The following is a 72,089-nucleotide window of genomic DNA, read 5'->3' as shown; positions in this document are numbered from 1 at the left end:
AGTCTGAACAATGGACCATGATGTGATGATGATGATGACCCCACTTACCTGGAGCATGGTTCAGTCAGGCACTGAAATCTTGGCTGTGCAATATGCCTCTGTTTCTTTTAGTGTAACAGTTACAAAGTTTTCAATCAATTGCAAACCAAAACAAAAACAAGGTGTCTTTCTTTTTTCTCCCAGTCCTTCCCAGTGCCCATTCAATCATCTCCCCTGGTACCAACCATATACTGTCCACAGTGAGAGAAAAAAAACTTTTTGGGCATGTGGCAACTGTTATGGCCCATACTTCATATGGTTTCCTTAATGGATTTATGCATGTTCAAATTTGACATTCATCAACTTTCAGCTTCGACTACAGTGACTAACTAAAGCTCTATGGTGGCCCTGGCATAAACAGCCCAGGAAGTAGAGCTCATCCTCAAACCTGGGTGGTTTACCCAGAAGTTGGTCAAGTAACACACTTGACTCTGACCAATCACCTTCCCCCTCCTCCTGTGGGGTCTCGGGATCGGTATAATAACCTGTTCCTTTTTGATAATGAAAGTTTCTTACAAAAACAAGGGACAGCTATGGGAGCATCCTTTGCTCCCACCTATGCCAATCTATATATGGGCTGGTGGGAGAAGGAGGTGGCATGGTCAGAAAGCAATAACATCTATATGGATAGAGTGATATTGTGGGTGCGATATATCGATGATCTGTTTATTATCTGGGATGGCACAGAACAACTGCTGTTGGAATACATAAATGTATTAAATAATAATCAATTCAACATTCATCTAGATGCCATCTACAATAGAGATACCATCTCTTTTTTGGATGTCCTACTACAAGTAGAAAACAATCATTTAAACACATCCATATATCGAAAGCCCACGGCTTGTAATTCTATATTACATGCCAATAGTGGACATCCCCACTCACTGAAATGGAGCATTCCATATAGCCAGCTACTGCGGGCCCGCAGAATATGCTCTGATGAAAACCAATATGAGTTGGAATCTAAGGCTATGGTGAACAGGTTTTTAAGTAGAGGCTATCCTCCAAAAATCTTAAATGATGCTTTACACAGAGTACGGAATAAAAGCAGAGATGAGCTACTTTTTAATAACACAGTAACTAGTAATGATTTTCAACATTCAGCACCTAGAATATTTCTCCAGTACAATCAACAACATGAGTCACTCAGAACTATACTCCAAAAAAATTGGCATGTTTTACAGAACGATCCCATCATTAATGATCACATAGAAACCCATCCGTCCATAACATTTCGTAAAGCACGTTCTTTGGGAGACTATCTAACTAGAAGTTATTTTTCAGTAAAAACCAATACTTCTTGGTTGAGCCAAAAAAGTTTGGGATTTTGGAAATGTGGCCACTGCAAGGCCTGCAAGTATGCTAAAAACACATACAAATACCAAACTTTTGATGGTCGACAGTGCGAGATCAAAGATCGGATTACATGTGACACTGAATTTGTGATTTATGTCATCGAATGTGGATGCCAGAAAAAATACATTGGAAGTACCATTCATAAATTAAAAGTTAGGTTCTTACAGCATTTTAGAGCCATTAAAAATCAGGACAAGACCTATCCTCTGGCTAAACATTTCTGGGAAGTACACAAAGGAGAATACGGCACTTTAGCTTTCTATGGCATCAAACACATTAAAAACAACTCCAGAGGTGGCAATAGAACACTCGAGCTCAGACAAATGGAATCCAAGATGATTTTATTATTGGGATCTGAGTCCCCATTGGGGCACAATCTTGATGCTGAGCTCTATGTCCATCTTAGATGAAAACACACTGTTCACTGCTTTTTAGATGGAGACTCCCCCTGTGTTTCAATTCCTAAAAATAGTAGTGCTAATTTGGTAGTATGTTATCTATATTTCCTTTTTAGGAAGATGGGTGATAAGATCTTATCTACTTAAATGATCGTGCCATGATGTAATCTGTAAAATAGACATGATTTAATAACTTTTCCTAGTTTGAATTTATATTACAAACTGATGAAACATAGATGGAATTAGTTCATATACAGATTTGTACTGTACCATTGATGATGATGTTTGATTCCATTTTATTCTTCTATAACTTGGCGACTGAAGAATATTAAATATCATATATAGAGGTATATATGCACATCTAGATTATAACATGGACCAAAAGATCAATAGATCTGACTGTTTTTAATTGGAGTTTTTGTAACACTTCTATGCACTTTATATGCTCTTTTGCACTTATTATTAGTTTAGTTTTTCAGCACATTACACTTTACGCCAAGGCCTCATTTTAATACAACATATTTATATGTCTGTGTATGGAATTACCTAGTATACAGATAAGGACAGTGAGGAACTAGATTTGATTATACGGGCATCCGATAAAAACTATGGTATTAAAACATAACTATTGTCACTACCTAAACATGATTTTAATATAAGATACTAATTAATTATAAATAACTATATATATATATATAACGAATGATAATTCAAACATTGTAAAATTGAAAAAATTGATATTACCGTTTCTTCGTTAATACTTATATTATTATTGTTCTTGTTATTTAATTAGTGTTTTTATATGATCAAACATTATGAATTATTGGAAGCAATTGTCCTTTTTCCTAATATATTTATTATTTAATATTTATTCCTTATGACTGTCCAATTTCAACTTTGATGTTATCTGTAAATATTGGCATCAATGTAGGTTTATTCCTCTATTAATTGTTGTGTCTATAATAATTATAATTACACACTTCAAAATGGCCGCCGCGTTTGTAGTACATCACAGTGTTATAGAAATAAATGTAGGACGTAATAGCTATATGTAAATGATGCCGGCTGATTAGCCAAATTGTCCAGTAGAAGGCGTTTTGCCGAAACGCGTTGACAGACATCTCATTCGGGACTCTGAATTACCTATATAAGCTAAATAAATAAATTTATCAACTAAATACGAGCGCTTTGGACTCAATTGACTTCGACACTTGGGAGATACGTGATGGGATCTGTGCAGCCGTCAGATGGCTATCAGTCCATCTGTTGAAGAAATAATATATATATATATATATATTTGCTTTTATTTATATCCGGACCAACACAAATGATGAGTTTAAAAAGCTCAAATTGCTTTAACAGTCTTGTTCGCAGCAAGTGAGCTATATTATAATTGTCATTGGCACTTGCATCCCCAACCTCCATTGAGGAGCATTATGGGACTTGCAGAACGATGTTTCTTCCCCATAGAAGCAATTACTTGAAATATGTACTCTTTATCACACTGCACGGTACATTCACCATTTATGCAGGTGCTATTTAGATCCACCCTTGATATTCATTAAGCTCCCAGTATTTACTTCCCATATGTATCTCTTTTCAAAGGAAAAGGGGCTGGGGAAGGTGGGGGTGATAAAATAAAATAATATAAAAAATAAAAAAGACTGACTTCTGCGCCGCGTTGCTCCCCTCCACCGCTCCTCCGTCGTCACTCTAGGCTGCAGGCACAGGCTCCCGGCATGCCCTGCGGTCAATCCTGACGCTGCTCAGAGCAGCATCAGGATTGGCTGGGAGCACCCAGCCAGGATGCTTCCAGGCAGTGCCGGGCTGGAGAGAGCCCTGTGCACGTGGGTATTTGGCCGGCCCGAGTCCGCCGGCCAAACATACATGTGCACTGAGCGGAGTTCTCTATGCACTCCCCTCAGGCTCGTCACCCCCAATGCCCCGCCCCTTTTAATACAAAACGAGAATAAACGTAAAAGGTTTGCAGCTGCTGCTCCTGGCTCGGGGGTGGGCAGGTGACGCTCCTCTGCCCTAGAGGAGGAGCCGCACCTGCGAAAAGTTCCATTCCTACTTCAGACCAAATAAATTAGTTCTGTGCAACGCTGTCCAGAATATATATATATATATGTGTGTGTGTGTGTGTGTGTGTGTGTGTGTGTGTGTGTGTGTGTGTGTGTTTAGCGATATTCTAGTGTTGAAGATATTTTTTATTCTCTGTTTCTTTTTATTATGTAGTTGTTTTCAGAATTTTTTAGGGCAATGTTTTTGTTGTTGATATTTGTGTTTATGTGTTTTCCGTTTACTACAGCGATTTTGGGGTTCTTGTTATTTTTTTAAAAATGTTTTCTGTTATTTATGTCAATGTTATGTGACAGATACAGTGAGTGGATTGCTTGATAAAGTCTCAAACACTGGCCACATTCCTATCCATTGCTTTTTGTTGACTGTGCCTCTCCAGGTGAGAAAACATATGCACCTCAATTTTGATCCTTCTCAAATAGAAACAATCCAGACTGAACTGGCAGGCACTCCCCCCTCTGAAGGGGAACAAAAGCAACCCGACCAGTTGGGCCTCATTTGTGAAGTACAGTTTGGAAACTATTGTAGAGTTAGCTGTGGGACCCATCTCTGACCATATCCAACTCATTTAGGGCATCACATTAAAGTAACAATGCATAACCGCTCAAAAGGAGGTCCCAGGGGAGGACCGCTGAGGAACGAGGTCTCCCCCCACTGGACGTGTGGGGAAGTGGTATAGCCCACAGGCGCTGTTTGGGCACTTTTGGGCTATGGGGAGAATTATAAAATGCAGCCATCTTGAGTGTCGCCACCATTTTGTCATTGCGACACGGTGGCCGGTGGTGTAGGTCGTTTTTGCTCTCCCTCCCACCCTGGCTTTAGGCAGGGAGTGGGAATTAAGGGTTAGAGGGGGAGGATATTCATTACAGGCGTTTTGTGGAAAGGGGTGCACGGGGTATGTATGCTATATTTGTCGCTGGGAGAAGGTGCTAGCGGGGATTGGGACAGTTCGCAGGAATATGACAACAGGGAGGGACGGCAGAGCCGACAACATATCTTCAGGTGGGAAAGGGAGTGGATGACAGCAGGACAATTAGGACAGATAGTTGGACATTAAGAGACTATTGACATGACTTTTGGATTATGAGAGAAAGCAGTACAATGGAAGAGGTGTTAAAAGGACATGGGGTTAAAAAGTACGGGAGGGGGTAAGGGGGAGGGGGGAGGATAGGGTAGGGGAGGGGGAGAGAGAAAGTAGGAAAATTGATGTATAGTGAGGCATTAGTTTTGTGAGGCGAGGCGCCAAGGGTTTATACTGATTTGTGAGTGCACCTGTTTCCAATAAAGCGGCCTTTTACACACAATAAGGTCCTGTGAGGTGTCCTTCTTCCCCAAAGTTTAACTTTCTAGTACTAAGCTTTTGCTAAAAGTACTTTCAAGATTAATGAGTCACCAACTTTTCACTCCAGATAAATTGGGCCAAACAAAACATATATCTGCATTGTTTATCTACAGGAAATTGCTCTTTCCACCCCAAAACATTTCTATAATGATTTTGATTTTTTCACCTAATTAGTTCAAAAATATCTTTTATTGGAGATATCTGTTTTAGAAGGTGTGGCAGGCTTAAGACATCTAAGCTGTCCACCAGAATTTGTCAGACAAGCCAGGGGTAGGGTTAAATAAATTAGCTTGGGGCCTAAACCGCAGAACATTTTCCATATGTGTCATGCTTCTTACAGATCTGCAGATCTTTTCTTCTTTTGGGAAGTTGGTGTTTACTGTGCGAGTACCAGGAATATAGGAAATGCATATGGCAAAACTAGGCGTGAGCAAAATTCGGTTTTGCATTCCGCAGTAAACGGATGCGAAACTGATAGCAATTCTGCTGTTTCCGCATCTGCCTTCCCAGGATTGAAAAAAGGAGGAATGCAGGTGAAATGCTGCACAAAACAACAATTTCCCACTCGTGCAGAGAGAAATGTACAGAATGAAAAATGTTTGTGTCATCCTTCACTGTCAGGGGCAGGACGATATAATTACCACAATGGTAATTACATTAAGCTAAAAATACTGGCTGGCAAGTGACAGTGCTCTTTAAAGCAACTTTCCCAGCATGGGAGATTTATGCCGGAGCGGAGGAGGGAGCCTGCAGGGAGGGCACACAGACTTATCCACTATGGAAGTTGGTTGAAGTCAGGGGTCTGGGCAAAATATTTACCTTAATGCAGTTAGCATGAGGTTAAATACTTTGCCCGGACCCTCACAATACTTCTAGAAGCAGCTGTGCTTTTTGGCTTTGGGTGTTTTTTCTGTCTGTGAAACAGCGGATCAGCCCAAATACTGTTCCACAGGCAGAAACCTAAGGCAAATTTCTCATATTTGTTTACTGTGCAGGAATTTCACCCACCTCTGTGTATGACTCCCACACCCCATAGAATCATAACCTTCTCAGTTTTCACATTCTTTTTGCTGGGACAGAAAAGTCCTCTGCATGGTAAAGACCCTTGTCCTGAGTGCCCAACTGTCCTGTACTCTGGATTCCTAATGCTGTCTTTTTTGTCATAGGGAACACAGATCATGGGTGTGTGACATGACATAGGCCTGCCTCACAGACTGGGGTCTTGTTGACCCGGGAGGGGCGTCCTAAGCACTACCCTCATAATAGTGGAAGGCTACCACCTTCACCAGTAGCTAAGCAGCACAAACACGGTGGTGGCTGCAAACCGAAATCAGTACTAGTGAACAGGCCCTTTTCAACCTGTGTCACTGGACGGAGGCATACAGGCTCACTCACTTTTTAAAAGTTCCGCTGCCTTGTGCTTAACTCACTCTTGGCCTATGTCAGGTTAATGTGGTGTTTTGCATAGCACAGGAGTAGTGACTCTTCAAGGTTGTATTTGTGCCTAAGACGGGTACAGTACAGGGGTAGAGCAGTACTGTGTAGTACATTTGGGGTTAGTGCTTGTCCTGAGTGTATGTTTGCCAGTTTGGAATACAAGACATGTCAGATGAAGTGCTGTGCAGTGCGTGTGCAACGAAAAGCATGTGCTGGGTGTATGCATGCTTGTGTGGAATATAATACATGAAGAGGGAAACGTGCAGTGCACATGGTGAATTTGTGTACTGGCAGAGTGTGCATTTGTAAATGACACAACTTGGTTAAATGAAGAAAAGCCTCAGTGCTGAACAGTGCACACAGACTGATTGTGTGTACTGAATGCATGTGTACATGCAAGTGTACAATGACTAAAGGTATTAGTTCTGAAAAGTAATTGTGCTGTGACTATACACTAAATCAGTGTGTCTGCAGTGGTACATTATACGGAGGACCCTGGGTTCAATTTTGGGAAGCCCGGGCCTGTTTAGTGAAGACATTGGGAATAAAGGAATCCCCCAGACATATATATGTATTGCTGTATTCCTGTGAGCTGGGAGGGACACACGCTGGAGGGAAAAGGAAGAGACTCCCTTTACACTTCAAATGACTGCTCTTTAATTCTGTGATGGATCACAAGGAAGGAAGGAAGATGGGGCCGATAAAGAAATCGTAAACGAAAGAGGTAGGGGTCTGGGATTAATCTCTTGATGCACCTATCACTGATATCCAGGTGTGAACTCTGGTCACTCCCATGGACTGTGTTATGGGACAACCAGATCCAGGGTTTTCATGAGGAAAAGAATAAAGAGAGAAGTGTCCACTACAAAAGAAGCAGAACCACAACATACAACTTCAAAGACTTAGACCTTAAATCACATTTGGTGTCTGGCAAAGGACTATAAGGGGAGGTTGAGTCCCCAAAAATTTGTCATCTGCCAAGCAGTCAGATGGGCTGTGTGAAGGGGAAGCTCTGCAAGTCTTCTACCTGTGGCCAGGACTGAGGGCCAAGGCCTGCTAGTCTCCCTGCTGGGTGAGAGGATGTCACCCAGGACACCAAGATCACCTACTCAGTAGCCAGGAGCACCATTGCCCACCTGCATGCTAAGGCACGCATGCCATGTGAGGGAGGGGAGAGCATTGGAGGGAGCGAGGTCCAGTGGAGAATCATGCATAAGTATTCCCCTAATGAGGTCTGGTGCTGTGCACCAATCGGGGCATTGCTCATGTGCAGTATTGGCTCTGTGAACCTCATACGTCAAGAGGCGGACGCCTTAGTTTGAGATGTATCAGAGGCTCTGGGCAGGAAGCACCAGGCCACACAGCCACACCACGGTGACCCCGTATGCAACAGGAGGTCAACAGTGAACTGATTTTGGGCCAGGAATGCAGGACTTGTGACTGTCGAAATCAATGACTCTGTACACCAGGAGGGTTCGCTGTAGTGAGGGTGATCACATCAGAAGAGCCTTCTCTCAGACTGTGATTACCATGGAAACACATATGTCAGGAGGGACCTACTTTGACCAAAGGTTCGGGTAATTGCCCAGACCAGAAGAAGGCTGCTGTGACCAGAAAGTTGAACCCGCATGCTATGATTGACACCTAACAAAGTCCCACAGGTTTACCAAGATGCAGCTGAGGACGGTGTACCCTTATTGGAGCTCCAGTCGGGAGCCAGAGGATCACGCCAGCAACCCCCTCATTTGGAAGAGGAAAGAGCAACTTACCTTTTGTGTCTGCCCAGCAGGAGCAGCTCCAATCACTGGAGCAGACCGGCAGCGCTGCTCGATAGAGAGAGACTGCGCCACCGGGTGCTGCTGTGTCCCTCACAAGCAGTCCAACTCCAAATTTGACAGCACCCGAAGAGTGGGCACTCCCTGCACCACTGAACACTGTCATACCATGGGAGCGGGTAAGACTGGAACCGGGCCTTTGGTGCCCAGGGGGACTTGCTGGTAACAATGGTGTTGCACCATAGATACATTTGACAAATTCCTACATAGTGAAAAGTAGAACTCTTGAGTGTGGCCTAATAGTTTGCGTTCCCTGGATGCAGCCACCAGTGAATGGGGAACAACCCCAAGCACATTACGCCAAGGAGGGTGTGGCAGGGATTTGGCTGATAACTACTAGAGCCCCGACAGCAAGGGAGATTGTTATTGCTTCTGAATGTTGTATACCATTGCATGTATAGAGTTAGAAATGTAAATACTTACTTTTTCTAAGTGAGTTTTAGACTGGATATTGATTTATTCTTCGTACTGTTTGCACTTTGAGTTATGAGTTGTGTTCACCAACCTGTATCAACATTTCCCCCGAGGGAGCCTTGACTGCTCAACCACAGCTGCCACTGAGAGTCAAGTGCAGAAGGGGTACTTAGCCCATTTGCTCAGGATCCATAGTAGGTCCAGCCCCAGGACATTTGGAGTAAATGTCCTCAACCACCACAACTGGGCTCAGTAGCCCTTCCGTCCCCGTTGCCCTCTTGAAGGAGTTCTAACACCCTTGCAATGCCTTTGCTGCACTTATCTGCACTCCCAAACATACTCCCAAGGCAGCCCTGCCCATTCTGTCTCTGTGGTATTGTCTTGGTAGGTCTAGGAGGTTGCTTTCATAGCTGTATGGGTTGCCATGACCCAAACAAGTCCTCAAGGCTGCATTATGGACATGGCCTCCTGCAGTGCAAGGCTAGTTTGGGCATTTTTGCCAGAGCTGATTTTGGTTTCCAGTCAAGTACTGTCTACTCCTAAATGGACAAAGAGCAAGCGGTGCAATAAACACATTTTGTGAATAAAATTCTGCTTTCCCTGGAGGGGGTGCAGGAGAGAGAAAGTCTTTAATAAAAATGCATTGGCAAAGCTAATAGGTCTGGCCTTTGGGACCTATTAGCTATGTAAATGCTTTTTGGTAATGCTGCATAGCATCGCACATTACATAGGAGAGGGTGGGCCATTTTTACCAACTGTAAGCAGACACTGAGTCATGAACAGTGATCTAAGGAAGTCTTTGTTTATCTGTCTTAGTATGGACAATGTATGCTAAAGTTTGTGTATAGGATAATTATTCCTATAAAAAGGCACTGGTCTTTTCTCGATGCTGTTCCACATTGCTGAAAATAAAAGACAAAAATTAAAGAAGAAAATGCTTCAGATCCAGAACAGCTTTATCCCAAAAATGGCTGCAGCAAAATTGTGACACCACACATAAGCATGTGTGCTTTACAAGCGGCAGCCATTTTTGCTTCTTTTTTTAACTTGTAATTTACCATCACAAGACTGCAGATGTCACTCTTGTGGTGGTAGGAATAAAATACAAAAATTGTGAAAGATCATTAAAACCAAATGGGTAGCCTGGTAGCAGAGTTGCATCTACTAGACCCACCATTTTAAAAAGTTTTTTTAATTTAAAAAAAAATGGGGCCCAAGAGTAGAGGGGGAGACAAAATAAACATTAAACTGGGTGGAGGAAGAGGGACAATGCAGCATACAAGGAAGAGAACAACACGGATGGTGGGGGGTAAGTAGGAGAGAGAGAGAGCAACACTCATGAGAAAGAGAGCAATATGGAGTGCAGGTGTGAAAGAAGAGCACAGAGGGTGAGAGCAACACAGAGGGTGTAAGGTGGGGGCTGTTTAGGGGAGGGAAACAACACATGAAGGAGAGGGAAAACACATGCATCGCCATGAATTGCTGGAAAAGAAAGAAAGAAGTAGTGCTCTAATTTTTAGCAGAGGAAGGATACAAGTTATCCAATCAAAAGGTTGGTAAATGGGCTGCAAGGGATCGACAAATACAAGATGGAACAAGATGGACAAGGAAAGTCATTGAGTAAGATGGAAGCAAATGAGAGTGACAATAAAGTCAACCAGGGATAAACAACGGGTGAGCTTCAACCCCAGTGTCATTTTATGGCATGTGCACAATAGGTTGTTGGCAATAATACAGTTTGTAATGTCTTGTACATGAGATGTAAATTTCAATATATTCTGTGCAACAACAAAAATAATGATAAATAGCTGAAATCTCACTATAATCCTCAAACTGCACCTCAATGAAAATTACACTTTATATATACCAAGGCAGACCTGGCAGTTTTGTAAATCAAGTACAAGTCGAAATGTTCCAGGCATGTATCTCCGCTTGAGGGATTTTCTGCTTTTTCAAGAGGTTACCTCCCTGGCTGGAAGGGACTGCGAGGGGCGTTCATCGTACTGGCTACAAAGTGCCTGTCATTGCATGAGTCATTACCTCACTGTTGGGCAACTGTATCATAAGATAATTTCTGGATAATTAACCACTGATGTTTTCAAGTGAAGCGTGATACATGGGATGAGTTTTGCTTACTCGGCTGATATGCAGACAGCCCCCAAACTTCCGCGTGATTGCCCGGTTGCACTCTCTGGGCCGGCAGGAATTTGTACTGGCTTTTCCTTAAAGGGCAAACCGTCACTTAACGTTTTGTCTCTGCAAGATTAATTTGCAGTGAGTCAAAACACTTTGTAACTTGAATTTTGCTCTCAAAATGTTCCATGCAGTTTGTGTAGTTTTAATGGGCCTGAAACTGTTCCTGAAAAACTGTCTGGTTTGACCTGCCTTTTAAGTTCAACAACGATTCTTTGAGGCCAGTCGCAGGATCTCTGGGCTTCAATTTAGGCGCTGATTTTCATTAAAGAATTCATTATAGCAGCAGAGGTTCAGACAAAGGTTACATATGGCGTAAGTTTCCGCCTGTGCTTAAGCTCCCCCCAAACATGTCTGTTTTTAAATCCATTGCACAATCTATCCAAGACGAACACATATGTATCTGTGCCCAGCTGTGCTCATAATTTTACACGCAAATTTCTTGTGATAGCTTTCTATGAAATCTCCTAAATAAGTCTCAGTGGCCAGTATTGTATGTGCATAGGTTTATTTATTGACTTTTAAAATGTGAGTGAAGCCAATATATATACATAAGCAGTGACTTAATGGGGATAGTTTATGAGTCACTGTTATGAACTGTCCACATTGCGTCACTGCTTATGCATGCATATAGGCTATCATTGGTCTGCCATTTTGTCGCTCATCATTGAGGATCATTGAGTATTGCTGAAGCAGGGTAATGAAGAATCACCTTGGAGGGCTAGATGGGGAGTTGACTTGGGTTATAAACCCCTAGTACCACCTATAACTATTATTCCCCTGGGTTGTCCTTCCTCTAGACCTGCAAAAGAAGGCCCTTTTACGTTATTTATGTTGTACAGGACATATGCGGAAATTCCACCTTTCAAGTTTACAGGTGCAATTTCTGGGCTTAATTTGTAAATAAACAAGTACCTGGGCCTAAGTAATTGCCCAGGAGGCCACTGTAGGTTGCAGTACCAACTGGAAATACCATCACTTCCACATGCCAGTATAAAGACTTCTTAAACATCACAGCCATATAACCTAGACACTTCGAGTAATTCCAGGCCACTCAAAGCAGTAACATTGATTATCATCGAATTAATTTTGTATTTAGCTAATGTGCTGTGTACAAAAACAAATAGCACCACCGTGTGGTGGACTGTCATAAATAAGTGCCAGTGTTAACTATCAAGTGCTGGTACAGTGCACTGGTAGACGGCGGCACAAATTAAATACTGAATTAACTAGACATGAGGAGCAGTGGGGCAACAGTCTCCAAGCAACCATTTGTGCAACTATACAAAATTAAAAAACTGCCAAGAAACAGCGAGTGGACTCTTCCTCTGAGGTTCTATTTGACCATTTCCTAAGATTGGACAGTCATAGAAGGACAGACCAAAAGTAACTAAAAATGGAGTGCATTTTCAGTGGCAAAAAGACAGGGATCTTAGTGGAACTCTTAGACCCTGGTTATAATTCATACAGAGTTCCATGCACAGATTCTAGATGGCTGGAGTTACTGATTGACTGGTGTCAACATGGAATTCCATGTATTACGAATTAGAACTCATCGTATGTGGAATAACTGTGTGGACATGGAATTGCTATGCAGAATTTGACACTTTTTGGCACCTTAGTACTTATTCCAAGTAGTTTACACTCCCCTTTACCACTTGCTTCATGCAGGTGGTAAATGGTTTCAGGCAAAGCCTTATGCAATTTTTCTGGCTGGTAAAATCAGGTCCAGTGTTCCTGCACCCAGGGGAACCCAGTGCAGGAACGCAGGGCTATTTGTGACATGGTGGATAGTTATCCCATCCTGGAGTACCACTCCTTCTGACTCAAATCAGACTCAGAATGTAGCATTTGGATGAACCATTGCACTTTGGGCAAACATAATCTGAGTGGGAGGAAATTGCTAACGCATTGTTTGTGTTCAGATGTTAATGCACATTGTGGGGGAGATAAAGACAGGACTGAAGAATGTAAAGAAGTGGGTCAACAAAAAGTTCAACAGAATGCAGGTGACTGGCACATCAGCCAGTCCTTTGCAGTTATCAAGAGCCATGTCATCTATAATATTCACAAGCACATTTGCAGGCACAGCTAGTAATCTATTGGCATGCCCCATTAGTATTTCATAAAGTGACAGTCCTGCTCTCCTATCTGGAGTACAGTGAAGACTCATCACCCCAAGAGCCAATACATCAGGCCATTTCGAAGAAGTGAAATCACATACTTTAGCTAGTCTGGATTTCAGCGTTTCATTTATTTGCTAAACAAGACCAGACGCCTCTGGTCTGTAGCTGCAATGTATTCTTGTCCATTTGCAATGCTGCACATAGTAATTTCAGGACCTCACTGTTGAAATGAGTCCCTCGGTCTGACTCCAAAGAAGTCAGGAACCTGAACAGTGGTATGCGCTCTCTTAACAACAACTTCACTACTGTAAGACTGTCTTTTTTCCTGGGTAGGCTTCAACCCAATGAGAGAAGATGCATATAACAACCAAGAAGTACCTCAGTCCATTGCACACAGGTAGTTCTATAAAGTCTAACTGCATGCTATTGAAAGGTCTAGCTGATCTACCTACGTGACTCAGTGTTACTACAGTTCATTTGCCTGCATTCATCTGTTGACATGCAACACACCTTTGACGCAACCCTTCTGCCATCAACCTAAACCAGAGGTCGAACCATGTCTGCCAAAACAATCTCACTACTTCTTCTTGCAACCTCTACACTTCCTCCCATGTATCTGCAGCAGCTAGCAAGAAATTGTCATTTGTCTCATCTGCTACCTCATTTCGGAATGCACTCCAACTAATAGACTCACGTCCCCAGCCCAAACTAAATCATACCTCCCTATACTGACATAATACTGTACTTATGTTTTCCCTATACTAATTAACCACTAATCCTTCTGGGCTCTCGAGTAGCGTGCTACTCGCCGAAAAGCACTTAAACGCCTCATTTGGGGTAGTAAGCACTATATAAATACAATTACAATTACAGTTCAACCCCTTATGCAGAAAAGACTCCTTGAAGACAGGAAACTTCAAACACACCTGCGACACTACAGACTGGATAGACAGCTCTTACATTTTCTTCATGGTCTCGTAAGCAGGACCCATTGACAAACAACACATAATCTGATTCAGGAAGTGGTGTATCTTGTATGTCAGGTCTTAGCTTGGTGCACAGTTTAGTTACATCTAGACAGTCCTTGTCAATCTCTTTGTCAACATTCTCATAGTTTATAGGGAATGACAACAAATTGGCAGGATTCAATGTTGTACATCGTTTCAAAGTAATGTTTGAGGCAGCTAGGATGACCTGCTTATTAACAGGTCAATCTACTACTGGCGAGGTGTTGGGTTTTGGTTCAAGTTAGCAAAATCTCGACAGAATGGGGAACAAAAACATGGTGTCAGGTTTTGGTCCGAGGTAAAAAAATCTCTACAGAGTGGGGAACAAAAACATTCTGTGGAAGACCAAAATGACCTATAACAATGCTCTTGCACTGTTCAATGCTGACGCCAGTGGCTGCAACGTTTTTCAGACAGCCAGGCAGCGCTGAAGCTACTGGGCTAAGTGTAGCTGAAAAATAAGCAACAGGTCTGTGAGTGTTGGCGTATAACTGATTTAGCACTGAGAGAGTGCATTCTCCCTCTCACTGCAGCACAAAATAAAACATTTATTGTAATCATGCATTCCCAGAAGAGGGGCACAACAGTGACTTTCTCTCTGCTCTGAGAAGGCACATATGCAAGAGTCATCCAATGGTACTGGATCTGACACATCCTTGTGTGTCAGCCTATGTAAAGGCTTGGCCAAAAGGGAAACGTTGGGAATCCACTGACAACAGTAGCCCACCATTCCCAAAATATCATGACTTCTTTCTGAGTTGTTGGCAGATTCATTTGCAAAATTGCTGAAATTCTCTCTTGTGACACCTTCTTTACACCGTTCTCAACGTAATGTCCGAGGTACAGGGCATCTCTCTTAAAATACTGGGATACTTTATGTTCATCCTCAGCAAAGTGGTTCAACAGGGCAAATGTGTTACATCTGCAAGCTTCTTGTGTGTTTGATGCCACCAAACGTTCATCAATATACTGTATCAGAACTGAATGATAGAGCATCTCTAGGGTTTCCAATTTCCTTTACAGAACCTCATTGAAGATTGATGGGCTCTTACTATACCCTTGTGCGACTTGGAACCCTTCCAAAAAATTACTGCCAAACCGAAATGCAAAGAGGAATTTACATTCCTCATGCAACAGGATGGTGAAAAAGGCTTAGCAAAGGTCAATCAAAGTAAACCACTTGGCCTCACCTGGAATCTAAAACAAAATCATAGTTGGATTTGTTACCACGAGACAAAGAACCACAAATTCATTGATTTTCCTCAAATCCTGGAAAAAGCAGTATTTCCTGTTGGACTTCCGCAGTCCCATGAAGTGTGACTTACATGAACACCCCACTATCTCCATTGGTATTCCTTGCACAATCATGAAGTCAATCACTGGAGTAATTCCTGTAAGTGTTTCACTGGTCATGCTGTATTGTGGGAATATTGGATACTCAGCGTTTAGCTTTACAGTTATCATTATATGCTTAACACCTTTAATGAGACCATATCTTTCCCTGAAAATTCCCAGACTTCAGGTAGTACAGTATATTTCAGGTCTGTAGGTAAATCATATCTTGCCAGCATGGGATACAAAATGACATCTGGAGTCTGATTCACAGTTTTAAATGCCACATTGTCATGAGCCTGCACCTCTATGCCTCTTGGAGTGCAATAGATAGAGCAATTCAATTTCCATAAAAGATAATGTCCACGCAGACTCATAGGACTAGAATCACACACTGCAAATTGGTGCTTCTCTTCAAAGGACCCTTCGTTTTACAGGCACAGCTTCTGTGACGGGGCTTGTCAATTGTTTATTTGGAACACCTGCATCTTGGATTCTTTTTCCCAAAAGTGGTAGGTTGGGAACCTCTGATATTCTCACAGTAGAGCCGGTAGCACCAAAGTCGACTAGAAATGTGGCCATTCACCTCACCATCTACAAATGGACCACTTTGGTGTACCTCTTAGATTGTGCCAAGTATGCATTAGACCTCCCCTCTTAGGCACCATCATTAGGATTGATTAGAATTGTATTCCTCATCAATCGGGGTCTTGGTATATGCATTTGAAACCTGATTCAAATTGGACCTGGGGACATTTGCTTTTGGTTGTGGCATCGGAGCTTATGGAACCTGCAACAATTAACATTGGGGCACATTAAAATGTTGCACTCGCTGTCTCTGCATTTGCTGTGACTGAACCAGATTATTTCTCTGAGACTGCACACATCCTCCAATCAGTACCTGCTTTTCATTCACCTCATTATTTGGATTAAAATGGCATTCCCTCTTCCAATGGCCGACCTTGCCACATACATGACATAGATCAATTATTTTCAGAGTCATCACATCCGCTTCTGTACTCGGGTTAATTGGAACACCACATCCCCTACCCAGCTGTTGAAATCCATTACCTCCTTGCATCATCGGAACTCCCTGCTGATATGCATCCTGCATTGCACCAACATTACCTGCAGACTGTGGATTCTGACTCCTTTGTGCAGCTTTCATCTCCGCCACCAACATCTTCTTTTTCAACTTCTTCTGGTTCATTTCCAATTTATCTCTGCAATATTTAGCATATCTCAAAGTCTTGTTGATCAGTTTATTCTGCCCACAAAGCAAATTCTGCTGGATTATTGAACTTACTTCAGGCTTCAAACCCTGCACAAGTCTGAACACAAAATGTCCCATGTCTTTTGCCTCAATAGTCTCTTTACCACTGTATTGTTTGAACGGCTGCAACAATAGGAATGTAAAGACTCTTTGGACTCTTGGGTCATTCTGTCAATCTTAACCCATCAATATCTTTAGGAGACACTTTCAATTTCAAGAACGAAATCACCTGGTGATACTTCTTAATCACTATTAGAGATGATGCCTCAGTCACTGAATGTCTCATAGGTTCTTTGTCAAGCCAATCAATAGACACTTTGCATTCAATCCAGAAATCACTTAGAACAACAATGTCGAACAAGGTGTTCAAATCTTCCCACAAAACATTCGAAAGTTTCACAAATTGCTCATCCTGTTTGTACCATTCCACAGGCTTTTCTTTTAACTTAGGGAAATCATTTGTGAATGACGCAATATCACTCTTACTCTAGGGTACATGAATATAAACTCCACCTGCAACGTCTCTCAATGTCAACATCTGGACATCGTCCTCATCCTCATACATCCCAGTCGAAGGCATCCCTAACCTCACTTTCTTTAGATCCTTCTCTGTACCCATCTTCCTTCCCATTTTTCTATTTCAGTCCATTTTCAAATGTAGCCAATTAGTTCCCTGATCTGTAATTTCACTCCTGGAGGTCTCATATTAGTAGTATCTCAATCAGTAAAAACTCAAGCAATAGTTTCTCTGTAATGCCTTGGACTTATCCAATCAATTTCATATCTCCAGGCTAATTCAGCTAATCTCTCATGAGCTTGTTCTGAACTCCTTGCAATATCTTTGCACATGAATAGTAGTTTGTCTTCCCTGTAAGTGTCTAATTGGGCTAAGTCAGGTGTTCCTAATATCATTTCATTTAATTCCAATTTCAACATAGATACATCTAGTGCCCCTTCTCTCTCTGGGGTTTGGAATGTCCTCTCACTGTATCCTGAACTTCCAACCTCATTTGAAATGTCTGTACCCTTATGCCAGTCATCCAGTTCTTGCGCAGTAAAACCTTGTTGTCCTGCTAGAGTATTGAGAATAATCTCTCCTCTGGTGTGTTTGAATTTGCATGGTGTAGTGTAGTTGCAATGGCCATTGCAAAATTTGGCATACTGAAAGGTATTCTTCTATTAGGAATACTACAACCAGCAATTAGACTATGATTTGATCTGGGTACAAAAAATGGTGGGGATTCCTGAGGAAACCTCGCATCTGAGAAAATCCTGTCTGACTTGTTATCGGGGTTATCCGTTTCGGGACTGAAGGAAGTCTCCTCATTGTTGGATTCCCCGAATTATTAATATAATATTCAGGACATTCCTATCTACAAACAGTAGGACCGGCCAATGTATGTGTGTTATTCCTAAGTGCTCCTGATCCAAACAGTGGAACAATGGGACCGATTGCCACGGGAACTATTAATGTCTCTGGAGTAACTAAAGCATTTGGGCTCTGAGGAACTTTCATCCCTAAATTCCTTCCTGTCTGATTTGAGTTTGGTTCTACTGGTACAGTAGGCATGTCGAAATTCTCGCTCACTATTGTCTCAGTTTTCCCCCCTATTTGGACCACGTTATAGGATGGCAGACAATTGAACAGTAGCTCATTTACTAAATCATCATCCGAATCACTCTCATAGTTCTCATCCTTATTCTAAGTCTCTTCTTTTTTCTTTCCCTTTATTTAGCCGTTACCTCTTCTTCACTAGTTCAAGCAAAATTTGGGGCCAGATGTATCAAGCCTTTTTGCATTCGCAAATGGTGCGAATGCCCGTTTGCGAATGCAAAAATGACTTTCAGTATTTATGAAAGTCATTCACAACGCAAATTTAAGGAATCGCTAAAATAGCGATTCCTTAAATTTGCAAGCCTGTTTAGAGAATCGCAAATTGCGATTCTCTAAATGAGAAATCGCAAATAAGGAATCCTTATTTACGATTTCTAAACTACATGTAACAAGCAATTCCTTAATGCGTATTGGGCATTAAGGAATCGCTATTACCAAGTTGAACTTGGTGGTAACCATGTGCAAATTAAAAAAATGCATTAAAAATGCATTTGTAAAATTGACATGTAACGCACACATGCCCCTTTGGCATGTGTGTGCCTTAGATGTCCTGAAATATTTTTTTGGGGTGCAGCAGAGGGGGCCTTAGGCCCCCAGCACCTTGGGGTTTTGCATTTCCTAAATTATGAATTCCAGTTAGGAATTCGCAATTTGGGAAATGCAAAAGATTTGCAAATATTGGCCTTCAGGCCCATAGGTGCGAATGGGGTCTGTATCGCAATTTGCGATTTGGTAATAGCATTTGCGATTTTTAAGAAATCGCTATTACCGAATCGCAAATATGAGACATCGCATTTTGCAAATCAGAAATAGCAATTTCTTAAAAATCGCTATTTCTGAATCGCAAATGCCTTTTTTGTTACATCTGGCCCATAGTCTAGTTCCCTCCATTGTGTCTGCTCTCCAAGTTTTTTTTCTAATTATCCCACCTACCATCTGCACATGTTTGCAGCACTTTCCTGACCTTTCCTTGATATTTCTCTTTCTGTGTCTCATAAACCATGTGTTCCCAAGCATTAAGTACATCACGCTGTGTAGGTCTAGGAGGCAATTTAATTTAATACAGAATTCATCTCAAGTTCTCAATAATTCTCAAATTATGTGTTCCATAACATAGAAATGCCAGTGCACCCTCCTTCTGCCATTGCTCAAGTCAAAGACTTGTGTGAAGCCTAACGTTTCACACCGTATAATTATCTGGCCTACCTTTGTAAGGAGTCTCCACTCCCTCTCTAACTGGTATGAATGCATCTCCCTTTCTCAGACTTCTCAATGCTCTAAAGAATTTCATTTTTCAAATCAAATTGCAATTTACACAATAACTTTTCGTTTACAATCAGGAACTGATTCTTCACTCACAATCCTCTGCTCGGCATTCACAACCAATACCAGCGAGACACTGCGATATAGTCCACCAATACCAGCACAGCTTTACACCAACAGACCTATAACAGCATTGCACAATGCGACTTCAATACCAGTCCTTGCAGCGACTTGTCCTCCTTTTCACTTTCTCTTACAATCACTCTCTCACTCAAACCTAAATGCAAAAGTAATGCAAGCAATTTTCAACAACAACTATTGTCTGCTCCTCCAAAGGTTCGGGGTAATCGATCATTTTGAAAAACTTTTCGCAGCTACACTTTCCGACCAACACACTCTCAAATGAAACATTGACCAGTGGATCTCACCCAGATTGATACAGCTTCTCCATGCACACTTGAGATTCACTATAGCACCCTCTTACAATCACACAAAAGAAAATCCCTTTCTGGTGGTACTGTCGACGACATCTGACAAACAGCTTTGCTAAACAGCAGACAAGTACAACAACAAGTTTCTTCTACACTTTCTCAAATATCCTGGGATCTTAGGCCACAACGGACACAATAACCATCTCAACTTCTTTGCAATAAGCGCCACATTTACACAACAACTTAAAATGTCTCTGCAAAACACTTCACAAGCACCGAATAACATCGCAATCTAATGATAAGCAATGCAAAGTGCAACTCTAGTAATACTCACACATCGGTTGAGTTGGAACAGCACTGGAACATCATCAGTCCTCTAAACAGAGTTAGAATTTGTGGCTGGGTTTGGCCAATTTCATAATGAGACATCCTAATTCCCTATCTCTTTCTCCCTGAGGACCAAACCATGAGTCACTATTTCTCTATCTCCCTGCAGACTTAACCGTCCTCTGCTATGAGTTTTGATGGAGTATTTCTGTATGCTCTAATTCTGAGGTTGATGATCTTTGGAACCTTGCATAGGCTTAACTAGGGGATCAGGTAACAATCAATCAGCATTAACTAACAGTGTAACCAATTTGGCTACACAATGAGGATTCAAAATGAAATAAAGTTAAAGGTTTTTTGTTTTTCTTACAAATTAACACTCAGGTTAATGTAAACACATCTCAAAAATATTCTGTAAAGATACAGAAAAACAATTGGGTAGCCAAATCTTCTTAGAAATGTAGGCAAATTAGCATAAGACAAACCAAAATTTTAAATCATCTAACTAAATTAAACTATGAGCAGTTCGGTGAAATCACCTAAAAGACTAATCTTACTGAAAAAGAAAAATCTAACTAGGAACCACAAGGACAAGAGGTAAGAAGTAAAAATAAGGGATAACGAATTTGGAAAAATGAAGAGAAAATTGATAAGGAAGGTGTCAGCATTTCAGAAGGCCAGTCAAGAGTCTTCTTAGAGAATTAAGTGTAAGGCTAAACCACACTCATCAAATCAAGGGGCAAAAGGGGCAAAAGGGGCAAAAGGGGCAAAAGGGGAAAGTCAGAGACCTGTACCTCTCAAAGTGCAGGGGAAATTGATCTACAATTAACTAGTGAAAGCCCTAGATAATACCATGAAAATAAGTCAGGTAACGCCTTCTTGATCACGCCAATGTAAGCTCCATTGTATTCCCATTTCCCACGGTGTACTTGCAACATCACCTGTAGTTCACATAGCGGTCCTGAGAATGCAGCTTTGCTTGGTCCTCTGGACATCTTTTGCAACATGTGTGAACAAGGGACAGTCATTTCATTCTTGAGCTTCCAATGTTCCGCCTTCAATTACTTTTTCTCAGACTCTCTATTGGTGAAACAATAGCACATATATTTCCAAACTAACATTTGATGTGAATGATGAAAAGGACAAATTAGTAGAAAATGACAAGCAGTTTCTCACGTTAAAGAAATTTAGGCCTATTTATGCTAACGTTAAACTAATGCAAATGTACTCTCACGTTATAATGTGCATAAATTAATTTCTGCAATAATAACACTGTTAATTACACTTTCTCAATCATAGCTGCATGTTACAGTTAATATACATGAAAAATGTACCAACTCAATGAATGTGAATATGATGCTGAAGTACATTTCAAACATTAACTGCAAACATTAGTACACACATTACATAAAACATTATCGCTTAAGTACAAATGCATTGAAATAACAAGAGGATAGTTTTATGAAGACATTCATTGGTTACATTTAGTAAGTTTAAAGCACATAATATATGATTTTCGTAACATTACAGTGAATGCACTTTATTATTGACTTCAAGTGCACCACTTTGCATTATTTAAAGGCTACAACATTCAATCTAAACTGCATAATGGCCACATATAGGTCATGATTGTAGTGTCAGGCTGGCAGCAAATTCTACTCTGCACCACAGGTGGAAACTAGGTTGAATGGCGGTAGCCCTTGAAGCCACACCTGAGCAACAAGCGATGAGCATTATTCACCTTGGAATACAACATTTAATAGGCATCTCAGAATCAATCATGTAGTCATACAATACACAGTGCAGTGTTCATCTCTCTATTTGCCAAGGGAACCTTTCTCCTTGTGCTCATGTCCCCTGTTCTCCACACCCCTCACTCTGCCTCCATATTTCATGTCACTCGTGCCTCGATCTCTCTCTCCCCATGTGTATTTCCCCTTTCCTCCATGTCCATCTGTCCCCTGTCCTTGTTTACATACCCAACTGGCTCCATGTCTCAAGGTCCTCCATATTTCATGTTTGCTTGGCCCCCTGGGGGCCCCTTTTTCATTTTCCATCTGATTTCACTTCACCCTGGCCCTCGGCCAGTTTAGCATGCTGCCTCTACAACTCACCATGTCCCACACCTGTCTTAATGCCTCCTGTCCTTTTGTTCTTTGTCTCCCTTATCCCCAGGCACCTAACCTCCAATCTCTTTCCCCGGGGCAATGCAGAAAATATGTATGCGGGGCCTCAGGGCCCCCAAGTGCCCTGGGAACTACCCCCTCTCTGGGGCTAAATGTTTTATTTGTTTGGGAGATGCCCATTGCCCCCCACCACAGCACCGAGGGCCACCACCTCCTCGTTTTCAAACAATTAAGATGGGGGGGCACCCCCTGCAGCCCCAGTGACCAAGCTATAATAAAAATAATGATAGGGAATCCATTTGGGACCGCTGTAGCCCTGGGGACCACCACCTCCCCGGGGCATTGTTTGTAGGAGGGGGACGGCACTGCCCCCCTCAAGGAGCCACTAATGGCCCTGGGAACCGCCACCCATCAGGGCTGGCTCCTGCTACGTCCTGGGGTGCTCACCCCGGGGCCATGGCTGTTTGCTTCTGCTTGGTGAGAGCTGTCTGCACAGGCCAAGCAAAAGCAAACATAACTCCACTTTCTGACAGCTGGACCTGTCAAACAGGTCCCACTGTCAGAAAGCGGAGTTTTCATCTGTCTTCCCTGCATACAGTTATGCGTGCAGGGAAGACAGATGAAAACATTGCTCCAGCAAGTAGGGAGCTGCTTTCTGGAGCAGTGCTGGCTCACAAACGGGGCGGGAGCCAACTGGGACTGTTGGGGAAGCCTTGTGGCTCCCCCATGGTCCCAGATTGCCCATAAAGGGCAAAAATAAAATCAGCAGTGACCACCGGGGAGGCCTTGAGGCTACCCGAGGTCCCAGATAGCCTGTAAGGGGCACCAAAGGAATAAATATAAAAAACAAACGTTAGCCTAATAGTCAAGGTCTCAATCCCTCACACTGGAGATTGAGGGTTCTAATCTAGGTGTGTCTGTGATCATTTCCCTCCTTTAATTTTTTTTAAACTTCAAATGTTTAAGGCTCATACTGAAAGGTGATCTCGCTCTTTTTAATTGACAAATACATTTTCTTTTCAAATTGTCCAGAAATATCTCATTCTAAGTATATCATCCATAAAAGCCTAAAAAAACTCTCTACCTCTCTTTCTCTCACTCTCTCTTTCAATTCCTTTCTCCCACTCACACACCCCATCAGACCCATAGGCACCCACTCACAGACCCACTCAGACACTAACGCACCCACTCACAGACCCACTCAGACTCTCACGAACCCACTCACAGACCCACTGACACCCTCATGCAGCCACTCACAGACCTGTGCAGACTCTGACACATCCGCTAAGAAACTGACGCACACGCTCTCACACCCAGAGAGAAACTCTCACAGCCACTCTCATCACCAGATACACCCTTTTACACCTATTCTCACACCCAAAAAGATAGGCTGTGGCCAACTCCCTCTGGTCACGGCCAAAGGGTCGTGAGCAGAGTAATGTTTAGTGGTTATGGCGGTTGGCTGCAGGTCATGCCTTGCAGGCAACCCCTGCTGTGCACGGGCAAAGGCTGGGCATGGTGCAAGTTTGGGTGCTTAACCAGGCCCTGTAGCCAAGTGCCGCCAGTAGTATAGTAATGAAGATTACTGTACGTTAAAAAAAACATAGCAATTTAGTGAAAAAAACAAAGGTTACAGGGATGTTATAGTTGAGAAATAGAATTTGAAAAACCATAGAAATTCACTGAAAAAAACAAAAGTTACAGGGACGTTATAGTTAGGCTCACACTTTAAATGTACAAAACCATACAAATTCACCTTTTAGTTTAGTAGTTGTTATCTCAAGTAACTGTAACTTGTGCCCTAAGATAAATATAACTTCCGCCCACACCATGCACTGTTAATTACCTCGCAAATTAAAGCACTCATGACATCTTTGATAACATCATTGATAATATCAGTGTAATATTTGCAATAACGTTTTTGAGGAAAAAACTGTGCATGGCAGGGGTGCGCGTTATAGTTAACTTTGAACACGAGTAAGTATTTTAAAAATAAGTATAAACCCATTCCACACACACATATGAATATATATTTAATAAAGTATTTATTCTCACCTGTAAAATTCTTACATTTTCATGGTAAAGGCTTTCGTTGTAAAGTCATACTCATTGTAAAAAAGACTGTTGTAAAGACTTGCGTTGTAAAGACTATGTTGTGGTTCCAAATTTGTTGTAAAGACATTTGCTGTAAATGCCATCATTATTCCGTCATACATCCATTTCCTATATCTCTTACCCACTATAGCCACATACCCATTGACACCAATAGCTATGGTGTTTGAGGCAGAAGATGATAACCACCCCTCTCCGCCTAATATTTTATTGAAAAGTAAACACAAAGATGTCAAGGCACTGGTGATCAAACTTATGGAAAGATGTAGAGGATTATGCAAAAGGTATTGCCTATCTGTATTACGTAAGTTTTAACATGTCTTTAGGTTTCTCTCCTGCAACTGCCTAGCTACTGACTTTGTCAATTCTTGTTTGTATAGCATTATTTAAAAAGGAAATACTTTTCAAAGTACTGTAAGAAAAGTAAGCATATATCGTAAGATATCCCAAAATTATATATTGAATTCAATATTTTCAATTTTTATAAATTACGTTTTACTTTTCAAATACCTTTCACTGATGAAACTATACAAAAATTAAAAGAACAAGGAGTTTCTCCTTTTCAGTCATTCTAAGTATACCTGCTGCTTCAAACACCAGCTGAGTGAGCGTAGTCCTTTAATGATGCATGTTCTGCCGCTCACAAATCCTTAATGATGGCACAAATGGCTATTTATTCCTAAGTGTCTGGCAGATGTAAAACTTGCTAGACACACTTACAAAACAATTTTAGAAGCCCTGAAAGAAGAGAGCCGATACATTGTGTAATCTAGAAGCCGCAAGTAATGGAAGTGAAAGCAAGAGATTTTAGGTTGTAGTGAATCGTTCTCTTTTTACAACTTTTTACACCCCAAACATGGTTTGTCATATCAAAGTCATAGGTGCAGCACTTTACAACGGTTTTTGATTCTATAAGAATTCCAATCGAAAGGAAGCAGACCCAGTCTTAGATATTGATGCTATAAAGGCTTTGAGACAGTCGACTGACATTAACAAAGTTACTGTAGCCATGAATAAGAGTGCCAGGGGAAAGGTACTCGAGCCTGATGGTGTTCCAGTTGGCATTTTTAAACGTAATACTACACTTTGAGACCCCATAGTGACAAATGTTTTAAATGCTGAAGCTGTGGGACCAATCTTAGGTCCATATTTATACTTTTTGACACAAATCAGCGCTGGTGCTGGTTTGCGTCAAAACATTTACCGTCGGCTAACGCCATTCCTACGCACCATGCAGGCACCATATTTAGGGACTGACGTTAGCCGGCACAGCGGGCTGGTCAGAGTAAAAAAAAATGACTCAAACCAGACAGCGCCGGTGTAGGGGAAAATGGGGGTCGTGCATCAAAAAATGGTGCAAGTCAGGTTTGAGTCAAAATTCATGGCTCAAACCGGACTTGCGCCATTTTTTGGCACACAACCCCCATTGAAATGACTCCTGTCTTAGCAAAGACAGGAGTCATGCCCTCTTGCCCATTGGCCATGCCCAGGCCAATGGGCCATGTGCCATTTGGCACAGTGGCATGTAGGGGGGGGGCAAATTAGCCACCCCATGCCACTTTAAAAAAATAAAAAAATAAAACTTACCTGAACTTACCTTTACTTACCTGGGATGGGTCCCCCTATCTATGGGTGTCCTCCAGGGGTGGGGGAGGGTGGCAGGGGGTGTCCCTGGGGGCAGGAAAGGGCACGTCTGGAATGCTTCCATGGTCAGAGACCATGGAAGTGAGCCCACAGGTCCCTTAACGCCTGCCCTCAACCAGGCATAAAAGAATGGCACACATCAGACTGGGAGCCGTTTTTTAAGGCCCGCCTCCTCCTGTGCGTCAAAATGACTCGGGAGTATAAATAAGGCGCACAGGTCTTAAAATAATTTTTTGGGCGGGAACGCCTACCTTGCATGTCATTGACCCAAGGCAGTTTCCCGCATCCAAAAAATGACGCACACAGAGGAATTTTGACATCCGCGGGGTCGGGAGTCATAGTATAAATATGGTGCACGTTTTGTGCTGAATGTGCGTCAAAATTTTTGACACACATTTGGTGCAAAAGGAGTATAAATATGCCCCTTAGTTTCTTGGAAAGAGGCTGCTATAATCCCTGTATTTAGAAAAGGAGACAGAAGTGAGCCATCTTGTTATCACTCAATCTGATTTTAGATTCTACCACTAAGATCCAGGGACATCTTAATTTCGAGACTGGAGATCTAGGTGGAAAAAAAATATATCCTTTCTGACATTCAATTCGGCTTGCGTAAGGACATAGGAACTGTCGAGCAGTACTGTAATCTTTCTCTTGTTCTAGGTAAAATATGTGAGTCTAGGCAGGTGCCATTCACATGACCTACATGTACTCTCCTGTGCATTTGACATGGTTAGTCAAAGGAAATTGTGGTCTCACCCAAAGTATGGAGTCGAGAAAGCCCTTCTCTCCCGGGGTATGGAGTCGAGAAAGCCCTTGTGGATCAGCCCACACTATTACATTGGGATGCCTTTGTTAAGTTTCAACATAGTCAACATAGTGACTGCACTCCTTTAATTAGATTGACTCTTGGGGTTTGCCAGAGGTGTATCCTGATGCCCTACTTATTCCTCATTTGCATAAATGGTTTGGACAATTATTTAATACAATATGTAAAGGATATGCCTCGTATTAGGACCTGCCCAATTCTTGTGCAACAACCATTATATCCTACTAGTTTTAGGTTCAATATGATTATTTTTCTATGTGCCTTCCCCCAACAATGTTCTTAGGCCCATATGTTTACATTATTAGTGCCGCATTTGCGTAATTTTTTGACGCAAAATCGGCACAAACATAAAATACAATTGTAATGTGTACGTTTGCGCCGCTCTTGCGTCACAAAGTGACGCAAATGAGGCGGTAAAAAGTCTAAGGGCCGTATTTATACTCCGTTTGCGCCGAATTTGCGTCGTTTTTTTCGACGCAAATTCGACGCTAAACTAACGCCAACTAACGCCATATTTATACTATGGCGTTAGAGGCGTATAGCGCCAAAGTTCCCGGAATGTGCGTCATTTTTTAGCGTGAACCCCTTCCTTGCGTTAATGATATGCAAGGGAGGCGTTCCCGTCTAAAAAATGACTCCCAGGCCTTTACGTGGTATTTATACTCCCGGGCAAAAGAGACGCCCGGGAGTGGGCGTGGCTAAAAACGGCGCATTTGCGCCGCTTTTTAACGCCTGGGTCAGGCATGGCGTTAAGGGACAAGTGGGCTCAAAATGAGCCCAGAGTGCCCTCCCCTGCCCCCAGGGACCCCCCCTGCCACCCTTGCCCACCCCAGGAGGACACCCAAGGCTGGAGGGACCCACCCCAGGGACATTCAGGTAAGTTCAGGTAAGTATTTTTTTATTTTTTTTTTATAATTTTTTTTGGCATAGGGGGGCCTGATTTGTGCCCCCCTACATGCCACTATGCCCAATGACCATGCCCAGGGGACAGAAGTCCCCTGGGCATGGCCATTGGGCAAGGGGGCATGACTCCTATCTTTACAATGATAGGAGTCATGTTGATGGGGGATGGGCGTCGTTAAAAAATGGCGCAAGTCGGGTTAAGACGATTTTTTTGCCTCAACCTGACTTGCCCCATTTTAAGACGCCCTAACGTCATTTTTGACCAACGCCGGCGCTGCCTGGTCTACGTGGTTTTTTTCCACGCACACCAGGCAGCGCCGGTCTGCTTGCGCCGGCTAACGCCATTCCATAAATACGGCGCCCGCATGGCGCTTCAGAATGGCGTTAGACGGCGCAAAATTTTTTGACGCTAAACTGCGTTAGCGCAGTTTAGCGTCAAAAAGTATAAATATGGGCCTAAATATGGGCATTATTTTGCTTCCCTTGCCTTTATCTGTATGATCAACTTTCACAGCAAAGCACCGATGATTTTATGCTTATTTGGACATTGGATAGCCCTCCACATAGGCGCTTTTGGTTCCCTGCTACCAGCAGTTAAAATTAGACAAGATCAGATTGACTTGTTGTTTTTACAAAAACTGTGTTCTCTGGAAAGCTGTGTTAAATTATATTAAATCCGTCCTGCCCATCAAAAAGTGTTACGTTACTTTTGAGATTATGTAACCTGAATGTTTCTGACGTGCTGTATGTATTCATCACTGTTCGTTCTACGCTATTTGTCTTTTAATGGCTGATAAATTTGGTTGCGTTTTAAACTTTTTATTGTCCTTACTGATTGTTATGGTCTTGTATATGTATTGAAAAGAACGATGATGTATGTATTATTAATTTCAACTTTTTATGGCTGATGTCAAATAAAGGAATTTTGACTTTTACTTTGAGAGAAGCAGCCTGTTCCTACCCAAGGTCATAAAAGCCTTTTTAGTCTATGCTTTCATACATTATGTGAAATACAGGAGATAAAATATAAAACAACCATTAAATATGCTCTCCAGCCATACCGCTGCAAAAATATACCTAATGCTGTGCTTTTACAGACATGCTAGGAGGGGTGGGGAGAAACTCTGAGTGTGGAAGATGGGTTTTTGAGGTGGAAAGCAGCACATAAAGAAAAGAGGAAGAAAGTATATGCACTGTTACAGAGTGCTGAATGAAAAAGAAAAGCAGAGATCTATGAAAGTGAGCAGTGGAAGAACAAAGTTGTACAATCAAATGGACGGCAATGAAGCTATGCCCCAGGGGAGGGCAAACACAAGAAGAGAAAATACATCTATTTAATAAGAAGCAGCAAGCGAATGAGAGTGACAAGAAAGCCTACCAATGGTAGGCAATGAGTTCACTCACAGCCTACTGTAAGTTTTTGTTACGGCGCACAAGAATTCTTTCAAGTAGAAACAATTTTAAAAAATCAAGAATGCACAACTCTTTGTAGTGTCAGGGCTTTCAACTCTACACTTTTCTTTGATTTCTTTTTTCCTTGAGTGTGCTAACTTCCTTCTGTTTACTCTTCCTAAATTAGTACTATACTCCTGCTCATGACCTCTTCAGTGTCCTCAATACCTTCAGCCATTGTATTTGTGTTGTTCTACTTTGTTTCACACACCCATTTATCCTGTCCTAGTCTCATAACTTTGGTTTGAATCTATACTATTTGGGGCATGTAAGCATCTGATATCCCTGTTGTGAAGCTGCAAGGTAAGTGAATAGCTAAGATGGTAACTGGAGTATGTCACATGACATGCATGCTAGGAGCTGAACATGATATAATCATTGGCTCACAAATAAAATGATAACATCCTACATACAACTGTGTGCTTCCATAAATATGGGGCTATTCACAAAGGTACATTACACGTGAGTGAGTTGCATTTGTAATTTTATTCATAGAATTTTTAGTTAATTTACTGTTTTTTTTAATTCTCTGTTTCGCAGTATAAAATTACTTAGAAGTGAGCCTCCAAACCTCAGTTTAGAGATGGAGACAGAAGAATCACAATCAATTTGGAACCATATGCTTATTACGTGTGACTTGTGACTGAATTTTACATGTGGTGGGACCTTTACACTCATGGCAGAATCTCCACATGGTAGTGAATGGGAAATCTCTGCACTCGGGGCAGAGACCTCCACATTATACAGATTTGGATGTCCAGGTCCTCCCCGAAGATCAGCACAACCAAACATAATTCCTGTTATTTGCCAAGAACAATGACATGAAACTTGATGGCTTCAAACACTAACTCGCACCCAATGGCAGATCCCTTGAAGCATCCTGGGCACCAACCTAACCCTCAAAGGACACATTTCCAAAAAGCAAAGACAGCCTGGTGTTAGGTCTATCTTCTAAAGAAATTCAAACCATTTCTTCCAGAAAAAGACTTCAGAACTGCTGTTCAGGACCTCAGGCTCTTACATCTGGATAGTGGGTATGCACTACTCCATAGCCTCCCTTACTCCACACTGGCACCCCTTAGGGGCATCCTTTATACTGCAGCACCTCTCGTCCAGGGACTGAAGAAATATCATCACATCACCCCCATCCTAATGGATCTGCATTGGCTCCCCTTGCCAGCCCCAAACCAGCTGCATCATTTACGAAAGCCTTCACTATCTTCACCCCCTGCTTATCTGAACCATGCTCTAGCTTCTCTGGTGGAGTTTGGCACACCTGCAGTTAGGGCACCATCAGACCAGAAATTAAGAAGTGTAGAAAAGAAAAAAACAAGACAACAGGCCTTTTCTATCTATGCACCTGGGATCTGGAACAACATCCAGAATCCACCAGGACCACCCCAACAGTGCTCCATTCTCCAGTTCTCCTCTTTAAAGAACACTACATCATGTTGCATTGACACCCATAACCCAGCTTCCTCTCCACTTACTCCTTGACTTTATGCTTGTCTTTGACCATGTACAGCATTCTGTTGCATTTTGGTTGAGTTCACGCTCTAGAAATACCATATTTATATATATATATATATATATATATATACATACCATATGCATATATGGTAGTGATTAAGAGACTTTGCATAGAAGTGAATAGAAAAAATAAGTTTACCTGAAAGGAATCAGACACACCTGGCACACATGCCCCTACAACAGCATAAATACTGCTCACATCATAGAATCTACTTATTTCCTCTTCATCATCTGGATCCTAGAGCCAGCACCTTCAGGCAGAACCATGCAGAGCCCCACTCACTTCAAGAAGAAGATAAATATCACTGAGAAGGTGAAAGCCCTTGTATTACATTTTAAGTATTACACACAAGTACATGGGCTGCCTCTATTCATCCTCAGTGGAACCCAGAAAGATATTAAAAAAGGGACAAGGCAAGAAGAAGCAGTTGAAAGAGGAATTCTCCAGATTTCAGCTGGCTGAAGGTCTTCCGGGAGTGGCAACTGCAGCCTATCTCTTTTTCGCCTCCCTTGAGAAGGTTCTCTTTTCTACAATGCACCCAGATTTGCCTGTATTGGATGCCTCTTCCTGGAAATATTAATGTGTTGAAAGGTAAGATTATAGCCCCCCTTATCTCTCTCTATCTCTCACAAATCAAACCTACAAGCACTCTTCCACATCTGCCTTCCCCTCATATCTGCATTGTTAGTCACACACCACATATACTGTATACCCTTCCTAAACACGCTTCAAACAAGCCCTGAAAGTTCATACATGTGTTAATGGTGATTTGAACACTCTTTCATACCGCTACTCTTTTGAGTAAATTGGTTGCTTTATCTCAGGTAGAATCTATTGCAACTGCAGCAGGACACCATAAAGGGCAGGTCTTGCAGTGCAACCCACCTACACACACCAGCATGTCCTTATGCTGGCAATCTAAGAAACATATGAAAGAGCATCTTTATCCCTTTTTTTCGTTAAATCCTAACACAATATTTCACTGTGTTCTACAATGTCTTTTAATTGTACTAAAATATAACCTAGCTGTTTATACTGTTACTCTGTTATCTGTCCATACTCATACTTATATATGTTATATAACCTTTTTAAAACTCTGTGCTGTTGTCCTACTTACCATCTGTCACACATCAACTTCTGCTCCTAGCAGTAAACAAACACCTGGGCTGGTACCACACAGCAAGATAGCACTCTTTGTGGCTCTCAAAATGAGTATTGAAACAATATACCTAGCATCTTTTTGTATGATTTACAATGACTCTCACCTATATGTATGTCTCCTGTCAGCTTCTGTGGATCAATAGGGCATGGTGTCAACCTTCAGAAGATTCATAGCAATACCATCAGGTAATAACATGTTAGTTGCTGTCTGTCCCTTTACCATCCATTTGTCAGGTATGTTAGGGAACCTAAGATCTTAACTGTTGCATCTCATCATTAGTCCTCTCACTCACTCATTTATTTCTATTTTGTAAGTTTATCAAATGTTAAAAATCTATATCCTTGTGCTATATATTCTTGTGTATTTATGCCAAATCTGTCTGCATTTGTGGTCATGAGGACTCCCACAGATTTACAATACCAATTGAACATAATTCTTATATCTATAGCTTCTGGATCTATAGATACTTTGAAAACACCAACCACAAGGAACCGGTTCAGCAGCCAACATCACAGAGGATCCCTAAAACTCATCTATGTGATTGGAACCAGTGAGTGGTCATTGTTGACATATAACTTCATCAATGGATCAACCCTTAATGGCATTTGTTGGCTTAGGCTCACATGGTACTAACTTTGAAATTTATTTGCAGATCAAGGTTTATTAAAGTACTGTGTTGGAATTTAGACACAAAGCTGGATTTGATGTACTTCAACTGTAAAAATCTTAGGCCCAGATTTATCGAGTTACCATGCAGCGCAACCCAGCAAGACAACTTTCCGTGCTGTGTCAATTGGAAAGGGCAGGAATGTGCCATATCTACTAACATGTGGCATATTTCTTCCCTCCCTCTGCACTTGTGTATTGAATGCAACTTGGCTACAAACCAGTCGCCCTTGTACCATGATGTAATGGTGCCTGTGTTACAGGCAGGATTGTTTTTGTGCAGGAAGGGAAACCTTCCTGCACAAAACAATCCTTTAAGGCATTTTCCTCTTTCTACGTGTGCTGCAGAATGCAGCATATGTAGAAAGAGGAAATAACGAGAAGAAACAAACATATTTCTCCTCGTTCCACCCATCTTGGGAAGGCATAAACCTGAGGTATTCTCAGGTTTACTAGTGTTTATAGATCTGGCAATGTGCCAAAAACATGGGTGGATGCATGGGGACACCCACGATCCACCAATGCATTGCTTTCCCACTGCAGAGTGACGCAAGGAAGTGACCTATCCTTCCTTATGTTTCTCCAGCTTTACTATGTCACAGAGAGTCATGCAAGGTCCCTCTGCATGGCATAGTAAATCTGACTTAAGGGCTTACATTGCCCTTGCATCACACACCCTTGCATCACCTTGTGTGATGCAAGAACAACACAATCCCTTGATAAATCTGACCCTTAGTCTTCCAGGGGACATTCACCTGGATGATGATGCTGAACCATGTAACAGTCAGTGGTGAATATGTCAAACCCTGCTCGCACCTCTGCTGCCAGGCTTGGCCTAGGCCTATGGCAGGCTTCTGCCCAGCTCTGCTAGGCCAGTGCCAAAGTATCCTGCGCAGGAATCTTGACTGCTGGCTTGCCCTCTCTTGTCCTTCGCCTGCACCCCACACCCGTGCTCCTCTTTCCTGCTCTTTTCTTCCGTTCCCACCTCCCCAGTGTCCCTCGCCCCTCCCAGGACATATTTAATGGAGGCTGCTGCATGGCTCCAGTGAGCAGGTCCACCCCTGCTCTCCCTGTGCTGCCAGGCTCTGCATAGTCCTCTGGCAAGCCTCTGCCAGGCTTCTGCCCAGCTCTGCTCGGCCAGCACCAATGTCTCCTGCACAGAGCCTTGCCTGCTGGCTTGCCCTCTCTGGTCCCCCGGCCTGCACCCGCACTTCTCTTGCTCTTTTCACCTGCTCCCACCTCCCCAACACCCTTCCCATGACCTATTTAATGGAGGCTGCAGTGCCTGAACAGCGGACACGCACAGCAGGCACACTGCCAGCGCGCCAAAGGGGCACCAAAGGCAAGCCCACCTGCACCCGTCTGTGGGATCCTGTATCTCTGGACAGCCTTAGATACTCCACCGCTGATCTCAGCACCCTAAACTCTGAACACAACAACACAGTAGGACATTTCAGCTGCCGTCACTGCTGCCTCACCGCAATGCCCCGCAGTACCTTTCTCTTCATGTGGGACCCCATCTCCTCCCTTGCCCCCAACGTAACATTCATCACCGAAACCTGGGTCACCCCAGCTTCCACTCCGAACATTGCCACTGCAACACTCACCTAATACAAGATGAAACACCGGGACTGCCCCAACAAACACTGAGGTGGCATCACCATCATTCATAAGGAGACGATCACGTGCACCATAACCGACGATCATACAAAGCCAATCATGGAACACATCAATATCCAGCTCTACACCGACAATAACACCACCATCAAAGGTACTGGGCCTACAGACCGCCACGTCATTGGACCAGAATCAGCAGCGCCACTGCAGATTTCATCACTCCTCTTACCTTACAATCTGAACACTTTTTGGGAGACCTCAGCTTCCAATTGGACGATATCCTCAATACCAACTCTACCAGACCTTTGGAAAGACTGGAGAACATCGGCCTCAAGCAGATAGTCCCCGACCCCACACACATAGCTGGACATACGCTGGACCCTACTTTCTCATCTGGCAACAAAATTAGGTACTCCCACTCCTCAGACCTCACCTGGATGGACCACGCGTACACTTCACCATCACTGGACATACCAGCTCCATCCCCAACTGCCACAGTGCACCCTCCCGCAGCTGGAACAGGGTCACGTCGCAACAATGGACAGACACCCTTGGCACCACTCAGCCCAACTACCCACCCAAACTGGACATAGCAGTACAGAACTTTAACAACTGGATCACTAATGCAGCCAACCTAGTCACTCCCACCAAACCAGCCAAAATGCATAGACCAGCCAAACAAGCCAATTGGTACACCACAGAACTCAGCATCACAAACTGCAAATGCAAACAGCTGGAGAGAAGATGGCGCACCAGCAGGAATGAAATCAACAGAGTTGTATTCAAATCAGCCCTCAACAACTACCACCGACAGATCAAAATAGCAAAGAAGGAGCCCCTGACCATCCAAATTGATACCAGTTCACCTGCCCACAGCCACCAAAAACACAATCCCCACATCACAGAAGCTCTGCGATGCACTCCCCAACCATTTTCACAACAAAATAGCAACCATATACAAGAAATTCGACCCCTAACCCTCGAGCACATCCAGCCTCCAATCAGCCACCGCTACCAACCACCCACTCAATGCCTGGAAATAACTCAGCAAAGATGACACAACTACCCTTATGAGCACCATCCACTCTGGAGCTCCCATCAAACCTCGGCCCCACCATCTCTTCAGCCTCAGAAGAGACTAGATCAGCCGACAGCTTTCTAACATCATAAATGCTGCGCTAACTACTGCCACCTTCCCCGATGCATGGACACATATCGAGGCCAGACCACTCCTCAAGAAACCCTTGGCAGACCCCAGCTAACTACAAAACTAACAACCCATCTCCCTGCTCCCATTCCCCACCAAAGTCCTGGAGAAGGCCGTCAACCTCCAACTCTCCGAACACCTGGAAAGACGCAACATACTAGACTCCTCCCAATCTGGTTTCAGAACCAACCACAGCTTCGAGACAGCGCTGAACGCTGCTTCAGATGACATACATGCCCTTCTCGACACAGGAGAATCCACTGCCCTCATCCTCCTCGACCTGTCTGCCACCTTCGACATGGTTTTCCACCACACATTCATCCACCTCATGTGCAAGATAAGAAGAACCAGTGAAGCGCTCAGATGGAGGGCATCCTTCATCACAGGACACACCCAAAAAGTCCATCTCCCCACTGCACATCACTCACCAAGCATAACATCTGGGGCATCCCCATGGCTCATTCCTTAGCCCCACACTTTTCAACATCTACATGACGTACCTCTCCGACATCATCAGATCTCACGACATAAGCATCATCTCCTATGCCAACAACACCCAGCTTGTCCTATTGCTCTCCTTGACCCAATTACATCCAAGAAGAATTTCCGCAACTGCATGAAGAGCGTCCCAACATGGACAAAGGGCAACTGCCTAAAGCTGAACACAGACAAGGCGGAAATTCTCATCTTCAGCAAACACTCTGCTCTCTGGAACGATTCGTGGTGGCTGGAGTACCTCGGCCCTCCCTCACACCTAAACATCACGCCTGCAACCTCAGCATCATCCTAGACAGGGAACTCTCCATGAGGCATTAGGTCAACTCTGTCACCTGAGCCTACTTCCACAGGCTTCGCATGCTCAGAAGAATTGTCAAGTGACTCCCCATCAAACAAGAAAGGCAGTTACCTATGCTCTCATTACCACCTGGCTGGACTACGGCAACGCACGCTATGCTGACATCTCCACCAAACTCATTCAAAGGCTCCAAAAAAATAGAGCACAGTGCAGCCAGACTAGTTCCCGACCTGCCCAGGAGAGCCCACATCTCCCAGCACCTGAAAGAACTCCACTGGCTCCTGGTCCAGAAGCAATGCAACTTCAAGCTCCTCACCCTTGCCTACAAAGCCCTGCATTACCAAGGCCCTGTCTACCTGAACCAGCACCTGAACTTCCACCACCCCAGCTGGAACCTTCGCTCCGCACACCAGGCCCTCGCACCGACCCCGGCACTCGTTGCTGCCACGCCGGAGGCGCTCCTTCTCTTTTTCTCGCTGCCAAGGCCTGCAACACTCTTCCCATCCACCTCGGTACTGTCCCTTCACTGAGAGACTTCAAGAAAGGGCTCAAAACCTGGCTTTTCAAATAAGACCATTCTCAGTGAGTGGATACCCTCGCGGGTGACAAGTTGCAGTTTACACATACATGATTGATTGATTGATTGATTGGATGGGGGGCGATCTGAGAAGAGAATTCAATCCTCCTCCAAGCTACACTATCAGTGGCCAGCACTTCAGTTTCTTTTTATCACATTGCAATGGTCTGCTCCTCTCACTGGTTAGCACTTCGATTCGATGCTTTGGCCGGAATGCACTCTACAAATACAAAAACAAATACAAATTATATATATATATATATATATATATATATATATATATATATATATATACATATAGTACCTAGTGGCTGTTGCCTCTAAGTAAGTATTGTTAGGTCTGCTTTTCCATAGGAGTGCCTTTTGGTCAGCTAGTAACTTTGGCCCCGTTTGACAAATCTTCACGAAACCTTCCAAAAAAAGGTTAATCCACCTCAGCTCCTTCCTGATAAGTTTTGGGGTGATCCGTCAATCGGGGTGCCAAAAACAGGGGGGTCCCAATACGCTAAATACCCAAGCATTTTCCATAGATAACTGTAGGCAGGGCTACAGCAAAACTGCTGAACGGAATTACACCAAATGGTCGAGAGGCCCTGTTTTCCAGTAAGCCTTCACGCTGGTGTGGGAACGAGAGGCTCCCGTGAATGCTGTGAGGTTGAGCTGTCTAATTGGCTGGCTGTTGGAATTTTTTTAATGAAATGGCCGCCATTACTGTTTATTTTGAGAAATTGGGGGTGTTGTGGAAATGAAGTAAAAAAGCTATACAACGGGCCTTGGGAAGGACATGCTGTCCCCCAAGATTTGAAGAAAAAGGGGCATATTAATACTCTGCTTGCACCCTGTTAGCGTCAAAAGTTTTGATGTAAAAACAGCAAATAGCTAACTCCATATTTATATTTTGACGCTAGGCCCGTCTAGAGTCAAAATATAGGGGTTAGCCTCATATTGTGGATGTGGCAAACTACCTTGCACTAATTAGATGCAAGGTAGGTGTTCCCATCCACAATATCACGCTAAGCCCCTTCTGCCTTATTTATACTCCGGCGCAAAAATGACGCATACGGAGTAGGCAGACCCAAATAATGGTGCTAAGCCTGCTTAACCCCATTATTTAATGCTGGGGTCTGACCAGGCGTTAGGGGACCTGTGGACCGATTTCCATAGCTAAACACTATGGAATGAGCCCACAGAGGGATGCCATAGAATGGGGGACCCCATCCTGGGTAAGTAGAGGTAAGTATATATATTTTTTTCTTGTGCCATTTGTGGCCCCTTACATAGGGCCCCCTGCCTGGCACTGGGTATTATGGCCTTGCCCAGGGGACACTGGTCCCCTGGGCTGGCCATTGGGATGGTGGGCATGACTCCTGTCTTTAGTAAGACAGGAGTCATTTTTGCGTGTTAGTGCGTCAGAAAATGACGCTAGGCTGGTTAGCAGCATATTTATTGCCGCTAACCAGCCTAGCAAAATTTCTGGCCCACTAACGCATTTTTCCCTACTGCCATCCCCCCACTGGCTAGCGTCTTTTTCTTAGATGCTAGCCATTCCTTAGCGCCAGCATGCCACCATGCCACCATTCCATAAATATGGCGCCCGGCTGGCGCTATGGATTTTAATCTGCATGGGCCTAAGTGTCTAAGGCTAACTATTGTGATAAAAAGATATGTATATTGTTTTAAACTAATTTTTATGATCTCTCCGGACTCTCACAGGATCATGAATAGTGAAAAGGAGTAGATGAGTTCCCTTCACAATTGAATAGTAATAATGCATATTGTGGTCCTTATTTTTTTAGAAGAAATGTGTAGGAGATAAGTACTATGATGAGTATAAGGCCAGTTCTTTTTTAACAAAAAACAATTATGATCTTGCAAGACTCTTGTGGGATCATGAAAAGTAGGAAGGAGTAGGTGATCTTGAAATATTGCACTAGTATTAATATGTAGTATGCACACTTCTTACTATATAAAGGAGTCTTACATGAGATGATGTTTATCAGATACTACAATGTCTATCCATTGGCTTGGTAACAATTGTGAGTAGAGTTAAGTAGAGTTAAGTCTCTTCCCTACTATGCACACTCATCATGAAAGAGTGGGGTGTTAGTAGGGAGGAAAGCCCCCGGACAGAGCATACTATTCACACCCATCATCCAAGAGAGAGGTTTCAGCAGGGAGGTCACTCTCTCTACACACATCCTATTATGCACAGCTGTCAGCTGAGAGACAGGTTTGAAAAGAGAGGTCTGTCACTCTCCACACACTACTATGCACACCCATCATCTGAAAGAGAGGTCTGAAAGGAGAAACCAGTCTATCCATACTATCTACTGCGCACATCCGTCATTGAAGAGAGAGGTCTAATTGGAGAGGCCTGTCACTCCACACAACCTAATGCACACAACTATCATGTAGGAGAGAGATTTGACCAAAGAGACCAGTATCTCCACTTTTACTACTCCCCCACCTTTCATCTGAGATAGAGAGTTCTGAAAGGAGAGGCCATTCCATCCATAATCTGTACTATGCACATCCGTCATCTGAGAGAGAGGTCTGAAAGGCAAGGCCAGTCCATCCAGACATCCTATTAGACATATCTGTCATAATTTCTTTTTTTTTTAAACTTAGAAATTCACTGAGACCACCAAAGGTTAAAGTAATGTTATAGTTAGTTGAATTTCTTATTGACAACTTTAACATTTTGACCTAAAACACAGAAGTTTAGCAGTGATAGTTAGCACCACTGACTATAACTTGCGTCCTGCCATGCACGGCTTATGAACTCACACATGACATCACTCATGACATTTTCTATTACATCATTTATGACATCACTGATGACATCTCAAATGTCACCATTGATGACATTATCCAATGAGTGTGTAATTTTCTTTTACAGTTAACATAGTGGTGGATAACTACCATTTTATTTTTCTACATAATTTTGTACAGCTTGGGTCCATCTAGAGGATGTAGGCGTTCACAAAACACATTTGCTCCTATTGCACTATAGCTGCGTGGAGGTATTGAAGACTTTATAAATGTTTGCATCCAAGAATAACTCTGCGTGCAAGTGACAGTTGATTTGTGTTCATTCTGCTCCACACAACATTTTGGCTCTGCAGAAAAGGTTTCCAACGAGAGGAAGATTCAATGGAGTAGATACTTAGGGGCATATTTATACTCTGTTTGTGCTGAATTAGCAAACTTAACTCCATATTTATATTTTGGCACTAGACATTTCTAGTGCCAAAATATTGAAGTTAAAGTCATTTTTTGTCTGCGGAAAACTACCTTGCGTCAATTAGATGCAAGGAGGCGTTCCTGGGCAAAACATGACTCTAAGGCCCTAGCACCTTATTTATCCTCCCATGCAAAAATGGTGCATGGGAGGGAGGCGGGGCTAAATAATGGCGCTAAGCTTGCTTAGCACCATTATTTAACGCCTAGGTCAGGGCAGGCGTTAGGGGACCCGTGGGCCTATTTACATGGTGGAACACCATGGAATAAGCCCACAAGTGCCCTCCACAAGCCCCAGGGACACCTCCAACCACACTAGAGGGACAGGGGAGGACGGGAGACACCATCCCAGGTAAGTATAGGTAAGTATTTCTGCAGTTTCTTAAAAGTGCCATTGGGGGCCCTGAAATGGGCCCCCATACATGGCACTGGGTGCAATGGCCATGCCCAGGGGACCATTCTCCCCTTTGCTGGCCATTGGGGTGGTGGCATGACTCCTGTCTTTTATAAGAGAGGAGTAATGTGGTATGGTAGGTTTAGCGTCAATAAATGACGCTAGGCTGGTTAGAGTCATCTTTTTTTACTTTAACCAGCCTAACGTCATTTTTTAACGCTAAACCCACTACTCCCATACCGCCATCCCCACCTGGCTAACGTAATTCTCCATGATGTTAGCCCACCCTTTGCATCAGATTGCACCATTCCATAAATAAGATGCCCGGCCGGCATCTTGGAATGGCGCTAGCCGGCAGTATACTTTTTGATGCTAAACTGCATTAGCGTATTTTAACGTCAAAAAGTATAAATCAGGGCCTAACTTTTTTAAGGAGACTTGAATTATTAGAGAAAATCTTGTCACATGATAAGTTATATTTAACACAGATGACTGTGTGCACCAGGGACTAAGATATGAACGTGTCCTTGTTTTGCTAGAAAAGATGAGTTGACTGTAAAGTTTTAAAATACAGTATGAAGGGTGCAGTTGGTATGCTCTTTAGCACTTCCAGATCATGGTAGTTTTTAGCAAGTAGTGATTTTTTGCCAACTGGTGCATAGTCAAGTCAAATTTATAGTAAGATCAGTTAAAATTGTTACAATATACAAACAAAACCGATTCAACCATTCAGGAATGCATGTGCAAAACAGGACACAAAGTGAAAGGCAAAAAAGCAATTTTTGGGGGTAAGCTAAAAACAGTTAGTTTAAAAATAGCAGTCATTAAAAGGGACAAAATAGTAAAACTAAAAAGTTCAAAGACTGCAGTTATGTCACAGGAGGAGACGTGAGCAATTCTGTAATAAAATTATGGTTGGGTGGGTTGTGCCTCCTTTACTGCCCTCTCTACTCCTAGGTGATATTTAACTGTCGGTATGATTGTTCTCTGGCCCTCTGAATTCAGGCATGCCAGAATAGCTTGTCTACATGAATGGACCATTGACTGATTTCATTTCCAGTGGATGTCTATGGTGGAGCTGCAAAAGCAAATTGTGTGCACCAGATCTTCAGTCCCGGTGCCGCATAGTCGACAGTTCTTTGCCCCTTCTATCTTCTACCAAGGGCTGTTGTAGATGTAAGATGGCAAGATCCCAATGTGGTCGTTCAGGTATCTACTCTTGGTCCTGCAGTTCAGGACTTCCCCAAGGTATTGCTGTAACCTTAAGGCCTTATAGCTGTTAAGTATAGTCCAGGCATGAGGACACTTCTCTAAAGTAGCCTTGTTGTTTAATGAGTTTATTATTCTTGTGATTTTATTGACAGCTTTTTTGAAAATGTCGTGGCTCACAGCAGCCGCCCATAGATCAGCCAACCCAAACAGAGCAATCATTTCATTGAGGTAATCTCTGGCTCATGAAAGTGACCTTGTCAAGATATTCTCACATATACAGTATAGTGATTGATTGTATTTACCTCTGCGGATTTAAGCTTGTGTCAACAGAGAGCAAATGTTGCATGACTGGCAAGGGACTGCTTTACTAGCCCAAACTCTAGCCACATCCGGGCAGGTGATGTATAACTGGGGAGCTGAAAAATGTGCCTATATATATGTATTACCGTGCTGTCCAGGATTTTTGTTTCTCTCCCCCAGGGAGCTTCACAACCATAGACCAAGGTTGGAATCCCTTGTGCCTTTGCAAGTTCCAACATAGGGCTGCATGAATGCCGATTCAAATTCTTAAACATAACAGAAAGTCCTGCTGCCAAGGAGATTCCCTTCCTCTTAATTTTTGTCTTTATGCGTTTTGAAAGAGCCTTTATTATTGAGTAAGAGGCCAAGATATTTATAGTCTTTTGTCTCTTCAAGCTTTTTACTATCCAGGAACCAGCTGGCTTTCGCTTTCAGAGTGCTCCCTGATGAAATCACAACGTTGGTCTTTTTAATGTTCATTTCCAGGCCATTCACCAGGGAGTATTCTTGTGTTGCACCCAAGAGGCGTTGCATCCCAACCCCGGTTCGGCTCAATAGTACCAGGTCGTCAGCAGAAAGAAATTTTGACAATTTTATTGACCCCAATTTTGGAGGATGTGTGTTTGTCAAAGACAAAACTGGAAGGAGGTCGGTCAAGAATAAATTAAATAAGGTTGGTGCCAGGACGCACCCCTGTTTGAGGCCACTAACTGTCGTTATAGCCCTTGATAAATTTCCACCGCTCCCCAGCTTAATTCTGACCCAGGTGTTGGAATACAAATTTTCTATCGCTCATTTTCACTGAAGGGGTTCCATTTTCCTTGGTGCGGCCCTTAACCTCACGACCTCACCTTCTGTCAGTGTACTACCTGTTGTTGTTAGGGACGTGATCGGACTGCCCAGATATTTTGATGAGTGTTGAACAGGGCTGTCCGTTGTAAATATTCTATGCTCAAGTGCCAGGGTGTCACTGCTTGGGTCTTCATGCCCCACCCTTGAGGCCGAATCCGCCTTCGCTTGATGCTTCTTAGAAGCTTTGAGCCTCTCTATTACCTCCCCCAGAAACTCAGGTAGTGTGCTCAATTTCTCTAGTACTGGGGAGCAAGTGCACCTAAGGTTGAGTTCCGATGTTCCACCTTGAGCTCTTTTAATTAGATTATTCAGCTCAGCAATTTTGCCAACAATTCCAGCCACATGGACTGCTACAATGTTGAGTACCTCAAATTTTGAATATCCATTTTGACAGAGTGATAGGCCAGGGCATCAACCATTGATTAGATGCCCTTCAACAAAGAAGGCTATGCACTGTTATTGGACTGGTTGTCAGCTATGCCATTCTTCCATGGAGTGGATCCCCTGATGACAGTCGGATCTCCTGTGCACCTTCTGTGCCCTCAATTGAGTTTGCGTGATCTTTATCAGAAACAAATGAGACCAGTAGCTTATTCCACTCCTCTTATGTAAGGTCTGAGAATTCCAATCTTTCTTCATGGCCCCTACGTTCCTTCTTGGAGGTGTGCGGCTGTGGGCCATATCAATGGTAGCATTACTGTTTGGCTCCCTTGGGCCTTCATCCACTGCCTGCTGGGTTGGTTCTTGAGGCAGGTTTAGAGGGTTTCTCCCTAGTAAATCTCTGCCACTTCACCCATTTACTGACTCACTGCTTCCAGAGGATTTTTAATGTTGTCCTCAGGGTTACTGATAGTCAGTATAGCAACTTTGGTTGAAATTGCGTGTCCAGTTTGACCTGCCGGGCTATTTGGGTTATTTTGAATGGGTTTCTTCAGTTTTTCCTCTAGTTTTATATCCTCTTTCTCATTCTTGTTGCCACTTTCTTTTATGGAGTGCTGATGCTGAGGGCTTGCCCATGCTGTTTTATCTGCCCTGTTTAGGTTTGAGGTACCATTTTGATTACTTAAGATCTCATGAAGACCATTGGCTATACTGTCAGACTGGGAAACTGAAGATGTTTTAGAGATTTTAACCGGGCTCAGGTTTGGGGGCTGGCCTTTTGTTTTGATGATGATGGTCGACATTAGGGGAGCTGGTAACCCCATAATTGGAGAAATTGTTGAGTAGATGGCAGCCTCTGCATCTTTTAAAAGTAAAAATTTGGTGGTAATTTTTAGCTGACCATCGGAGTCCCCGGTTTCGCATATATTTACTAGAGGTGTAACATTTGCAGTGGATTTGTTTCATTTTACTTTATGCTCTGGTGGGTTACTTGCTTGATTCTCCAACCTCATAATGCACTGTGGCTGCTGCAGTTATGGTTATGACGGCCACCTGGCCCTGTGATGCTTAGCGCCGTGACACATTGACAGGGTCGGGCGCTGCTCGAGTCTGTGCCCTGTATACCGTTGTCCCTGTATCCCTGTATCCGTGTCCTGTAGTCCTGTAGTCTCCAGTAGTCCCTCGCTAACTGCAGCCACCATTTGCAACCGTTTGCTCTTTGATCAACAGACTGTTTAGAGATCTAATTGCACCAGGTTATTACTCTAAGGGCACTCTTAGGGTGTAGTGGGCATTTCCTTCACTCTAAGATTTTCTCAGATACCTCTCGGATCCACTCAGTTATTTTCAGACCTAGTCCTAGTTCTTTTGGTCTGAATGCCTAATCTCAGGTTCACAAACTGGCCCGGACTAATTCTCGAGGCTCCTTTCGAGTGTCCAGCATCCTCCATGCAGTGCTAGGCTTCAGTTTTTGAAGCAAATTAAAAACTGCTCATCTAGTCCACTTGGAACAGCGTCAGCATTAGATGTGCCACCACAACCCCCCTGTGTCAGTCTTTAAACTTCTTGTGTCACATATACCTTAATATTAACCGGGGTGGGCAGGAGCATGCCATTGTGGTCCAGTCATGATGAGCGAAGGGTAGAAAGGTGGAAGAGAAGATGGTGAGGACTCACCAGCTCCCTGCTGCTGCTGCTGCTTCAGTGTCATCACTGCCTCACTGTTGCTGCTTACATCTGCGTCCTCCACTCTTCTATTCCGTGTTTGTGTCTGGCCAGTGCTGGCCATTGCCAATTTCAGCCGATCTCGGGCTTCACCCCTGCCGGCGGGCGTTTCAGGTGTCAGGGACCTGGTGTTTGACTTAGCGGCTTAGCAGTGGTCTGGCCCAACTTGACAGCAGTTGCTGACGCTGCCTGCACCTCCTCCGGTCTGTGTGGTTCTCAGGGTACCTCCATCTCCAACGTCCCCAAACACCACAGGGACGGAAGTCATAGAGTGTACACTGTGTATTTATCATGGGAGTATTACTGTCTGCAAACATGGTTGATACGGCTTAAATTATTTACCATTATACTTGATTAACAATCAAGGAGCTGGCATGGTGGGTACAGAAAGTGTCTTCCTTGTCCATGTGTGGGCATGTGGAATAACAAATGCAGGCTCATGCCACTCCAGGGGGTGGGTTCTGTGGTATGTATCTGTACCACATAACAGTACTTTGGACAGATGAGTATATCCTACTGCAATGGCATGCAAAGTACTAAGGCATGCAATGTACAGTTTCTGTTAAGTGACCAAGCTACTGAGTCACTTAGCATGGCCTCCAGGGAATCAACACACTGTCTGCACTGTGGGTCTGTCATTTATGCAATAAGCCTATGCAGGACAAATATGACCCGTGTGAAGGAGACAACAGAACTGTGAGAGTAAGGGACCTGTCATGAGTCTAAGACACACATTGACAATGATGCAAAATGCACATGTGGACTATATGAAAGATTTACCTCTGTACCCTTTCCTAATCTAGTCAAATGAATGAGGCATTTAGGGCAGGTTTTGCCACTAGAGCATAATATTGGCCACATGCAGGATCTACTGGGGTACAGAGAGTGGACACAATACCACAGTTGCATAGTCATAGTGACACTCCCACAGCCTGGACTAAGTCCGATACCGGGTGATACATTTGACAGGCCCTGGTGTGTGCAGGCTGAGCAGACAGAACATACATCACACTCCATTCCCATCACTGCCATGAATGACAGTACATCATGTGGTCATCAGCAATTTGGCATGTGGTGTGCGTGTGGCAACCTGAAGGGCACAGTGAGTCCTGATATGCCTTCCACACAACAGTTTAGCAAGGCCAGATGTGGTTTGAAAGATCTGTGGCACTATACACATTGCTCACATGATTATCAAATGATTCATACAACATACAACACTGCTCATGCTGTCATGCACATACATTTTGTCCAACATTTACAACAATCTTGTCTTTGGATGGCAGTAATGTCTCCTTACCTAGTTATGTGCATCCAACACAAGGATGATCTGGGACCCCACAAACCTCACAAAACTCTGAACTTAACATATGGCACTGGCCACCAATACCTGCACATTCTACATCCCATTGATGCCACATAGACTGCAACAACAGGCACACAAGATGTCTAACTGGCACACAGGGGCACACTGTAGCCTGTGAGGAGGAAAAGGACTATGAAGTATAGAGTAAATTGTGTACATGAGGTACTTACCTGCCACTCTGGTGAGCCACAGAGCTGTCCATACAGTGGTAGGACCTCAGTAACAAGCCTCTCCAGTTCCTCTGGAGAGAAAGCAGGGACCCTGTCACCTGCTGGATGTGACATAATTTCTCCCAGAAGCGGCACACAGCAGCTCAGGTTGTGGAGATGTTGCTGGCAGCAGTGTCAGGAGTCAAGTGAGTGAATCTGCAGGACATGGCGGTCACGTCCACCACATATGTGGTTGTCACAGATGACGGACACAGCAATTGGGCCTCGACCAACACTGGCAACAATGTTAGCCTATGGCTGTGTCTGCCACTGTTGCAACCACCTACTGCCATGAGACTTCCTCTGGTGGTCACAGGCGGTTCTTAATGTGCAGTGGAGTAACTCAGGCATCTGCCATTTTGATGGCCTGAAATGCTGTATTGGGCTTTATAAACTGTGTCACACCTACAAAACATGTTCTTTTACCTCACAAACATCCTTATCCCATCTTGTCCTGTAGGTCCTACTAATCAACCACCATTGTAGTGTGTTGCAAGCCACAGATGATATTTTACAGCGGAGCATAGTCCACCACCGCCAATGGTTATTTTGGCAGTCGGGATATACAGTCAGATTTCAGGGGCAATTGTGTTGCACATCTTTCATCCAAATCTATGTTGAGGACACGGGTTGAAAACCATGATGTTCACATGTGACCCTTGTGTAGTTGGCAACTGTGATGTTAACTGGATGCCACGTCTACACAGTCAGAAATGCTTGGTCACATGATGCCATGACATGCATCATGTATGTTGCTGTGGGCACACTGACTAACGTTAGAAATCATGTCTTGTCATACATACGTACCCTGGCAGAGGGAGGATGTGACAATCTCCTGTCTACTGTCTACTGCCAGACCTTCCAACCATGGAGCAAAGGCATATTATCTTGTACTACTGCCTGGATAGGCAAACAATATTGAACTTACACCATCAGTTTAAGCCAGATCTGACGCCAGCTATTACTTATCCAACCAGAACACCACCCATTGTACTAGACATGTCAGTATTGCACTTCCTAGCCACAGGTCCTTCCAACATACAGTGGCCCTATCTGCTGGTATGTCCCAACCTATGTTCAGTCTGGTGATGAAGGATGTCCTCTCAGCAATGTTGAGACACTTTCACAGCTATATCTGGTTTCCCCGATATGAGGATTTAGCCCGTGTGAAGACTGACTTTTATGGTTTTGCACACCTCCCACACGTGGGGGCCATTGATGGCACACATGTTGGCTTGGTGCCACTGCAGGCCAATGAACAAGTTTATCACAACAGAAAGAACTTCCATTCCGTGCAACGTGCAAGTTATCTGGTGGATCTCTACCTTTCACATGTCTGTGCCCGTTACCCAAGTTCAGCCCATTATTCCTTTATATGCAGGACAGCACCGTACCACAGCCAATGTCACAACTGTACCCGAAGAGGGCCTGGCTGGTAGGTAAGTCACATCTGTCCTGATTATGGTGTGCAATGTCAGGTGCTACAATCACGAACTGAGTGACTCGTTGTTGCACGTGTCCCATTCCTTAACATGAGACTCCCCAAATCCGAACCGTTCTTGGTTGTTGATGTCACTAAGGAATACAATTAAGCCAGATGAAGTCTGCTTCAGTGAGGCCCATGGAAGAAAACAGCAGGTAGTGGAGCAGGCTTTTGGGCTTCTGAAGGCCAGATTTAGGTGTCTGGACAGGACTGGTGGAGGCCTCCTCTACTCCCCTGGAAAAGTGTGTCAGATCCCTGTGGCATGCTGCATGCTTCACAACAGCACCCTGTGGAGGAATATCCTGTACATCCCAGAGGAGAAGGAGCCTGCAGTGCCACCAGGTGAGACTCCTGAAATGCCAAGTGAGGATGACAGTGGTGAAGAGGAAGGAGCTGACTTGAGGGAAGATCTAATCAACAGCTACTTTTCATGAAACAGCTACTTTTCACGAGTGTAAGTATGTCATATGATGTAATGACTATGACTGTGCAATGAACTGTAGTTGTGAGAGTGTGTGGAGTTGAGTATTTTAGAAACAACTAGGGAGCTGATAATTTGCAATATTCAGCCAAACGCTGCTTGATGAGTTAGCTATTGATATATCCCCACCTTGATGATGTTGCTTTGTTTGTGTCAGTTTCCTAGCAATGTAATTTTATTTCCAGATGTTTGCTATGTGACTTATGTACTAGGTATGTTTTAAAGCCTGTACTCCTTGTATTGTCTTTGAACAGGTACCTTCACCATGATATCTTTATGTGGGCATTTGAGTTGTGACATTGGCAGGTATCTGATGCTGTTCTGACATACAAAGTGGACATACATTGTTCCAGGTAATGAAGGTCACAGATTTGCAGAGGATGAGGCCTCTGCTAAGACAGCTTTCACAGTGTTTGAATGGAAGGTTAGAAGTGCACATTGGACTTGCTTTGTGTGCTGTGGTGGGCCAATTGCATCATGTGTGTCATCATGTGGGCATGAAATTTGTAGTCATAGATTGCGACCAAGTAATTTTCCCTTTACTTTTGCTAAACAGTATTCTTTTATGACCCTTCTGTAGCTGTAGATGTGTTTCATCATTGCAGGCCACAGCGCCTGTGCCACAACACTGACATATGTGTGTGTCATACTACCAGATGTATGGTCATTGGATTATGATGGGTGTGTGATCAGGGACTGTTGTACTGCCATCTGTCTGTATCTTGGATTATATGATGTGGGATTACTTTGGTGTGGTATGTGATAGGGTTCAAGCTGGTGACATCATCTACTTTAATGTTTGGCTATTCTACAGGACAATTACTTTGCTGACTGGGGACCACTGTGGTTCAAACACCCATTGGCTGACCGCCATGGGGGTCCGCCATGGCGACTGTGTGCTTGTAATAAGGTCAGTAATTGGTCGTGGTGCTGTTTGCATTGGAGGCTGGACTGCCTTTTTCCAGGCCTCTGCGCCACTGGCGATCTGCCTTTTTTGGTTGGCGGTCGGCGGTGCTGCCTGTATTACTCATAATGGGACGGTCTGAAAGACCGCGAACATGACTGTCTTTTCAGGACCTCCAACATGGGGGTCTGGTGGTCCGACCACCAAACTCGTAATGAGGCCCTGTATTTTGAACAATGTGTTTCTGTTCAAACATTGTTTCCTTCACCTCTGTTTGTGGATTTGTAACTGTATTTATGTGATTGATGCACCTAAACATCAATTTGATACTTGCTCTCTGTTGTGGAGTACAATCTCAATAATCAATATGTAAAATGGGCAAATGCTCTTTTTCTATCAAGTTGTTCCTAAATGAGACTATAGAACAAGCATGTCTTGTTTTTTTTAACCATATTCTAACTTAGAAACAACTTTATAAAATATGCACAAACTAACAACAGAAGTCTGGGAATTAGGGGCCAGCTTTACTAATTTCGATATCACTCATGCAGTAGCTCTGTGCCAAAGGGAGAGAGCAGAAACCTTCACACCATTTACGTTATGACACAGTTTTGCTCTCTTGTAGCGCTGGTGCACTTCTGGCTGCCTAGAACCAACATAGGCACCCATGTGCCATGACATGAGGGTGCCTGCAATGGGGGTCTGAACAGTTTTTCTGCAGGAGGGGATACCTTCCTGTACAAAAACTAGTCTGAAAGACTTATTCCTATTTCTACGTGCAAAGAAGAAGTAGCAAGGACTAATAAAGATGTTTCTACTTGCTATGCTAGCCTCAAGTAGTGCATCATTTTGGAGAAAATTCATTTTTACTGAGTATAGTAAATATTGGTTTACGGCAAAATACATAGGTGTATGCACAGGAACGGTCATGTTCCACCCAGGTAGTTTCTCCCCAATACTAGGTAATTCAAGCTAGCACCATGTGCTGCCTTGCATTAATTGGGGGATAAAATCCAGTGCAAAGTCAGGCAAATCTTGGTTTTCATGGCCTGGTAAATCTCAACATGTATTTTGCGCCCGGGTAGCACCACAAAAATAACACAACCACGATACAAAATAATATTAAATCTGGGCCTAAACACATAAATGCTAGAAATGCAGCTCTGCCTGTTCCAGGGGAAGTACATAAACCAATGTTTGCACTTTTGCTCTTTGTTCATGATGCAGCAGCAGATGAAACACCTATTTTTCTATCATCTTGGCACATCTCTATCTCTATTATTCTCGTTCATCATTTCCTTATTCTCTTCATCTTTCTGAATCATTCTTAGCATATGGTTTGGATGTACGTACCATGTTTTTCTTTTCTTTTACTGTTTTCAAGTTCTGGAATTTCACTGCAAATCGGGTGATTCTGAAAAACTCAATTAATGGCACTGGGTTTTTAAGAGAGAAACTTAATGCAATTGTAAATACGTGAACTGTAATGTCACAGTGAAATGTGTAGGTCCCCAATTTACGTCCAGGCTCCATTTCTGTTCATCAATGTTCGTACTGTATCAACAGCCATACACGCAGGACAAAGCAAGTTGGGCCCCATACATAAAGGTAAATATGGCTGTGCATATATATTAACATATAAAAAAGATAACCATATGTTAATGTATAATATCAATGTAAATGGATTTAGCATATTTATTATGCACCTAGAACAAATAAAATAAAATCTTATGACACATTTACTTAGAAAATTGAATGCGTGGGTAATTAATTGAAATGCAGTAATTTAATAATTATATGCTATAATAAAATAATCCACCCAAACATTTTTTATTTTGATTTAAAATGTAGTGAATGTGTTGAAAGATATGAGTTCAATTATGTTAAATATATTTTTAATGTTTCCATAAAAGTTGTAAAGTTTGATTTTATTGTTTACTTTTTTTATTCAATTTAAAAATAATACACTTAATAAAAAGATAGATAGATAGATGGATAGATAGAATTTAAAATAGAATTTAAAATATCAAAATAATTCAATTCATTTAGTGTTAGTTCCTGCAAGAGGCTATGCATGATGCTTGACTCACTCCAAGGAGAGACTGGAGTATACTTACGCCTTCCTTAACACCTTTAGGGCTGTAGTAACTTTAGAAGTGTAGTTGGTGAACAGCTATTGTATTACTTTTTTCTTGGTGTGTATTTGTATAAGCATATCCCTCCTTAAAACCTTCCTTAAATGTCCCTAATCCCCGCCCACTTAGTCACATGTATTCTCCATTTTCCAGCCACTCTTCTCTGTACCTCCCACATTTACAACAATATGTCTAACTACATGTGCAGAGCTCTCCACCACTTGATGCAGAGCTTTACCCAGAAAAGATAGGAGAGGCAGAGACAGTAGTTACTGGACATAGGTTTGTTAATAGAATTTTGCAGTTTGTGAGTTGTACTACTGTAGTACTACTTTACATACTGCAAAATGCAATTTGTGAATCAGGCACTTAGGGTCTGCTTATGACCGTGGTGGAGCGGATTACTCTGTCACAAGCGTGACCGATATCCCACCCGCTGTATTAAAGTTCCATTATGTCCTATGGAACTTGTAATACGGCAGACGGGATATCCGTCATGTTTGTGATAGAGTAATCCCCTCCGCCAAGGTTGTAATCAGGCCCTTATTGTTTTAACGTATGATATTGAGATGATGCTTTTTTTCCAAGATTGTTAGGCTGGTCATTTCAAAATGTACAGTCAGGCAAAATTAGTGGGAGATAAAACCGATTAGAATAAATGCTTTGGGCAACAAAGCAGGCATGTATAGTAAAAATAAAACAAGGATGTATGTCTCTGACTCCTGCAAAAGATGTTAAGCTTTAGCAAGCGCCAGACATCCAACAGCAGGGTATGTTTTGGTTCATTAAATGTAGATTTTTCAGTTGTAGTTTGCGCTTCAAAATCATTTGTGTACTAATGAAAGAGGTCAAAGCTACCATTATCCCTGCTCCTGGTCCGCTGTCTATGAGGCCAACAGAGTCCACCACCAGGATGTAGAGGTCCCACCATCTGCTCCCAGAACACACGGGCTAGATAAAACACCAGAGCTGTTAATGTACCACGCCAAAAAAAAAGAACTAGTGATGCGAAAAATAATAACGTCTGCTAGACTGGTGATTGTGTACAAAAAAGTCATCTGTTTCATGACTGAGATCTACTTTGAGAATTAACTACTACTGGTGAAGTTTTAGCCAAAACATGATTCTGAAATTAACACATTTTAACTGGCAGATGTTTATTTTTGAAAACCCAAGAATGTGGCCTGGTCAGAGTTTTCCACCACACCAAAGCACATCCTGGTACCTGTATAACTCCAATATGAGAGGTTTGCAAAATTGTGGCCATTCAAATGAATCCAAGACCAGGATCCTGTGACCAATTATAGCTCTCACTCCGAGGTCTTGTCATGAATTCCCACTCATCTGAAGAGTGGAAGCATTCCCGGAATGTGTATACCGGGGAGACCAAATTAGGATTGAAAGTCCACATTGGGGCTGGGTGCCCTGCCTCTTGTGGGACAACAAGGAGCAGTGCCTGGAGTCCAAAACCCCGGACCTGAAACAACTCTGGCTGTGAACCTGGTCAGAGCTTTTCACCCTCCTTACAGGATGTGGAAGGCTCATGCTCTAGGAGGGTGAAAAGCTGCACCCTGGGGACTGCTGTGTAATAAAGCCCTGGCCAGCTTGAGCCCTGGTTGGGGATCGGTCACAGCTTTCAACTCTGCTTGAGGAGGGAAAGGGAGGCCTGCCCATGCCTGCGGGTGTAGCTTTAGACATGAAGAATTAGTTTCTTGCCCCAGGCATTCACAAAGGGCTTCTCAGACCTCTCCTTGGGACTTATTCAAGCTTGGTGCAATGGTGCATATAGTTCTCCAAGCCCAGGCTTCTGCTAGACCTTCACAGAGGCTGTCTCAGCTTCACACCACTGAGGAGCACAACAGTTTTCCACTCTCCCCCACCTGGGTCTGGCACCACTCTGCCCTGGGTAGGGACTGCCAAACCAGTCAATCAGCAAAGATGCCTTCCATCTTCCTGGATACTGAACATGGACGTCATTTAGCTTGCACCTTACAACCCCTGGCACTTCCTTTGCTACCCCTGGCCTCAGAGCCTGCAAAGGAAGCAACAGGAATAGAGGAACAACATTTTCTGTTCCTCTCTCTTTAGAGTAGCACCTACTATAGGCAGCTAGGCCCAGAGCAAAATTGAAACATTTCAATGTTTCAGCTTCATGGATGGGCTAAGCTCTTGCTTAACAAAAACTTTTGAGGCTTCCAGGATCAAGCCTCCAGCAACAATGAGTCTGCTATGCCCAGAGACGTTTTAAGGCATGGGCAAAGTGGGCTGTGGCCCAGGGCCCCAATCTTTCAGGACCCGCCCCTGATAGAACCAGCTCTGTTCTGCAGAGGATCTTGCCCTGGTGACCTTGAACAATTCCTAAACAAATTATTCTAAACTCCATATTCCTTTAATTTATTTTTAATGTGATTGATGTGTGAGAGTGTATTTAAAGACATTTTGCAGAAAAATTGTGTGCTCGTTTCAATGCATATCCATGAAACAAGTTTATTTTAGATCAAAACAGGACCTCATATATGACAAATGGGAGGATGTCACAGAAATTATTTGCAGTAATATTAGTGAACCGCTGCTTTGTTACAATATTGACAGCCCACTTCACTATCCCTGAATATGAGATGTAAACACATTTAGAATTTGGGTAAGTGTGCCTGTGCGCTGCCAGTGACCTAGCAGAGGAAGGAATGAAAGAGCTGAAATTGGATCATACATTCCAAGCTGTTACAAACAGGGGCCCCCAAAATAAATGTTGGCTCGAGGCCCCCAGAAACCTTAAGATGTCCTTGACTTGGCCTTTAGGCTGGGAGATTTTGGTGTGGTTCTAGACATGGACGTCATTTAGGGATCACAAGGGGTCACAGCTGCCAGCCCTAGCTTGCACTCTGTGACCCCTGGCACAGCCTTTGTGACCCCTGGCCTCGGAGGTGGCAAAATCAGTGCCAGGAATACAGGGGTGACTCTGGACACTTCAATTATTCATTAGTAGTGCAAAAATAATGGAGCACAATTACATTGAATTGGCTTCTAATGGCAGCTAAGGTAAGTAAACATGCATTTAAATGTATGCTGCGTATGTTCTTTTGGGTGAGAGTGTATTTATGTGAGCGACAGTGTACGTGAGTGAGTGAATTTAATTTAGTGTGATAACGCGGTGGTAGGCTTGCAAATCTGGCTTAGGCCCCAGAATACTATTGGTAATTCTTATTTTACAGAGACAGCGTGTGGTAAAATAATGGTGCTACCAAGCCTGAGGCAATTCATAGCGTGACAGACAGCTGTGACAAAATATGGGAAGCACATTGGAGGGAATTCTTTGAGTAATGAGCACCCATGGTAAAACACTGTTAGCGGCATACTACAGGTAATACTGGGACTAGTACATTGGAGGTATTTCTTGTCACAAAGGAGAACAGCCTGTCATATGGGAGAAGGGCAATTACTAAGGAAACATTTTGGCACTGGAATATTAGGGGCACCCATGGCATATGGTGCATCCATTATAAAATGCTGTCCAATTTACATCAGAGGTATTTTTTGACATATGGTGGTATCCTTAGCACATTTTGAGAAACAAATGGGGACTATTCAGGGGGAGCATCAGATGTCCTTGCCTTGGCACACCATAAAAGGATATGAAAATGTAATGAGTGTCATTTCAGAGCCTATGCCATTTTAGCAAATGTATTTGAAAATAGTACTTTAAAATGCAATTATATTACCACATTATTTTCACAATTTTCTTGGGCAAGGAGGGAAACCATTAGTAGAGGCCTGGCTTTTTGGATTTGCTTGCTCACTACAATACAGGGGTAAGATTTACTTCCCAGAAATTTCAAATCTCAAAGGAGCATAGGTGGTATTCAAAATAGAAGTAAATGGTGTCAGCATGGTTAAGGTCATATGCAAAGAGTTTCTTGAAGAAAAATCAGGATCAAGGGTCATATGATATCACTTCCTGTGATGTCATGAGGGTCAAAGAGCATGTGATGTCACTTCCGCTACCCCTTGCACTTTGACGAATTGACACCCATGATACTGGACCTGGGTAGCCAAGGACGGTTAAGGTCCCAACCACCCGCCTCCCTTGCAGCCATTTCTCCTCAATTATTTTTTACTTAAACATCACCAGTGACAATTCATTGTCAAGGCATATCTGATAATGGGCAAGCGTGGGTGTGCCAACTCTGACTCCCACAAATGAACCACAAATATTTGTTGTACAAAAAATGTCACTGGTCACGCAGGTGCTAGAACATGGGAGAAGCTAGATTTAAGTACAATACCATGTGATCAGAGCGACCAGCTTCCACGTGGTCTTGGGGGCAGCAGTGGCAACTCTTACCTTAAGTGCAAAAAGTGAGCCAAAATGCCAAACAAACTTACAAATACAAGTGTGTTGGTTCCACATAACAGTTATTTAAATGAACAGGTGCAAAGCCTCATCTGAGCCAAAGTATCTACGCCAGGCAACATGTTTTATTACCTCACATTGATGCAAACTACTGTGCTACTTTATGGTCCTAAGAGAGCATACTTTGTGCACTCAGGAGTAATTAAACAGCTAATTACGAAATTCAATTAACATAAAATAGACTCTGATGATTACTGGCCAATCTGAAGTAAGGAGACACAGTAGTGCTCTCTGTTTTTATAAGTTGCACCTTACTGGGGACTCAGGAGATTAGTTTAATTCTATATACTACAGCTGTGTGTCGTCTAATGTCAAACGCCCCTTCCTGAGGTCAGAGATGTTCCATCTCTTTCCCAGTTTCTTCTGTGTGAAATTATCATGATTTGCACGTGCTTAATTGCATGACGCTTCGGAAGAATTACAGGAACTTTTGCGAAAAGCAAAAGCGAAATGTGCAACTTCATTTTAATGGGAAATGCGCCCTCATGTCCATTTTGAACATGAGTAAGCATTCTGCTCTAAAAAAGTTTGCAAGTGCAAAAAACGGTAGTTGCTCGAGTTCGTGTGGTTTGCATTGTTCACCCGAGCTGGTGCTAAATTTGTACTGCGAACGCCACATAATTTTGCCTGGCACAGTAGCATAGTTTCAGGAATTTCACATTACAAACCTAACTTGAAATGACGCATAATTAATGGAGTTACTGCAGTACAACGGACTCACCCGTGCCTAGTTTACATATCTCCTTTGACTGCTGTCCGAATGTTTGTGGTGGACTCAAGATGACCCTGGCCGAGTTTCCTTTCCATTCTTCGTTGCTTTTGTTTGCTTTACTTTCGTTAAGTGCAAATGGTTTGTTACAACTGATTCTGACACAGTTCCGGGTGTTACACTTAATGAAACTGGGAATCCCCGGTGAGCTTTCTTTACTATGTATTGTATACTCAGGATTATTCTGCCAGTGATGTTGTACTATTGGACTTTATTGTTTGTTCACGCACAACACTGTCCATCATGGTATGTTTGACTTGCTTGTAGAGTCGAATCAAAAATAAGGGAAGAAAGAGTACAGAAAATAAGTTACTGCTCAATCTGTAGAAAAATCAAAAAGAGAAGAAAGACTAGGTTGACGTCTAACAATGTAAATAAGGGTCTGGAATGACGGGAGCCATTCTGCATGCGAAACTGGAGAATTAGGGCTTTTGAAGTGAGTCAGAGAGAGCCATGGCATGGAACAAGGGGAAACTTACTAAAACCTCTGAGAAACATGAATTATCACCAGAGGGCAACAGAACAGGAGAATCAGAAGAAAGCACAGTTCATTGATCCAGGACACAGATCGCTCTCACCCTCAGGATTGCTCCTAAAAGATGAGATTAGGGTAAGAGACATCATAGGCAGTTTTGGAAATTCAGAAACTATGGACACTAGAACCTGATACAATATCAGTGTCAGACCAAGTACCTTTGTGCTATAACTCTGAAACGAATATGAACAACCAACCTAGAACTCAAGGAAAAGATTCAGAAATCTATGGGGAAGTGCATACAGCTGGAAATGAGGGCACACTTCAAAGCAAATACGTCCAGTGGGCATGAATGAGTTATTACAATAGAAGTAATAATTAGCAGCAATTCGTAGGCATTAAGCCTTACTAGTACAGAAGTAAATATACGTGTTGAATTTGAATAATTACATGATTAATCTTGTTACTAGTCGTATATTCAATAGGGTGTGGTAGAAATGCAGGCAACTTTTGTAAATCCACAACTTATTTGTCATGGAGAATTAATTTTGTCACGCTCAAGAAAATTGTGTTTTTAGCAAGCCAGACACATTTTTATCTATTGAATACATATTTATTTTATGGGAATGTCTGCTTTCACATCCATAGTACAAAATGTATTTTTTATGACACTTCATCTGTTTTTATTACAAAAGGCTATGCAAAACCTGAATATAAATGTAATGTAATTACCAGCTTCAATCATTTGGCAGGAGGTATTCAGACCATCAGACATTTGTTCACAATGCCCAGAGCATAACATGGGTAGTCTTCATTTCCTGTCTTGCTGAAGACTAAAGAAGAGATAGAAGGAATCGAAGTGATTATAATTTTCACAGTGCTGGGCTGCTAAGGGAAGCATGGAACATAGGCTTTATGGTGTCAGGTTGGCACACCTAAAATATATGTAATATAAGAGCACAGAGCTGATGCACATGGAAAAGGGCAAAGCAATAATCTCCAGTTGTACAAATATTACAAAAATCAACAGCATCCTTGTATCACACTCATGCTACTGGCTCGGAATCTTGTCCTTTGATTGGACAATGTTGCCAGATGCTTGCGGAAGGTGGGTGGAGGGAGATAATGTCAGACAGGAGTGCGATTACCTGAACACCAATTGAAGATTCACCAAGACATAATCGATTGTAAAACTATTTTTACAATCGAAGATGGCTGGATTTAAGGCTGCTAGGTATTCACAAAGGGTTAGCTATAAACTATGTATTATTTTCTACAGTCTAATATTATGCTTGCGAATGTAATCGTATGCAGAATTATTTCACACACAATATTTGGGGAATGAGCTTTCATTGCATAGTTTATCTTAAAACTTTCAGAATGACTACAACACTTCCATCTGTAAGCATTCTTAAACTCCTTTGTGAACATTTTCCATACTGGAAACGTTCAAAGATTTACACCAGTTAAGGGTTGGAGTAAATTACGTTCCTAAGGCAGAGGAAGGGAGGCCCGTTTTGTGGGTGTGGAGGAATAGCCTTCTTCATGGGAAGAGCGCCAAAGTTCATGGAGTTTGCGTCATTTTTTAGCGTGGACACCTACTTTGCGTTAATGATATGAAAGGTAGGCGTTCCCGTCTAAAAAATTACTCCGAGGCATGTGCGCCGTATTTACACTCCCGGGCAAAAATGAGTGGGCGGGTCAAAAAAAATGACGTCCAGCCGCTTTTGCGTCGTTTTTTAGCACCTGGTCTGGGCAGGCGTTAAGGGACCTGTGGGCTCGGAATGAGCCCAGAGGTGCCCTCCCATGCCCCCAGGGACACCCCTGCCACCCTTGCCCACCCCAGTAGGACGCCCAAGGATGGAGGGACTCATCCCAGGGACCTAAGGTAAGTTCAGGTAAGTATATATATATTTTATTTTGTGGCATAGGGGGGCCTGATTTGTGCCCCCCTACATGCCACTATGCCCAATGACCATGCCCAGGGGACATAAGCCCCTGGGCATGGCCATTGGGCAAGGGGGCATGACTCCTGTCTTTGCTAAGACAGGAGTCATTTCAGTGGGGGTTGGGAGACAAAAAAAATGGCGCAAATCGGGTTGAGGCGAAAATTTTGCCTCAGCCTGACTTGCCCCATTTTTTGACGCCCAAGCTCCATATTCCCCTACGCCGGCGCTGCCTGGTGTAAGTCATTTTTTTGACGCACACCAGGCAGCTCCGCCGGCTAACGCCGGCTAACGTCATTGAATAAATACGGCGCCCGCATGGCGCTTCAGAATGGCGTTAGCCGTCGTTAGATTTTTTTACGCACAACTGCGTTGGCGCAGTTGTGCGTCGGAAAGTATAAATATGGCCCTTAATATTTCACTGCGTCACTCTAGTGTCATTTTTCAGGGCAGGCATTAAAGTGACGTTATGCTGTGTCCTATGGGCCTCCCCGCGATTTGCTGGACTAGTGTTAACATTTTTTACGCCAGTCCAGTAAAGCACCCCAACTGGATCGGAAATTCTGACGCAGCTGTGCTAACGAGTGCCAGCGTGCGCTATACTGAAAATAGAGCAATACCATGGTGTCGTTAGGGGGCACAGGGCGACACAAGCAAACTGGTGGATCGTGAAGGATGCACCAGTTTGTAGTAAATGAGGCCCTAAGTTTGCACAGTACAAAGTGTTGCCAAGATAGGCACTGGCCTCTTGGCAGTTATCAAGTCACCCGTGATAAAGCAGTGCTTAATTTGTGCTTGTTGTATCCGGTGCTGAGAACTGGCACTTATTTTTGCGGGCCGGGGCTTATTCTTCTGCCTTAAGCATTTGCTGCGAGCAAAAGACCCATATGGGAAAGACGGAGGAAGGGAAAAATAAAAAAAAGCATCACAAAGGGAGAAAACAGAAAGCTGCTAGCGTGAGCTGAAGAGGCAGGGAGTGGCTATAAATGGATTGAAGAGGACCAGGATGGCTTCAGGATTACACTGCCTCAGTATTCTGTGTTTTTCACATTTAATTACAGAAGACGCAATTTTAAAAGGAGGGCTTTGAGCACCGGCACGTTTTTATTTACAAATTATGCACTATGATAAAGCTGGTACTCTAAAGATCACAGTGTTTAATTTGTGATGATGACTGAGATTGGTGGACCCTACATTCACTTTGGGAACCCAGATTTACTTTTCATCATCAGACTTCGAAGCAGAGGAAGAAAGAATAAGATAGAAAAGTGACAAGGAAGGAGAAGAGCAAGATAGGAAAAGAATAACAAAGGGAGTACTCAGAGATGAAAAAGAAGCAAAAGAAAGTGAAATGAAGCCACAGGACGTGTGGGGGGGGGTAAGTGAGAGGTATGAGGTGGCATTAAAACATGGCAGCCTTAGTATTAAACAACTCAGGAATTCAGCAGCGCCATCGAAGTGTTCAAATGAAAAACTTTGACCCATGGCACTTTTTTATTTTAATTTACAAACTAACCACTATGGCCCTCATTATGAACATGGTGATCCAGAACGCCATGCCGGCGGTGGCAGAAATTACCGCTACTGGCATGGCGGTCTGGACTGCCATATTCCAAACACCGGGAGACCGCCACTGCCACCGCCAGGCTACCGCCACCAGGCAGCCTGACAATGGCGGAGTTCCTTATCCAACAGGACAGCGCTGCAAGCAGCGCTGCCCTACGGATAAAGAACCTGTGTTCCCCAAGCCTTTCCCTGGCGGGTTCCCCCACAAGGGAAAGGCTGCCGAAAGGGGTGCTCAGGGGCCCCCGTGCACAGCCCCGTTGCGCATGTCACTGCCCGATTTACGGACAGTGATATGCGTGACGGGTGCTGCTGCACCCGCCGCACTGCGGCATTGACAACGGCTCCGTCAGCAATGTCCAGGCTCAGCATTCTGCTGGGCCGGCTGGCGGAAACACTGTTTCCGCCCGCCGACCCAGTGGAATGTTCATTAACACGGTGGGGAATCCTATCGTGTTCATAATGACCCCCTATATCTGATATGATCACTGTATAGATTCGACATGAGGACTTCTCTTTACTCATTGTTTCTACATTGATGCTGGCTTTCTAGGATGTCATTCATGCAAGTATCGGTCACCTATTTTCTTAAGTCGCTATTCTTCCTTAGCGGTGTTTAGGGGTTCCAGAGCAACTCTAAGGCAGCCAGCTGAGGTAGAGACTCACAAGGAAACAAACCTGGTAACATTTATAGGCCCAATTTTAGAGTTTGCAACACAGTGCAGCACACTTTTGAGTTGCACGTGCTGGACTTGATAGTGTATAGTAAATCACTGCACCTACTTCTCCCAGTGAGTCCCACTTTGTGTTATTCAAGCGCCTGTGCAAACAGTATATCTGAGCAATATTTCATATCTTTGGACTTAGCCTTTCAAAACAAGTGCAAAGCGAATCAAGGAAATAAAATTCAAACATTGACAAAGAAAATGTGTCTCTCCTTTTGGCTTTGTCAAAAATTGTGCTGATGCATTGAGCAAGCCTGGTGGTTAATAGCAGTGCCCTGGGCCTCCTCCAAAAAAGGAAAAATAGAAATAAATAATTACATTGAGAAAAAAAAGGGATGGTTGAGGGAGCATTGGAGGGGGTGAGCAGAGCAAGTAAAAGCTGTGAACAAGTAGAGGGAGTGAGTAGGGAAGGTAGGAGAGCCATTTGGGTGGTGGTTATAAAATAAACCCAAGCTGGATGGGAAATGGTGGGGAAGGCAAAAGATTCTCTAGGTAGTAGCAGAGCAAAATAGAGAGCAGGAGTGGCACTGGAGTGAAAAAGGAAGCAGCACACATGGGAGAGTGACTAAAGAAATGCACATCAATGGAGTGCACAAAAATAAAAAAATAAAGAAGATCCCTGAATGGAAGCAGGGGTAGGATTCAAGTCAACATTTAAGAGGATATCAAAGAAGTTATGTCTCGGGAGGGATCAACACAAGGTGAAGAAAACTCTCAAACAGGATAAATGCAAATAGGATGGACAAGAAAGTCAACTAATGATAAGCAATGGGCTGATCCAAAGCCCTCTGTAAGTAATGGTATTGGCGCAATATGCCTTAGCACAAGAGACAGGTCATGCTGTTTGTAGGCGAGACCTGGGAAAGTATCAGACAGGTAATTGCAATTCCTTGACAGATACCGGACAATTGAGAGGACACTGGAAGCACACTTGTGTTTGTGCTCTTACTTATAGTAGTTACACATATTCATTTGTACACACAAATTGTACCTATTCTTTCCTTATAAAAAGAGAACACATGTTTTTGGAGAACTAAGAGCCTGATTTAGAGTTTGGCAGGCATGGCACACCTTGGCAAATGCGTCAGAGTGCCCTGCCAGCCAAACTCTCAGTCTGTCTGCCTCATTTTGCGATGGGCATACCTAGATTATTCTGTAGACAGAGCCTTCGGTGACCCTGTCAACAGAATACTTCCTCCCATAGCCAGACAGAGTAGGGGCAATCAGAGGAAGGACATTACATCGCCACACCTTTTTAAGGTGGCTGGTATAATGTGTTTTTTCCCTCTGTAAAACCCGGTGTTGAGGGCCAGAAGAAATTAAAGATCCCCTCACCCAGGGTGTATAGGTCGTTCATTTTTTTGTTTTTTAGAAACAAGCTCTCGCTTTGGAAATTTGTGTGAAAAACGAAAACAAAATGTAAAAAGTGGTGTACAGCCTCAAAAATCAAGAGTGGTCATCCACTAAACATTTTATACATTTGCAGGGAACGCAGAAACTGCGGTTCCTTTCAATGAACAGAGAACATAGTTGGGCCGGCAGTCATCCCCATTAGGTTGGCAGAGGAAATGTCTTCAGACTGTCTAAGTACTGTCTGTCAAACTCATAATCTGGCTCTATGTTTTTGTGTGAGCCATATATGGTGAGTGAAAATGCATACATGCTCATTAGAGAAATACATTTTCCACATAAATAGTTGTCTATTTGTTTTGAGTACCATAAGTGTCTAGTGAAAAAAGCAATCTATGATGAATCCCCTTTTGCAAGAAAAAAATATCTTGTAAGGCTTTTGTTCGAAATGGGGTCTTTGGTTGACAGTCAGGTCACCCCCTGTGCAAGCAAGGACCCTCACTCAAGTCAGGGTAAAAGAGAATCACCCTCAGCTAACCCCTGCTTACCCCCTTGGTAGCTTGGCAGAGCAGTAGGCTTAACTTCAGAGTGCTAGATGTAAAGTATTTGTACCAACACACACAGTAACTTAATGAAAACACTACAAAATGACACAACACAGGTTTAGAAAAATAGGAAATATTTATCTAAACAAAACAAGACCAAAACGACAAAAATCCAACATACACAAGTCAAGTTATGAATTTTTAAAGATTAAACTCAAAAATAGCGCTTAGAAACAAAAATGCTTTGATGAAGTGTTAACACGGCGTTGTGGAGCTTTCCTGCAGTGCCGCTTCTGCCAGAGTCACAGGCAGGGCAGCACTTCTTCCTCAGCTATTCAGCTCTTCTCCAGGCAGAGGTTCCTTTTGGTTCCAGAAGTGTTTCTAAAGTCTCTAGATTTGGGTGCCCTTCTTATACCCAATTTCTCATTTGAAGTAGGCCTACTTCAAAGTAAACTCTCTTCTGAATGTGAAATCCTGCCTTGCCCAGGCCAGGCCCCAGGCACTCACCAGGGGGTCAGAGACTGCATTGTGTGAGGACTGGCACAGCCCTTTCAGGTGTAAGTGACCACTCCTCCCTCCTAGCACAGATAGCTCGTCAGGAAATGCAGACTACACCCCAGCTCCTTTTGTGTCACTGTCTAGTGTGAGGTGCATCCAGCCCAACTGTCAAACTGACCCAGACAGGGAATCCACAAACAGGCAGAGTCACAGAAATGGTATAAGCAAGAAAATGCTCACTTTCTAAAAGTGGCATTTTCAAACGCACAATCTTAAAATCAACTTTACTAAAAGATGTATTTTTAAATTGTGAGCTCAGAGACCCCAAACTCCACATGTCCATCCGCTCCCAAAGGGAATCTACACTTTAATCAGATTTAAAGGTAGCCCCCATGCTAACCTATGAGAGGGACAGGCCTTGCAACAGTGAAAAACGAATTTAGCAATATTTCACTGTCAGGACATATAAAACACATTACTATATGTCCTACCTTAACCATACACTGCACCCTGCCCTTGGGGCTACCTAGGGCCTACCTTAGGGGTGCCTTACATGTAAGAAAAGGGAAGGTTTAGGCCTGGCAAAAGGGTACACTTGCCAAGTCGAATTTACAGTGCACATTTACACACACAGACACTGCAGTGGCAGGTCTGAGACATGATTACAGGGTTACTTGTGTGGGTGGCACAACCAGTGCTGCAGGCCCACTAGTAACATTTGATTTACAGGCCCTGGGCACCTCTAGTGCACTTTACTAGGGACTTAACAGTAAAACAAATATGCCAATCATGGAGAACCAATTACATACACATTTTAAACAGGAGCACTTGCACTTTAGCACTGGTTAGCAGTGGTAAAGTGCCCAGAGTAATAAAAACAGCAAAATCAGAGTCCAGCACACATCAATAACCTGGGGAACAGAGGCAAAAAGTTAAGGGAGCCCATGCCAAGGATGAAAAGTCTAACAGCTATCTACAGTAAGGACTCAGATTAAATGTTAATGCTTGAAGATTCTGTGAAAATGTACGTACACATTATGCTCCATGTTTCATGGTACAGAAAATGTGTGTATTCACAATGCTACCAAAACATCACTCCTGAATTCTAAAATATTAACGTACTGTATGTATGTGCTTATAGAAGGCTAACTGATGGAGTGTCATTCTTTATTTTGTTGAAGCACAGAGAGCAGCAATAAAAATAGAAGGGGGTGAGGGCTCACATGTAACAACTAAAAATGTTGATTTGTACTGCTAACTCTGCTCAAAACAGACTGAATGTTCCATAACCCAAGACAGTGATCTTTACTTATTTTAGTAATATTGTGAAGTTTGAAAAAGAAGTCCCAAGCAAGCCCTTCAGAGCCATATGTGCAGTTTAGTTTTGCAGTCTTGGCAGTACGCGTCTGTCTCAAGCACACACTTGCATGCGCTCTGTTACCACAGTAAAATATATGATCCCATGTAGGATGCACACAAGTGTTTGCAAATCTTGTCTATGTCAAGAATTCCCTGCACACTGACATGACTCAGGTGTTGTCAAAAGCTTTTCACTAAAAATTCATGCAGCTAAAGTTGCTGTGCTCTTTTCAGTAAAAGGTAGGGAGCAGAACAGACCTATATGTACTTTATTTAGCCTTCCATGCGCTTAAGCACAAACTCATACGCCATAGTGAAGGGTATATGCTTTCTGTAAGACATATTGTTTGTACGGAAAGGACCCTTCCAGTTCAAACATCACCCTTTACCACTTTTCCTGCTTTGTAGGTCTGTAGTTCAATGCTACACCCATGCGCAGTAGGAAAGACAAGAAGATTTGAAAACATTTCTCCTAGTTAAGCCTACCTCAAGGAAGTATTAGATGTTGGTGCAAATCCTTATCTGCAAATGTTTGTAGATAGAGATTTGGGTCTAAACACATCAATGGATGGATGCTAATATCTATCACTTACGGAATGCCCTCCTTGAAGCAAAGTAATGTAAAGCAGCACATAGCTCTACTTTGAACTACGTTAGAAAAGTATCCAACATACATCCGGGTGCATTGGATAGAAAATCCCATTATGACACTTTGGGGCTCATTACGACTTTGGCGGGCTCAGGACCGCCATGTTGGCGGTGGCAATTGTACCACCAACAGGCTGGCGAAGAAGACCACAAAATTATACATTGGCACATTGTTCATAACAGAATACAGCCAAAGCACCGCCATCACTGTCACTACGCTCTGGCCACCACGGACGACGATACCCACCTGCAGGCCAACGGAGACCATGTTTCTGCTAGACAGATTACGAGGTTGCACACCGCAAAGGCTTCTGACATGGATCACCACAGAAACCCATGCTGAAACCAACTATTGAAAAGGAGACACTCACCTTCAGAAAGCCATACTTGTCCAGAGCCGCCATGGTACAAAAACTATACGTCTTCCTGCTGCTCCTGTCGCTCAAAGACTTCAGAATCAGCGACGACCACCACAATAGCAACTGTAAGTACACACTCTTACCTGTTTCAGTTGTAGATTGTCATCTTTTGTACACTCACACAACTTACATTTGAGAAGGGAGTGCAAAGGCAACACTCACATGTAACTGCACACTCACACACACTGTCACATACAGCCACACACAAACTGCCATTTACACAACAAACATGCTGTGGCCAACACACATACAAACATCACAAACACACACAGGTGCGCACAGAAACACTGCACAGGCCCACACTCACACATTACCACACAACAACACAACACGTCACAACCACACCATAACCTCACCATCTGCAATCACTTGGCAGGGACCCACAGGGGACACTACCCAGGGGCACATCACACATACATCACAACATAGCACAATCAGCCAATAAACACATACAAATACTCAATCATACTACTTACCGATCGACTTACAAAGAACACTGTATCCAACATTTCATGCACATAACACATACACAGTCAAAGCACACAAAGCTACACAACACAAACAACACATAATACCAACAAAACAAAACCTCTTGAACACACAAATGTCCATCACACAACACATATCCTACCACTTTCAGACAAAATCACTGCACACAACCTCACATGCTGCCTAAACAACAGACGTAGCCCAAGCAGAACATACACACACACACACACTTACAGACACACAACTAATGTCAACCAAGAACAACTCCATACTAGGGAAAGAAATGCATGACAACGATGTAACCAGGAAACCAACAACTGGTTGGTTCAAATTATGGTTTTAACAATTATTTTTTTATAAAACTATAGCCAATAAGCCAGTCCATTCACAAAATGACACAATGCACACCGTGCACATATGTGTGCCCCGAACTCTGGTGCATCATATAGCTGTTCAAACAGGGATAGGACCTCCTCCATGAGCTTGTCCAGCTCTGCAGGGGTGAAGGCTTGGGCCTTATCACCTGCAGGACGTGGCATGATAGATCCCAGAGGCAGTGCACAGCAGCTCAGGTAGTGGAGTGCTTGGTGGCAGCAGTGTCAGAAGTCAAGTGAGCAATACTGCAGAAGATGACAGTAATTTCTGCCACATACATGGCCATCACCGCGGACGGACATTGCCATTGGCCCAAGTCCGCCAACGGCAGCGATGTGTTCTAATGGCAATTTCCACCGTGGTTGTGACTGCCTACCGCCATGATGACATCCACCAGTGGAGATAGGTTACTTCCACATATCCAGTACAGTAGGCCAGGTGGCTGCATTTTGAGCATATTTCATGTATAGAAAAGTTTAGAAATCTGCGTCATTAACTAATCCCTATATTGTGCTGAATATCTGTAATTACTGCCTTCATGTTTAGTTGTCTGCTTGTGCATGTTGGATTGTAAAAGCTGTGTGACAGAGGAATTTGTGGTGATAGCAATGTACACCTATTCTCAAGATCCTATGTGCGTTGTTAATGTAGATAATGTGCTAGAATATGTGTACATCAACTAAAGTTGGTTGGTCTAACAAACGCTGACAGTCACAGATAAATATTCTTATTTAGTACAATAGATAATTGAGTGAATGAGCATCAAGGAAAGTGTCATAGGATGCATAGCTACATGCTGTACTGCAGATGTCAGATGTTGTAACCAACCTCAACTGCAGATATGTGTGAGTTGTAAATGGACATATTAATTATGTGCGCATTGTTCATCTCACATACAATATTTATATGTTTCCATATAGTTACCCTGGCAGGAGGAGGGGAGAACAACCACCAGTGTACTGCCCACTAGTATACCTGCACAACATGGAGGAGAGGCATTCTATCCAGACATATCGCCTGAATAGCCATAAAAGTATGGATCTTTGTGATCAGTTGGAGCCAGATCTGATGCTTACCAATTGCAATCCCTATTGCATCCCTCCCATGGTTCAAGTCATGTCAGTGCTACACTTCTTGGCCAGTGGGTCCTTTCAGAATACAGTGACCCTAATTGCAGGGTTATCTCAGTCCATGTTAAGTCTGGTTTTGAAGGATGTACTGTGTGCTTTGTTGAAATACCTGGACAGCTACATCAAGTTTCCCCAACGTGCGGATTTGGCCTACATGATGGCAGGATTTTGTGCTTTGGGACACATTCCACATGTGGTTGGAGCCATGTATCCTTGGTTGCCCCCAGTGCCAATGCACAGGTATATAGGAACAGGAAAAATTACCACTCCATCAACGTTCAAGTGGTGAGTTTGGCAAACCAGTACATTTAACAAGTCAGTGCAATGTATAAAGGATCAATCCATGATTCCTTCATCACGTGGAACTCGCACAAGTCAAAACAAAGAGGGCCTGGCTGGTTGGTAAGTCAGATTTGAAAAGTGTATTTGCAAAGTTTATCTCCTGCCGTCACAATTGTGCATGTCCTAGATAAATGTTTGTGTTTTACTACCTATTTGCTCATAGGTGATTCTGGCTATCCAAATCATCCTTGGTTGTTGTCACCAGTAAGGTACCCAAGCACGCCAGGGGAAGTCCGCTAAAATGAGGCCCATGGAAAGACAAGGCATGTCGTGGAGCGGAATTGTGTGCTCCTGAAGGCCAGATTCTGGTGCTTGGACATATCAGGAGGAGCCCTCCTCCACTCACCCTACAAGGTGTGTTAATTAATTGTTGCCTGCTCTATGCTCCACAATCTTGTCCTGAGACATCAGATACCATTCCCACCAGATGATGAGGAGCCAGCAGAGCCTGTGGGTAGAAATGCAGATTTGCCAAATGATGAAGAGCCAGATGAAGATGAAGCAGGAGACTTGAGGGCAGATCTCTTCAATCAGTACTCCAACTGACTCAAGATATGTGATGTCTTCTTAATACTGTGATTTCATTTTGTAACCTAGAGTTAATGGGTAGCATGTCACCTCCTTTTTACCACCATCTATGAAGTTGTAGGTAGCTCCAATGCGTATGAGTGAGTTGTGCATGCAGACTGTAATTTTGTAATGTGTACAGGACAGAGTGGTCTACAGTGTCATGTTTTGTTATTGCACATGCAAAGTCACACGTGTGTACATAACTTGTTTGAATTGAGATATATTTACTGCTATGTCCTATCCCTTATCTCTGTCAATAACAGAGTTCCAGTTTGGCTCCTCATCCTTGGCAAGTTACAGACAGTGTCAGAGGCAGATGGGAATTGCAGGAAGACATGAGAAGTGGACGTAGCTGAAAGCAGATACTAATTGCCATGACTATGTGCAGTGTAGATAACATAGCCAGACTGCCTGGACACTGGTGTGGAAATGTGTTTCTGGATAACCTACAGTGTACTGCAGGTGGTCAAACGGTGTCATTTGTGTGTCCATATGTGTCTGACACATGTGAAAATAGGAAACCATAGCCTCTGTCATCACAATGGTTTCTGCTGTATGTAATTTACCTTGAACCAGCTGTCAGTGTGTTCCTTCTTTGCAGACAGATCTGCATGGCTCTGTCGACTGACATAGGTGAGTGGCAAACCTATAGGTATGTGATCAATGGAAGTGAAAGATCCCAGGACTGGGAACATCAGCACTGATCTCTGTCTGCACCATGGGGTATGATTATTAGGAAGTCAGGGTATGTGTATGTGATAAGGCTTTACCAGGTGATACAAAGGACAAATCTGCATGCCTCCTGGCTTGTAGGAAAACTGACATGTCCCTATCGTCTGTATTCTGTGGTTTAGCATTGTCTGACACCTTAGCAAACATCCGGATGTTTCTTTCAGTTATACTCTATGTGCTGTTTGCATATCTTCGAATAAATGCATGCAGATGTGGAATTCAACTGATTTGGAATATGTCCATGTTACAATCCTATTGTAATGAGTCTCCTGCTGATAGAGTCCACTTGTGCTGTTGATAACAAAGGTTGCACATTAGAAAGGGACATATTGATACTGGAGTTGGCATGCATAACATTTGTAAACTGTTGATCAATGACACTTACACAGGAGCTGTGTTTAAGTGTGACTTATTGTAGACAGTAAAACAATATGTTTCAAATAGTAACTGAAAAGCACACAAAGTAAACAGTGAAGGGTTCAGACATGGTGGCTGAAATCATGAGGGTAGCTGCTACACCATTAGGATACACAAGTCCAATGTCCGTGCAGCATAGGAAAATGGAGACAGGTTTCAGAACAGTCAACAGGGCACATCTGTGGCACATAAGGGGAACAAGTCAGGAGAGGTTCACTTCCTGGCAGTGGATTTGGCCTCGGCATCTGCTTCTCCTGGATGCCTGGGTGGACATCCACGTTTGCAAGGGGGGAGGGGTTCCTCTGCTACAGAAGGTGGGGTGTCTGAGGCATGTCCTACCCCTGGCAGGGCATCAATTGCCTTAGCAGCCACATATATTGAAGGGCCTGAAGAGACATTACTAGTGGAAGAGGTCTGATGTTGTGTTACAGACCTACTCAGGGTAGTGTTGATGTCCCTAAGCACCCCAGCAATCGAAGCCAAGATGGCATTTTGTGCCTTTCACTGCTACATGACTTGCTGGTAGTTGTCCCTCTGCTGCTTTTGGATTTCCCCCATCATGGTGATTACCTGGCCCATCATGCCTTGGGAATTTCGGTATGCTTCCAAGACTTGGGGGATGGTTTTCTGGTCGGTATTGTCCCTTAGAGCCCGCATCCTCTGGCCCACACCATCCCTCCCATGCACCATACCCCCACGTGCCTGTGCCCCTGCCACAGTGTGCCCACTCCCAGTCGTGGTAGGACCATCATTGTCAGGAGTAACAAGAGGAGACTCCTGGAACCTGTATAATGGGGCATTCAATGGATGAGACAGTCTTTGGGACATAGGTTTGGGGGCAAATGGTTGCCTGTATTATAGATGCAACAGTGCTAGGAGGAGTAGATGTGGGAATGGTGAGGCTGACAGTTGTTGACTGACAAGGTGTGCCTGATGGGACAGCTTCGTCGTCAGTGCCCAGACATCCAGGGGTGTTGTCCTCACGGGGCCTTCATCCAGAGAGGTAGTGACAGCCTCAAGTATCCTGTTCTTTGTGACAATGGCAAGGTTACCTGTGGGAAAAGTGGAACACAGAGTTACTGTTCCATTTGGGGTATTATTGATGTTGTGTGAGATGCAGACAGTGCCTTAACATGATCCCCAGCAATGACAATGACAATGACAATGACAGCTGCTGCAGAATCTAACTTAGTACAACATGAAACTCTGTAACTTGAATTCCACACACCATGTTTTAAGCTGTTAAACTATGTTGGTAGTGATTGTACTGCTGATACCATTTTTGTGTTGCACAGTTAAATGTCTGCCATTATAGAAGGCACAAAGAAGAGCAGTACAATGCCCAATAGTGTCGGAGTAGGGATACAAAATGTTAGTAGGCAATAAACATTGACCTGTATCTGGATGTACTGCATGTGGATCCACTTTGCCATTTGGATTTCCACCCCAGGTGAGTACATTTTAATCTTAAGATTCTTCAATCTAATGGCATTCTGATTCAGCACTCAGCTAAAGCTGTATTTTGCTTGTGATGATAGTGGAGTGGGCCATT

This window comes from Pleurodeles waltl, chromosome 11, assembly GCF_031143425.1.
Source record: "Pleurodeles waltl isolate 20211129_DDA chromosome 11, aPleWal1.hap1.20221129, whole genome shotgun sequence".
Lineage (NCBI taxonomy): Eukaryota > Metazoa > Chordata > Amphibia > Caudata > Salamandridae > Pleurodeles > Pleurodeles waltl.
Note: the sequence above shows the minus strand (reverse complement) of the source record.